At 47.0% G+C, this 60,948-nt stretch overlaps 1 long non-coding RNA gene across 1 annotated transcript; it reads left to right on the top strand.

Annotated features, from left to right (window-relative positions):
- The first annotated feature begins 844 nt into the window (after positions 1-844).
- LOC144772345 (uncharacterized) lies at positions 845-57,183 on the top strand. Its single transcript, XR_013599719.1, has 3 exons — positions 845-1,268; positions 26,651-26,876; positions 56,877-57,183. It is a non-coding gene; the product is annotated as an uncharacterized LOC144772345 (long non-coding RNA).
- The last annotated feature ends 3,765 nt before the right edge of the window (positions 57,184-60,948 follow it).

Raw genomic sequence — 60,948 nt, 5'->3', positions numbered from 1 at the left:
AATTACTTAATTATTTTGGCAGTTGCTACACTTTCTCGGCATTGGTTGCACCAGTATAACACTCATATCGCAATAAGCAACAGAAAGGTGGCCTGTCAACCTTTGCAAAGGGTCTTCCACTGCGTGGTAACACTCGTCGCTGTGTCTTTAGGAAATTTAAACTAGAAACAACTTTTTTTGTTAATATCTGCAGATTACCCAGCACCATTTCTAGTGAGTACTCCAGGCGTCGTTGGTGGGAGTACTCGCCCTTTTAGAATGAATTAAACAGAACTACAAATGCGAGTAGGCAAAGGGAAACCACTGGCGGCAAGATGAAGGACTTACCAATGGAAGTGGGTAACTTCATTAAATGTGGGTCTTTAACTTCGAAGGGTGTCCCGTGCACGGCGGTTTTAAAATGACAACGAGCTCGATTTTGCCGTAAATTGTTGTGCTGTGTTTTTCTTTTATGTCTCCTTTATTCTGTTTTTTTTGTTTTTAAAGAAGAGCGAAAGGGGCAATTACAGTACACATGACATGGGCCAATGCATGAGAGGTTGCTCATAGGGAAGGTGGGAATTAAAATTGGAAAAAAAAGAAAATCCCTCGAAATGCGGTTATTTACTTAAAGTAATTGTGAAGATTTTGAACTTTAATGTGCATCAACAAACTTATTAAAAAAAAAAGTTTTAAACTTAAAAAGGAGAATGTGGTGATTTAAAGAGATGCGGCGCGCGGACGGCCACGTGGCGGCTGTCTCAAACGATATGCTTGCTTACAACTGCGCGCGGGCGGAAACGCGAAGGGAGCCGAATAACGTCCGCTCCGCCCGCGCGGTCACCTACGTGGTGTAACGGTCACTGCGCGCGGGCTGGTGGCACCTGGACGTCGCCTTCAGCAGGGCCTGCCGCGCGCGGGCGGAAACGCGAAGGGAGCCTTCTGCGGTCGCCTTACGTGGTGTAACGGTCACTGCGCGCGGACTGCTGCCTCCTGCCGCGCGGCGGCGGTTGGCTTCCCAGCTGCTGTGACCGGGCAGTCACTTGTGAGTGAGACGGCCTGCACAGCAGCAGGCCTCGAAGTAAGAAAGACTTATTCCTCCAGGCAATGCCGCGGAGCTTCACTCACCGTGCGACGATGTTTTCTGGCATGGAGACAGATGGGCCAGGCCGAGCATGCGTTTCAATCTTCGGTCTGAGGAAAGAGTAGCAGCATGAGAGAAAGACTCCTCCTACCGGATTGGGGTCAGATATAGAGGCAACGAAAACAACCAATCAGAAAGCTAGTAGGTACGGTTCTTCAGGTTCCTAGGTCATTCATTCATTTCCTAGGTCCACAAGCGTAGATTTTTGCATTGTTTCAGGGATTGGTAGTGCTGGTTCCTTCATTATACAATCACTACAAATACCAGAATGCAAAGAAAAAGGCCTCGACTGCATGAAACACTCAAGAAAAGACCTGGAAAACACGAGAGCTATGAAACTGTTTGCTACAGGCAGCCAATCTCGTGGTTGAACCCAAAAACAACAAGGGTACTACTTATAACATTGTGCTGCTCGATAATGCAATCATTATAGCGCTATGCACAGATCACTATTTATAGAATCACGGGCCTCTGGGTGCCGAGGGACTTTTTCAGGATGAACAATTGCACTGCCAAAGTTAATGCTTGCAAGCAGAGCAGAGCTGGCTAGCCAATATTTGGACCATACGTCAGTGGGTATCCTAAAAATCAATGAAAAACAATACCAACTGTAACCCCTAAAAGTACAGTATTGACCACCTCCTACATTGTATCATCACCAGAAGCTATTTCAGTGAATTGTCAATTTATTGTCCTCATTCTAACTAATATGTACTAAACAAATGGTAACTGAGGCAAACAATGATTGTGGGCTTTCATGTAACAACCTAGTTTGGGACAAACCTGAATCTTATTACTTCATTGTTATTTACTAAAGTGAGCAAACAATGACTGTGACGCCAAAGTAAACAAAATAAAATTGCAATGCCAAAGTAAACAAACAATAATTGCAATTTTTCATATGCCACCCTTCCTTGAGTCAGCACTAATCTTGTAAATGGATCCGTATTTAACCCCTTGCACGCTGATGACGGAACCGCTCCGTCATCAGCTGCGGGTGCGCTGTGCTGATGACGGAGCGGTTCCGTCATGGCCCGCCCCGCTCGATAGAAAGCTCATGCGCGGCGCGAATTCCGCGCCTGCGCTGAGGGTTCTATTGAGCGGGGCGGGCCATGACGGAACCGCTCCGTCATGAGCACAGCTCAACCGACGCTGGTGACGGAGCGGTTCCGTCACCAGCATGCGGCCGCCGCGCGGCCGCCCCGCCCCCTTAGCACTGCGGCGGAATAGCCGCCGCAGTGAAGGGGTTCGCAGTGAAGGGGTTAACAAGTAATTGAGATCATGCAGCTTCCACTGCGTGTTGTTCATGTTGAATGAAAAACACCGGTTTGAAGGTTCCATAATTGTAAGGTTAATCGAGCATGATAATACGTACAAACAAAATTTCCTTGAAAGTACTCTGTGAATCTGGGTATCTAAATGCGTTGTGTTATGAAAAATTAAGGCAAACATTCTGTTGGCTGTAAGCCAATGCAAAGCAAACACAAGGTGGTGATGGACAGAGCACTGAAACTTTTCAGACACTCACCCCCAGTCACAGATCTGGGTTGAAAGCATCATCGTTCTTCAGCTCACTTCGCCACCCAAGTTCAGATCCAGCCATATGCAAATCAGTTTTGACCCTGTTCCTCATGGGAACAGTAAAAGCCGAACTGCCAAACCAGGTCTTCTCTTCTCTGAACCAGAAACAAGCACCCTGGGACCGGTTTCTGGGTAAGCCAATGCAAAACATGAGTGCACCTCTAAAGTTAAAAAATGTGTGGAGATTCACCAGGTAAAATAGGTTTAACACATGCCTCTCGGCATAGTCATGTAAAAATAAAAACGGCGTTGTTGGCCCCCTTTACATTTAACATAGCAATGAGCTTTCACCTGCACCCACTGCCGGTTCAGCAGCAGCCACCCACACACATCCCCCACTCAATTCTAAAAACGCCCTCAAGAACCCTCCCAACACACATGCCACACAAGCACCAACAACACCTACAAGCTCACCTTACACCACAGCAAACCAGCATGTCAACACTCTCTCACATGCATGCTTCTGCACACACTATCATTCAGCAAACACACATCTGAAATCTGGGACCAGTTGAGCAGCTACACACCCATTGTCCTCTTCATCTCTGGCTCAACCCCTCATCAGCTCCCAACATCGCCACGGCAATCCCAGCTCAGCAGGACTGTTTTCACAAGCTAGGAGACGGACTCACTATAATTTACAAGAATTCCATCAAATGCACAACATCCACAGAGAATCCCACCCATTCATGAAGCCCACAAGCTGCAAATCTATGACAACTTCACCCTGAACGGAACCCTCGCCTACCAACCTCATCACTGACTCTGCTCGCCATCGACTCTACAGACTACGTTATCCTCAGTGACCTCCACTTTCACCTGGGAGACCTTTACTACCCCAGCTTCAGAGCAGTCTTCGAAAGCTTGAGCAACATCATACTCATCAAGCTTGTCTCAGAACCCACACACAGTGCAGGACACATACTAGACCTCATCTTCACCACAAGCGACAACATCAAATACAACTCCCCCACGACTTATCTGGATTGGCCACTCCATCACTACCTATTACAACAGAGATAGCTTGTTCAGTGGTAATGAAAAACAACCCCTGGACACTGGTCTGTGTTGTTAATCATTCCAGCTTGAATAATAGGATCCAACAGATCCTGCATAAAAACTGGAAGATCCTCAACGTCAACAAATAGGACACGCCATGGTCAAAACCCATTGTATTCTTTAGAAGGAACCCCAACCTGCGAGACAAGTTGGTACACAGCAGATTCAAACCTAGAAAAGCATGGGAGCAAAAGACAATAGATGGACTCCCCCCTAATTTAGGGGACCACAGGTGTGGTAATTGACAAGCATGTGAGTCAGCCATCACCACCCAATCGTGGTCCTATGGAAAAAAGTCAGGAAAATTGAAAAGTCATACCAACTGCAGGAGCAGCAATATAGTCTATTTTATCCTTTGCCCTTGTGGCCTAGGATATATAGGCGAGACAGGAAGGGAATTTCGCATAAGATTGTCAGAACACAAGCCAGCGATTAGGACTCACAAAATGCAGGCACCTATGGTCAGACTGTTCCTGTTTTGCACACTCCTCAGCGCAAAGACGCCTCGGCGCAATAGCGCGCTTTACAAATATTCAATCAGTCAGTCAGACACTGCATGGACAGCCATTATAGTGAGAACGAGTTCAAATGGCTCAATCTGAAGAAAATAGTAACCAAACCTGGACAGGACACAGAGAAAACTAGGAAGGAAAGGAAAAGCTTTTGGATATTCCTCCTTGATACAGCCCGTAAAGTGATGAATGAGGAAATTGTGTGGAAAGTAACATGAGCCCTGCCTAGTTGGTTTAGACCTCTTAGGTTTCCACATAACTTTACCATTCCTCATAGCTGTCACTATTGGTATGATCCTCTAATGAGGACTCCGGCATAACCTCTGTCATTCTGAGAAGGTTATTACGAACTGGACACTGACATTGGAATTTGAGGTGCCCTCATACCATTTAATACAGTGATGGTGGGTCCCTTGGGAACAAGTTTTCCTCTTACAAATATTGGCAAATGATACTTGAGCTTAGCGATGCTTCGATATATGTCTTTGTTAGTACTAGAGCATACCTGAACTCAGGAGTATTGAGAACCACACCATCTTGTTCCATTTAAGATATTTAGAGGGTATGAGATTACATCTGTGGCGGAACATTACAGCATACATAAACACGTACATGTATTAGAATGCTTTCTATTTAGGACACACGTAAATCAGTACGGTTGTGGGGCATATATTTACATTAGCTTCATCAGTAGGTGACTTGGATCATAGGAAGCTATTCATGTAATGAATGTAATTTTGATGAAAACCTACTTACCTACTATGAGAAAGTTCTGTTGGTCTCATTAAGTGACCGTGACATTTCAAATGTTGTAGATAGGTCGTGATGCTTTTAATATTGTTTAGTTAAAAATTTACTTTTTTTGCACCGAACAATAGACTTTAATTGACATGGAGACCTGAGAATACACCCAGGATTAGACATTCACAAGCCGTAGCAATATGTTGGCTACAATCGTCAAGATATGCGTGTTAGCATGTAGAATCTTAACCATGTGATGTCGTCTGACATCCTCATACCGCGAGAGGATTGATGTTCCTCGGAACGGCGCCATACTTAAGGATCCGATTAACGAGGGCTTGGAAAACGCCATGCCCGGTCCGTGTTTAGAGCAGGAGTCTCGTGGTTTTCCTACTGAACTGCCAGATACTGAGGTAAGAATGCAAGAGGGTGATTGGGTGATCCCAGTTCCTGACCTTAACATTAAGAACCGCAGAGAGGACATACAGGGGCGGTTAGTTCTTTAGGTTTTTTATTTTGTAAGTACCTAGTACCGCACTACAGGGCAGACCACTCAACACAGATGCACTTTGGACAATTTCTATTGGAAGGAACACATCATATGAGAACCACTCACTGTTTGAGACGCAATGTGACATTTGCCAGTATATATTCAGTGAGGGGAATGAGATATTGTATAGACACATCCAATAGGCGCTGGACGAGCATTATGACTATATCTCGATACATACGCAGGTGAGAGGAGTCAGTTAAGCTAACCGCCTTAGAAGATTTTGGCACAAGTATAAATAAATATACTTATATATTTTTCATAACCGAGTGGGAGGTTAGGATTTCAGCCGTGCCCTGACTCTGTCAGACACACAGGAGAGCTGTAGGATACATTTTGTATGACCCACACATGCATTAGAATTCATGCCATTACCTGGGATTATACCTATGATATTTCTCCTGCTTTTTAGGTCGAGCAGACCTGCATTCAAAGCGAAGCTTTGATTGCTGTCTGCTTCTAGACCTATTGTCAGCCGTATTTGGGAATGTGGACAAGAGAGGGTGCACGAGCACAGATTGCACCTCGTGGGCGCGCACGGCGCCGTGCCCATCTCCTGCCTTGGAAGCTCCAACACGCATGCGCATACCCACAGACACACACACACGAGAACCCATGCACGCACCCATACATACAGAGAACCCACCCCCGCCGTCGCATACACACGCGGGCACACACACACCCACACACTGCATACACACACGCTCCCCCCTTACCTCACCAGAGACACACACACGAGCGCACATACACACACGCACCCATACAGAGACACCCCCGCCGTCGCACACATACACACACACACACGCGTGCACACACATACACACACGCCCCCCCCCGCTCCCGAATACAGTCCCACTTACCGCCAATCCGGTGTTCTGTAGCCTCCGCGGGGCTCTCCCTCGGGCATGGGAGCCCCGCGTCACCACTGCTACTCGGGCAGGAACTCCGTGGGCGCTGATTCGCGCACAAGACGGAAGTCCCGCCCCCCACGCTAGGTTTCGTTTTCATGAGTGCGCGCGCACATCTTGTTATCACTTGTTAAGGAAGTTGTCAGTTATGCGATCAACCGGCATTGCAGGGTCAAAACTAAGAGATCCCAGGTGAATACTGACAGACTTTGAGTCTCAACGCAAACAGCTGGAAGAGTCAGCTGTCACCTTAAATCGGCATTACACAAAAAAAATCATCCCCACGGTTTGATTGCAATACAGTACATGAGGGTTGGCGCATGCTGGCAGAGAGGGAAACGGAAGTCACGACTCGGAATCCCCTTTACACGGAACATGCTAAAAATAATGCGCTTTGTTGGGGAAGACCGTGAACAAATGTGTGTCCTGCTATCTTACACGGCTTCAAGTCTGGGGTGCCTGCGGCTGCCTCGTTGTGTGTGCCTGGCTTGACATTGACATCAATGCTCTGCCCGGAGCAGGTGGGGGCGGACAGAGGGCTCCTGCACATCACTGCAGCAGCTGCCCGGAGCAGGCCTGCCTGCCGCAGTGTGGGTGGGAGAGGGAAGCTGCGGCTCCCGTGGTGTGTGTAGGACGCCGGGGTTCTGCTACCTGACGCTTCGGCGCCCTGTCAGGTGCATGAAACGATAAATAAATGCAATTACTCTTCAATACAGAGGTAACGCTGGCACAGAATGGCAAAATTTACCTGCTGCGCGCCCCTCCTTCTCTCTGCTCCCCTCAGCAGCGTCCAGAAGCCTTGGGTCGCTGAAGGACCCCTGTCACCCAGCCATTCCAAGGGGGCTTTTTGGTGAGTAGACTTCTGCCCCCTTCCAGTACAAGGAGGCTTTGGTGAGTAGACTTCTGTCGACAATAGCCTCCCGGCCTGTACCTACGTCACTGACACGTCGCTTCCTGTGTCCTCCTTCTGAGCTCCTTCTCGTGCACCGCGGATGCTCCCGTGAGTAGGTCTTCGCCTAGGACAGCCGCTTGCCTAGATCAGTGTCATCGGTATATCGATTCTGGCGGCTCCGTTCGATGATCACGCATCGTCCCTATTACAAGAAGAACGGCCACGTTGGGCGTCCGCAGCAACCACGCTGCATCACGTGACCACCATATCATGCCACCTCGTCTTGTTTTCGTCTGCATTTCGATACCCCGCGGAAGACGAGGCATTGAAATACTACTGCATTTCGCATTTTAGGATAATACATATTTCGATGTCTTTCCAAAATAGATATGAGGGAGGAATAGACAAAGTATGTGCTGTACATTGAGGGCTCAAAATATCTCTTTCCTGCTTTAAGTAAGCGAACGAAGGTGTACAAAACAGTTAAATTTAATAAACGTTGGATTTTTGTGCCGCCAAATAACCAGAAGCATTGAAAAACAGGATAATCTACTAATCTGACTCAAGTCATGAACTATTGGGGTACAGTATATTTTGAATACAGGATAATGCGCTTTCCTTACATATTATTATAGGACCAAAAATGTAATTTCAAGTTATCTTGATGTTGTATGGTTGGTGGTAAATTGGTAATTAGGTTTGTATTTGCTTTCGAGAAGAAGCTCAGAAATACAGCATTTGACACGGTTCTCCACCTTACTCTCTTGAGCGACTGAAATACAGAGAGCGGTGTTAACCGCTTAGCAGATTTTGGTGCTCCTGTTGGAACTGTTTCCCTATAAAACATTCTAAATGAGGATTTCAATTTAGACGTTATGAACAAATGTGATACTGCAAAAAGGACATACCTTTTAGGTTTAAACGATAACGGTTTATTTTCCGCTCATAAATCATCCAGTAATCGGCTAATATAGTAAAAAATCAGTAAATCAATGTTTCAGAGTGCAACGCTCAGTTAAGCTACAGAATCAGTCAAGGAACTCAGTAAAGTTTAGATCAGCAAAATACAGCGTGTAAAATGGGAGAGCAATAAAACATGGATTTGCCTCCTAAGGTCAGTGGGAATGGGGTCTCTAACACACCCAAACAAACATTTGCAATGCAATATGTCTCGCAGTTGTGAGAGTTTGAGCTATTGGCATTGTAAATGGCAATGCCTTTTATTTACGTGTTGGTTTTTAAATCATAAATGAAAGGCATTGTAATTTACAATGCCAATAGCTTAAACTGTCGCAAATGCGAGACCTATTGCATTGCAAATGCTTTTTTTTTTAGTCATGCCATAAGTATGCGCTATATCCACATCCACATCCACATCCACCGCCACATCCAACGCCACATCCACATCCAAAGCCACATCCACCGCCACATCCACTGCCACATCCACCACCACATCCACCACACCCACCACCACCACATCCACCACACCCACCACCACTACATCCACCACCCCATCCACCAAGACCACCACCCCATCCACCACCACCACCGTATCCACCACCACCACCGCATCCACCATCACCACATCCACCACATCCACCACCACCACATCCACTGCATCCACCACCACATCCACCATCACCACCACATCCACCACCACATCCACCATCACCTCCACATCCACCATGACATCCACCGCCACATCCACCACCACATCCACCACCACCACATCCACCACCACCGCATCCACCACCACCGCATCCACCACCACCGCATCCACCACCACCGCATCCACCACATCCACCACATCCACCACCACATCCACCGCATCCACCACCACCACATCCACCACCACATCCACCACATCATCCAAAATATCCACCATTACTTCCACCACCACAGCATCCACCACCACCACATCCACCACCACCACATCCACCACCACCACTGCATCCACCACCACAACATCCACCACCTCATCCACCACCGCATCCACCACCGCATCCACCACCACCACATCCACCACACCCACCACCATCTCTGCCACCACCACATCCACCACCACTTTCACCACATCCACCACCACCACCACATTCACCACCTCCACCACATCCACCACCTCCACCACATCCACCACCACATCCGCCACCACCACCACATCCACCACCACATCCACCCCCACATCCACCACCATCACCACCACATCCACCATCACCACCCCAACACATCCACCACCACATCCACCACCACCATATCCCCCAGATCAACCACATCTATATGTGTGTGTGTGTGAGTGTGTGTGTGGCTCTGTGTGTGTGTAGGTGCAAATGCAATGTTCTTGGATTTTCGTCACAATAAAATACACTGAACATAATCTTCACAAAAGTTATTTACAAACGTTTAAGCTATTGCCATTATAAATTACAATAACTTTTATTTAAGTATTAATTATTTACAAAATTAAAAGCCATTGTTATTTGTAATATCAATACATCTAAGTCACGTAAATACAACACACATTGCATTACAAATGCTATAGGTGTCACATTTGCGAAAGTTAAAACTATTGACATTGTAACTGACAAAGCTATTAATTTTGCTATTTTCAAAACCAACACATAAATAAAAAAAAGTGTCATTTACAATACCAATCGCTCAAACTTTCCTAATGCGAGACCTATTGCATTTCCAATGCTTGTTTGTAAAGCATCCTAGAAGCCTTTATAAAATGAACTGAAAAGTAGTGGACCTGATTTTTCGTCCCATCCTGCACTAAGGGAGGCGCCCGACTGAAGGTCTACGAGATGGTAAGATGCTTAGTTTTAATATCAGAGAGGTAGCCTTTTTTATACACAGCCTTTCAGTCTCTCAAATGCCTTATATCTGTATGGTTTCCTTCCGTTCTCAGACTTAATTAGCATCTTTTACAAATGGGAGCCGATTCGTTTAACCATTGCAGTTTGTGTAATATCAGCCAATAACACTGCGGACATATGCGGAACGTGATTACCGGCTTTGTTTGGCTAAAGGTAGATAAAGCCCATGGTACCTTAATACATCTTGAGTTAAATTAGTAATCTAATCTTTCTTTTTCTTCTTTCTTTTTTCTTTTCCTGTCTCTGGTCCTTTTTGATTTTCTTTCTTTTTTCCTTTCTTCGTTTTCCTTAAACTATGTAAGCTCTACGCAGATTTGGCTACATGGTGAAGGTCTGTCAACATGATTTTTCAATCACTCTCATCTAGTGTGCTTTCCTTTTCACTTCATGCACATGACTTGAGAGCATGTACACACAATGGTATGAATGGAGGTGGATCCATTACTGACACACGGTGCACAATGGAGGACACAATATAAGTACCACTTTGTCTTTGCCAAAGTAGTGCATTTTATATCAAACCCATTGTATCTATATTATTATTTCACAGATAACCCCTGGTTTCTCTATTTGAGATTCATTTTTATATTTACCGTGGTCCTGAGGAAGGTGGTTCTTCCACTGAAACGCGTGTAGACCAGTAATACATATGAAGAGTGGTCCTTGAGAGACAGATTCATCAGAAGTGCTTGATGGAAGTGATTTATAATCACCAACAATTATAGTACTTGTCCCTATCAGATTCATATTGGATCCCTCATATGGTTGAATCTCTCTTTTGTATGTATGAGTGTAGGTTGAATGAGTAGGTTTGAATGGTAAGAATGATTGTTGAAGGTTTTTTTGTGGGGTTATGTGTTTATTTATCTAAAGGATTTATACTGCATTATATACACGTTTTGATCAAATGTATGTTCAGCACACCTCAAGTCAACACTTCTACCAGGTTTAGCATTTCAAGCTGCAGCTGGGGCAAAATCACAGAAGCAGGCTCTCTCAGCACCCTCAGCACGGATGAACCTAGCCCCTCTGCCACAGCCTAGGTTAGACCTGGGAAGAAACACTAACGTTTTACATGCACACGTTTCTTCAGTGCCTTCTTTTCTACATGTTGACTTTTAACACACATTTGCTTGAATGACAGTTCAGGATTAGTTTCTCTGAAACTACATTGCTTACAATTCCACTTTGTTAGTACACTGTCATGACACCTTGAACATTTAGTACAAGGCCTAGATATACATTGCGCAAATGTTGTTAGGTATTCGGCTATGAGGCGACATGGCTATCACAAGAGAATAAGCAATGTCAGTGTGAGGGACGACAAGGAAAACCCAATGAAAGCCCCCCTCACTTACCTCCCTCGTCTGCATCTCTTCCAACGCCATCCGACAGAACAGGATAGACCTGGAACAAACAAGGGACAAAAGTTGTAAAACTAAAGAAGGATCCTTGTCCCGTACGGGTGAAAGGTGATGTCGAGAAGATAGGGATTCAATAGGAACACCCAATAGGAGGAGAAAAGGAGACCAACAGAGAGAGGGAAGAGGAAGGAAGATGGTGAACGTAGGTGGGGCTAGAAGAAGCAGGAAGACAAAGAGAGCAAGGAGGCTGCAGGGGATTGGCTGGAGAACACCCAAAAATCCTTCCCGGCAAATCCAGGATCAAAGACGTCAAACCCGACGGGATTCCTGAAGAGTGGTGGTCGCGTACAAGCGTTGCGGCAGTCGCGGTACGTGAAAAAGAAGGGAGGGACATAACGGGAGAGGGTTGGGCTGGGTCTGTAAATACGGGGAGGCCGGGAGGAGAGTTGGGGCATTTTACTTTATTCCTTATTTCTTTCCCTGATTTCCTTTAACTTAGGTTTTTTTTTCTTCTATTTAACCGGCCTGAGGTAACGGTGGAGTTCGGGTTAGTCCAGACAGGGTACCCACTAATTTCTCTTGTGAATTTACAGTAATTGATCACGTCTAGGAAAATAGGTGTCGCTGGAAAACGGGCAAAGAGTGCGGTACTAAAAAGTACTGGAACCCGTTAGAAGTGTAAACACAAGAAGGGGTGGGGAGACTAAAATAGTGATACACGTGTAACTACATGTGACAGACAAAACACCCTATGCGGCGACCCGGAAGCAGCGACATTTGGAGGGGTATTCCGTCCGAACAGTTGTGTGCTCTGGAGACCTCCCTGCTGGGCGCCATTTTGAGTTTTAATCATTGATAAACTCGTATGTTGCATCCCGTGATGGTGGGAATTTCCTCCACACAACATGATCAATTCATGATCTAGAGAAATCTTTTCTTATCCACCCTCTAACCGAACTGCGGCTAGGCGCACATCAGGACTGGGAGAGATAGACGTCCTGAAGAAGACCGGAGTGACCTTTATGGCACAGTAAGTCGGTTGAAACATGTTGGCACAAGCAGTACCAGGAGGAGTGTTGTGAGAACCTAATTTTCTCGACTAACATGACCCATCCTCAATTCTTTTAACCCTGTTTGTGGAACCTATAAATAAAGGCTTTAGTGGTATCCACAAACTAGTTTTAAAACACTGTCCTACGCTGCACTTTGTTCTATCACCATTCCCAGTCACAGGGTGATACTCACCATCTTATCACTGTGTTTGTTACATTTGTGTTGTGTCTCGTCTTTTTGTCCTTTTTTTGTTTTCTTCCCCCTCCCTTATGCTCCGCCCTGATCGAGGCTACACCAGAGCGTTTTGTAAGCAGACCCGATGATGAAGCATGTCACACACTTTTGTGTGTGAGTGAGGGCAGTTTTCAAAACAGATTTGTTTTGTCTGTCTCGTGTAGTTACACGTGTATCACAATTTTAGTCTCCCCACCCCTTCTTGTGTTTACATATTGCCTTAGGGGGTTCGGGGTGGTGGAGTTGTTTGACCCTCTCCCTCATATGTCAGTAGTGACCCGTTAGATGTGGACAGAAGTAATCCACGCTAGAACAATAACAGTTAATTTCTCCCCCCAAACAAATGGAGATACCAGGAGGATATAATCACAAGGGCCTTTAATTAGGAAGAGTCCGGTCTTTTTCTATTTTTATTTACTCACTTTATGGCAAATATGTAGAATTCCCACTGTCACCTGGGTGTGGTGAAGGTATCTATCGTGAACAAAGCTAGAAAAAGTTTGAATAATCACCGCCACCTGCTTGTTCTTTGGCCTTTGAGCCTCCAGGTGACCCCCTTCTGGACAAAATAGACGATCTAGGAGAGCGAAGAAGTAAGAAGTTGAATGGGACCAATCTTACAGAATATACCAACCTATAATTATCCTGAAAATAGAAATACGCCAATATTAAGAAACACATTAAGCCTCCTCACTTCTTTTTTCACCCATCCCACCCACAGTCAGCCTGGCTGAAACCTCGACACGGACGCATGGATACTGTTATTATAAATATACACGCATTTCGGTGTTCAAATTAGAGGACCACTCTGAGGTCACTGGCATCAGCATCTCATCCCCGTTTATCCCTGTTTACCCTCTGCGAGGAGGGATGCCCAACCTTTGACCAAGAAGGGGACCTACATACATTCAACTTTGAGTAATCGAGAGTTAGATCATCCAGTAGAGCATTCTTGGCTGATCACCCACCCTAGGAAACTAGGTTAAGGAGCACATAGTAGGGATATACATTGGAAAAAAACTGCGCCGCCCACAGTAGAGGGATGGCTGAAAGCAGTCACCTACTGCAGGGACCAGTTCTCCAATTTCTGGGAATTAATGCCTAGTAGATCCCGGCCCTCTGACATCTGGGAACCATTCACGGGTTGGCTGCGGTCGGGATGAGGCGATTTCTAAGTGGGGCAATGAGCGCAGGACGACACATGGCATACTTGCAGATATGAGGAACAATGTTGGAACCGAGATTGGTGGCTCTAGGGGATTGTGAAGTATGTGACACTGCAATAAGATGGTCAATTGTAACATGAAGATGCGGACTGGGAAGGATTAAATGGTAGCTACTGCCTAGGTTCTGTGTGTACTGTTTGGATGGGGGGATGGGGAGATAGTTTGGTTTCCAATTGTAAATATGAGAAAGCAATATTTCTTCTTTTGAACGGAGCACACATTGACAGGAAGGGTGAATTCAAACACTACACGCTGTCTGCCCGTTGGGTTGTTGGCAAAAGAGCCGTGTATAAAGCGCTGCGATACATATGCCGCCGGCCCTCGGGTTGTGGCGAAAAAAAGGCTGTGTACGTTTCGGATTTTGCAATAAACTTGTTTAAAATAAAAAAATAAAAAGGAGCACATAGTAGGAGTACACTATAAACAGTACTTATATGCCAGCATATATACAATGTTTTATCATAATTGTATTGTAATTGCATTTATATAGTGCTTACGAGGCGTCCCTGATGAGGCGTTGAAGCGCTTTTTCGGCAAGTAGCACGCTAATCCAAAACCCATACAGAATTGGTGGAGAATTAATATAGTGAAATATGAAAGTAATTTGAAAAGAAATATGAAAATAATTTGAGTGGTGGATATGTTAGTGAGTTATTTGATTCAGAAGGATAGTGGAGGGATAAAGTTTGTATTTATATAGCGCTTGCTACCCTTGATGGGGTGTTGAAGCGTTTTTTCGGCGAGTAGCACACTAATCAGGAACCCATAAAGGATTAGTGGAGAATTAGTATAGTGAAATGTTAAAGTAATTGAGTGGTGGATATATTAGTCAGTTATTTGGACTGAGAAGGATAGCGGAGGGATAGAAGAGGGAAAAAGGTTGGCATTTATATAGCGGTTGTTACCCCTGATGGGGTGTTGAAGCATTTTTTTCGGCGAGCAGCACACTACTCCGGAACCCATAAAGGATTAATGGTGAATTAGTATAGTAAAATATTAAAGTAATTTGAGTGGTGGATATGTTAGTCAGTTATTTGGATTGAGAAGGATAGTGGAGGAATAGAAGAGGGAAAAAAGTTTGCATTTATATAGAGCTTGCTACCCCTGATGAGGTGTTGAAGTGCTTTTTTGGCAAGTAGCACGTTACTACGGAACCTATAAAGGATTAGTGGTAAATTAGTATAGTGAAATATGAAATTAATTTGACAGGTGGACATGCTAGTCTCTTATTTGGATTGAAAGGATATTGGAGGGGTAGAAGAGGGAAGGATTTAAACCTTTGTTGTTGTTGTTTGGGAGGTCATAGCAGTAGGAGGAGGCTTGGGATGAGTAAAAGGGATGTGGAGGGGGAAGAGTCAGAGGGAAGGGTTTAGAAATGCTTGTTGTGGGGGATCGGAAAAGTAAAAGAAGTAAGAGATGATTCAAGGAGGGGTAGAGAAGGGAAGAGTCTAGAAAGGGTTATTTTGGGAGTCTTAGTAGTGGAGGATCATCTCCTTGATCAGGGAGGGACAGTAGCGGTCATCCTACTTGACCTGAGCTCCGTATTTGATACAGTCAATTAGAACATCTTATTTGACAGGCCCAGAAGGGTGGGAGTCTCAGGCAAGGCCTTGACATGTATTAAATCCTTCCTGAAAGATAGAGTATTTCAGGTGTTCGAGGGGAATTACACTTCCAAATGTCTGCCACTCTCGTATGGAGTTCGCCAGGGATCATCATTGAGTCCCACCCTTTTTAATATTTATCTCAAACCCCTGGCCGAACTAGTCCTACCTTACAAGATTCAAATTATTCCATATGCGGATGATATGCAATTGGTAGTAGCATTAAAGCATCCAAAGAATACACCAATTGATCTTGAATCCTGTATAGAAGCTGTGGCCACATAGATGGACCAGTCTTGTCTCAAGCGCAATGGAGACAAGACTGAGTTAATGATCCTAGATAACCACCCCTGTGCTTCAATGGAATCAGTGGGACTAAGTTGGCCTAAATGTCTTGGTCTACCTTCAACCCCCAAAGGTCAGATCAAAAGTTTGAGATGCAGGGTAGATAAATCTCTCAATTTTAATAACCAAGCAATGAAGTTAGCCGCATCATGTTTTGGCATTATCAGAATGCTGCTGAAAATCCTCCCATTGCTCCCAGTTCCGGCACGAAGAGTTATAGTGCAGGCATTGGTGCTCTCGCTGTTAGATTACGCGAACTCCCTCTACCTAGGCACCACAAAGGCCACCATAAGGAAACTACAGGTAGTACAGAATTAAGCAGCCAGGCTGCTTTATCACACTCCCTACCGGCAATCAGTTAAGCTGGTTCAAAAAAAACTTCACTTGGCTGCCGATAAGCTACAGGATCAAGTTCAAAGCTTTGTGCACAGCTCATAAAACACTTTGGGGGACATGGCCTTTTACCATCCAACAAGATGTCTCCGGTCAGCCAGCCAGTTTCTGGCAGTGATACCAGAAATTAAGAGAGCACGATCAGGCCGTCGCACGTTTTCCCACAACTCGGCCAAACTATGGAACACTCTCCTTATCCAGCTGCGTTCAACCATTCACCATCTCTCCTTCTGGAGGCATCTGAAGACTTGGCTCTTTCAGAGTCTGCCTTAATCAGTGCAAGTTCTTTTGCTCTGCTTGTCACTGATAGCGCAAGGATGCCTAAGGGTAGCCAGGCGCTCTATAAATATTTATTAATAATAATAGTAGTGATATGGGGTTTGGGATGAATGAGAGAGTAGATGATATATTGATAGAGCTATAGGGTGAGAAATAGGGTAGTGCATTAGAAAGAGTAGTAGAAAGAGGTTTGAGATGAGTGAGATAGTTGAGGTAGAGGATATATTGGGAGAGGTGTATGGTTAGAAATAGAGTAGTGTATTGGATATGCTAAATTAGAAGAAAAGTAATAAATATATAGATCCATAAGAACATGGAAGGTATATAGGTGCATAAAGGAAGGAAGTATATGTAGATTAAAGATTCATGAAATAAACTCCGGCTTTCAAGTGTTGTACTTAAAATCTATTTTATTTATTTGTTTTTAGATATATTATTTTTTTGGTAATTCAATAGTGAAGCAATTGTAGATAAATAGTTATGATAGAAGATTTACTTATTTATGCAGTCACTTATATACATGTTAAAAACAGAATAATATCAGTAATATGTACATTTGTTTTGCAGAACTAATGAATATCTATATATATTATTTGAAAACAATTATTCTACACGTTTATACAGAGCAATACATATATGTAGGTACATATCTATAGTACAAAGAAATGCTTATCTACAGAGGGATATGCTGTATATTTCTGTTTGCGTATGGTACTTATGTGGGGAAGAGAAAATTCTTGAGTAGTTTTCTGAAGAAAAGGCGGTTATCCGTGGATCTTATGTTGGGGGTAAATAGTTCCACAGTATGGCTGCTTGAAGAGATAAGGATGTGCCACCCATGTTTTTTTCTTATATCCTGGGATTTTGGGGCGAAGTCCCACTCTAGAGCAGAGGTTCCTTTGTTGAATGTGTTTGGTGATTTTATTCCTGAGGAAGAGCGGGCCTGCTCCATGTATCACTTTGTGGGTGATACAAAGCAGCTTGAACGTGGATCTTCTGGCAACTGGTAACCAATACAGGGCTTTCAAGGCAGGGGAGATGCAGTCTTGCGGTTTTATATGCAAGAGTTGTCTGCAGCCGAGTTCTGAATCCGTTGTAGTCTTTTCATGGTCGTTAAAGGTGATCCGTGGTAGAGGCTATTGGACAGAACAAGGAAGATGGCAGCTTGGACCTTGTGTGGAAATTCCAAATGGGGGACAATTCTTTGCAAGGTTTTTATAGTAACAAAGCTTGATCTTGCTAGTTTGTCCACTTCGGCATTCATCAATAGCGTGCAGTCCATGGTTATTCCGAGGTTTCTATACCTCCTTTGAAACTTTAGGTGGTGTTCTGAAGATGAGCAGGTCTTCGGGTCTGCCGTAGGTGGTTAGGGAGAGTGTTCCAGGTTTTGGCGGCGAGGAAGGAGAAGGATCTACCGCCAGAGGGTGTTCGTTGGATGCGGGGGACAGCGGCCAGGGCGAGGCTGGCGGGTGGGGGTGTAGAAGCTGAGTCTGCTGTTGAGGTAGGCTGGTCCGGTGTTGTGGAGTGCTTTGTGTGCATGGGTGCGTAGCTTGAAGGTGATCCTCTTGTCGATGGGGAGCCAATTGTAGGTCTCTCAGGTGGGGGTTGATGTGGCTGTGACGGGGGACATCGAGGATCAGTCAGGTGGAGGCGTTTTGGATACGTTGTAGTCGTCGCAGGTGTTTGGCCAAGATACCTGCGTAGAGTGCGTTGCCGTAGTCCAGCCTGCTGCTGACGAGGGCCTGTATCACCGTTCTTCTTGTTTCGGTTGGGATCCACTTGTAGATCCTGCGGAGCATGCGGAGGGTGTTGTAGTAGGAGGAGACGGCGTTGACCTGCTTCGACATGGAGAGGGAGGAGTCGAGGATGATTCCAAGGTTGCGTGCGTGGTCGGTGGTTGTGGGTGCTGTCCCAGCGTGGTCGGCCACCAGGAGTCGTCCCAGGCCGAGGGGGTGGATCCGAGGATGAGGACATCCGTCTTGTCTGAGTTGAGCTTCAGTCGGCTGCTCCTCATCCATTCGGCGACGGCCTTCATTCCCTCGTGGAGGTTAGTTTTGGCGTTGTGCGGGTCCTTGGTGAGGGAGAGGATGAGCTGGGTGTCGTCGGCGTAGGAGATGATGTTGAGGTCATGCTGGCGGGCGACGTGGGCCATGTAGACGTTGAACAGCGTCGGGCTGAGGGATGAGCCCTTGGGTACGCTGCAGATGATGTCGGTGGCTTCGGAGCGGAAGGGGGGGAGGCGGACGCTCTGAGTTCTGCCTGAGAGGAAGGATGTGGTCCAGTCCAGGGCCTTCTCTTGAATTCCGGCTTCTTCGAGGCGTGTCTTTAGTGTGCGGTGGCAGACCGTGTCGAAGGCGGCTGACAAGTCCAGGAGGATGAGGGCTGATGTTTCGCCGTTGTCTAGTTGGATCCTGATGTCGTCTGTGGCGGCGATGAGGGCTGTCTCGGTGCTGTGGTTTTTTTCGGAATCCGGACTGGGACGGGTCTAGAATGTTGTTGACCTCGAGGTAGCGGGTCAGTTGTGTGTTGACTATTTACTCGATGACCTTTGCCGGGAACGGGAGCAGGGTCATGGGCCGGAAATTCTTGAGGTCCTTGGGGTCCGCCTGGGGCTTCTTGAGAAGGGCGTTGATCCCAGCGTGCTTCCATCTTTCTGGGAATGTGGCTGTCTCGAAGGAGATGTTGATTACCTTCAGTAGTTGGGGTGCGATGGTTGTATCTGCTTAGTTGAATATGTGGTGTGGGCAGGGTCTGACAGAGATCCTGAGTGGATGGAGTTCATGATCTTACGTATTTCCTCGTCGTTGACGTTGGTCCAGGAGGTCAGGTTGTTGAGGCGGGTGTGTTCATAGGGGGTGTGGAGTCTGGCGTTGTCGTGGCAGTTGTGGTGTTGAAACTGTCGTGGATGTCCGCGATTTTGCGGTGGAAGAAGGTGGCCAGCGAGTCGCACAGTTCTTGCGAGGGCAGGATGTCGTTGGCGCTGGGGTTGGAGAGTTCCTTCATGATGCTAAAGGACTCTTTGCTGTTGTGTGCGTTGTTGTCCAGGCAGGTTTTGAAGGAAAATTTATTGGTTAATCTGATGAGGTGGTGATGTCTGCGGATGGCGTCCTTGTGGGCTGCGTGGCTGTCTGGTGTTCGTTCGTGGAGCCATTTCTTCTCCAGTTTCTGGCATGCTCGTTTAGAGGTCTGGAGCTCTTCGGTGAACCAGGTGGCTTTCTTGCTGGTGTGGCTGTTGGAGAGTTTCTTGAGCGGGGCGAGGGTGTTGGCGCAATCGTTGATCCACTGTCTGAGGTTGTGGGCGGCGGCGTCTGGGTCGGTGGTTGGATTCTGGGAGAGTGTGGTGGCCAGCTTGTCTTCGGTGACGGTGTTCCAGCAGCGGTGGGGCAGCTGTTGGGTGCAGTGGTGAGTGGTGGGTTTCTTGTAGGTGAAGTGGATGCAGCGGTGATCGGTCCAGTGGAGTTCGGTGATGTGGGCGAAGAAGACGTGGGTGCTTGTGGAGAAGATGGGGTCAAGCGTGTGGCCGGCGGCGTGGGTGGGGGCAGTGACGAGTTGTCTGAGGACGAGGTTGGCGATCAGGGTGGCAGAGTTGGTGTTGTTGTTCTTCTTGAGTTGGGAGTTCAGGTCCCCGAGGAGGATGTAGTCCGTGAAGTGGGTGCGTGGGTGCGAGCCAGGTCGGCGAGGGAGTCGCTGAACTGTGGCCAGGGTCCGGGGGGTCTGTAGACAAGTGTTCCTCTGAGGGTGGTGTTGGGGTCGGTGTGGATCCGGAAGTGCAGGTGTTCAGCGGTGCTGAGGGTGTCGTCTGAGCGGGTGGAGACCTTGAGGGTGGATTTGTGGACGATGGCTTTTCCTCCTCCAATTCCGTTGGTGCGGTCTCTGCGGGAGATCTTGTAGCCATCCGGGATGGCTATGGTGATGTCGGGAGCCGAGGAGTCGTTCCACCAGATCTCGGTCAAGACGGCAACATCTGGGGTGGAGGCCCCAGAACTCGACGGCTTGTTTGCGTACGGAGCGTGTGTTAAAGAGTATGCAGCGGAGGTAATTGGGTCCAGTCCTTGGTGGTTTTGTTGTTCTGTCGCAGGTGAAGCTGTAGGTGCGGCAGGAGAAAGGTCCGTGGGTGCGTTTCGGGGCCGCCTGGAAGCAGCTGTGGCCGGTGTTGAGTGCATGGAGGTTGTTGGCGTTGTATCGGAGTCTGGTGTCATGGCGTATGCAGAGACCAGGGGTTCTGGCCCTGGGCACGGTTCAGGCGCGGACTGGCGCAGACGGGCTTGCCTCTGGCGTGCCCGCTGCACGCACCCGCCATTTAAGGCTAGGTGGGAGGGAGGAGTAGCTGGGAGGCGGGAGTGGGGCAGCGAGTGGGCAAGCGAGGGGGTGGGGCCGCAGGGGAGCAGCGGCGGGAACCGTGCGGTATGGGTACAGAAGAAAAAAGGGGGCGGTGACGAACCGTAGAGACTCAATATAAAGTAACAAACCAGGCAGCAGGGATCGGGGGCACGGAGACCGGCAGGCACAGCAGTTGCGAACTCGCGGCAGTGGCGGCAACACGGGGGGAAGGCACAGACGCACAGGTTGTGCTGTGCGGCGTGAGAAGCGACCTGGCCTGCAAGCAGGGTCAGGGGTCGCTCTCACTGCCGCACAGCGGCCGCCATTTAAGGCGAGGTGGGAGGGAGGAGTAGCTGGGAGGCGGGAGTGGGGCGGTGAGTGGGCGAGCGAGGGGGCGGTGCCGCAGGGGAGCAGCGGCGGGAACGGGGCGGTATGGATACAGAAGAAAAAGGGGGGGAGTGATGAACCACAGAAGGGCTATACAATTAGGCAAGACAAATAGGCAAAACACACAGGGGTACAGAAAATAAATAAAAGTACAGACTCAATATTATGTAACAAAGCAGGCAGCACGGAGACGGGCAGGCACAGCAGCTGCGAACTCGCGGCAGTGGCGGCAACACGGGGGAAAGCACAGACGCACAGGTGGTGCTGTGCGGCGTGGGGAGCGACCTGGCCTGCACGCAGGGTCAGGCGTCGCATGATGCATGTTGCAGACACATCTTTGTATTTGCTAGTTCTGCGTTGAGATCCAGCAGCACGTTCTGTGTTCTTGGTCTGTTTTCCCATGCTTTGTGGGACACCTTGCAGACTATGTTGCCCTCGATTCTGAATAACCTCCGTTCTGATGTTGAAAACCTGATTAGAAATGGACAACAGGCATCTAGCTGATAATCAGATGTGGCATGGAAACTGCTGATACAGTAGGGTGGGCCATGGCATCTTCGATGGCGCTCCAGCGTTGTGCATGGTTAAGAGCTTCAGGTTTTTCAGAGGCCAATTCAGCATTGAGACACTTATGAGATAGGAGAAGTGATACAGAGTCTTAATAACTCTTTCTCTGTCATATGTTCTTTAATTATAACACTATACTTAAGTTGTACAGTTGATACTGTTTTTTATGATCTCAAAGGTCCTATCTTTGTTAGGGCATTGACATGTCCCTCTTCTGATTACACCTGATTAGTGTTTCTGCGGGTTAAAGATCTTATTGTTTCAATATTATTTTTAACAATTTAAGTGGTATAAGGATACCTGATGTATATTCTTTGTTTTGCAGTATTTTTTATAGAGACATATTACTTTTGCCAATGGTGAGACCTTGTATACAGAGTGTATACTTGTTTTTTGTGAATACTCAGAATTTTCACTTCAGGGTAATTTTGGTCTCTGGTTTGTCCAAAACAGTCCCTTTCGCTACTTTAGCGAAGGGCACTTTTCATCCAATTCAGGTGGTGCACAGATAGATTTTGTGTTGGGTGGAATTTAAGCTAAGATTCCCGGTGTGGGGTCATGCCAGCTTTAATGTGTTGAGTTCACTTACCTGTACATAGGAATTTTATCTATGGAAGTGTGCCCCTCTTTGCTGGAGGTGTTACATCTGGCAAGCTCAGAGTGTTCGATGCGTATTCTTTTAAATACTTTCAGTCTTTGCTTCCTCCATATCTGGAGGTGATGTTTATTACTATGTTCAATTTTGGAACATGTTTGTCCAGTGAGTACTGCTTCTGAGATTACCTGAGATGCAGTGTTGAAATATTTGCCTTAGGGTTGTTTACGGCCATGCCTTACATGGTTGGAAATATTTAATCAGAAGAGAAGGTTTGCTTTTTCACTTTAAGAACTTTCTGGTTATTTCCATATTCTTCGGAACTGGTAATATTCATAGTCATACGTTTCCTATCAGGAGGTTGGATGTTCTCTGTCTCCCTGGGGACAGTTCCCTTTCTCTATTAAGCATTTGTTATTTTCTGTACCTTACGGTCTTTTAGGGGATCATAGTGCGAGGTTATGATCTAGTGCTTCATTGTTCTTGGAGAGCTAAAATATGCCTATATGGGCCCTTGTCTGTCTCACGGTCAGATTAGATGTTGGCTTGTATATCTTATGGACAATTATTTGAACTGGGTTTGCTTTTTGGGTTATTCCCAGGGACTTGGCTTATTTTATTCATCATGGCCATCTAGGCCAAGTGTTGTAGGTGTTTGTTGGTAGCAAGGTGTCATTTTAATGTAGTTTTTCATTACGTATTACCAGCCTGTTAAGATACTTTTGGCAGGAAGCATTATCTTGATATTAAGTCACCCAAGGTGTTTCGTGGAGGGTGCAATATCTCTTTTTATACTATATTGTATGGTACTTTGGGGCTGGTTTTTCAGTTCATTCATGTGTGTGTACAAAGGCTGCCTAAGTGTGTTGCATATGTGTTTACACATGCTCTGTTATAATTCTGCTACCTGTAAAACAAGCAACAAATAATAATTGTATTGTGAAGCTGTGATTTGCATCTCTCTTCTTTGTAACTTTGGATTCAGATCCATATGTATGTGTGGAATGTGGTGATATAGATCTGGATATAATATTTACATTTTTTATGACAGATTCATGTTTGCTAATTGTTATCTTTTCGTTTCAACAGGCAATATACATTATGTGAACCTTCAGGTGGTCAATTTGGCTAAATTATCTATCTGTTTCAAGGATGGATTATGATGTTTATCTACCTTGATACTCGGTTTGGTAATCCAGACTTTGAGATGAATGGGTTATTCATCTTAGTTTTAATGAGAATGATTTGGGGAAACCCTTTTTTTTTATTGCGTTATTAGGTAAGGTTTCCTTCAGATATGTATTTACTGATGTAGAGAATACAGTGTATATGGCATTCACTTTGCCTTTAGCCCATCTAGTCCAAGGGTTCACTTACCCTTTGGGAGTTAAATGCTACTGTCTGACTATTTTCAGATGTCTTCTGACAGAGTTTAATATTGTTCTCCTTGAGGTTTGGGTTTTTCCTTTCCCTGCGGGGTTGTTTCTTATTTACAGTGTCTGTGGTCATTCCCACGGTTTTTATAAGGAGCCATGTTTTTTTCATCTACTTCCTACTTCTGTCTGGTCTGTGGTTAATTTCGACCTGCTAGTACTCTTTGGGAACTTTTGTAGGATGGGTTCACAGATCCTCCTCCGGGTGGGTTTAGCTATGGTATTTAATTCAAAAGTTAAGGAATCTGCAGCTAGATGTCTCTATCAGATGAACTAGTTACTTACCTTCAGTAACGTATTATCTGGTAGAGACAGAGTCTAGCCGCAGATTCCTTAACACCCTGCCCATAAGCCTCACTGTAGTGTAAGGGTTATACCCCTTTTCAGTACTGGTTTTATATACCGGCGTGTAATTGTGGGAATCAGTGGTCCATTGTATCTTATTCCTTTATCTTGACTTGGTATTGTCATACCTATGGTTATGAATACTTCATCATGGCGCTGGCGAAAATGATAGTCCTACCACGACTAATGTATTATTACGCCAATATCCCGAGCTACGTCCCTACCAGAGTGTTTCGCGACCTGGAAGCCTTACTCCGCGGCCTTATTTGGAATACAGGTAGACCCCGTGTGGCGCTGGCAAAGCTGTATATGACCACTGAAGCTGGGGGCCTTGCGGTCCCCAACCTGGAGTTGTACTATTTGGCAGCACAGCTGCAGTGGGTAGCGGGATGGCTGTGCGGCAGGAATTTGGAAGACACTGCCACAGACACCACTCACTGGAACCACACACAAATTTGCACGTTGTTCCATCCCCTGGCTAAGACCCCCGCTCTTCACAACTGCACCTAGCGGTGGCACGCAGGTGTTTCCTACGCTGCTTAAAGCTAACCCGAGTGGTGAGGCCGTACGCCCCGGCGCTCCCCTTGCTGGGCACTCCCAGAAAGGATGGAGTGGTGATGGAAGCCATGCTGGAGAGATGGGCACAGGCGGGAGTGTAGACACTAGGAGACCTCTATGCGGACGGAACCTTGCTTACTTTTGCTGAACACGCTGCGGGCACAAACCTGCCGGCCGGGCAGTTTCTGCTGCATGCGTCTCTAGCACGTGCGCTAGCGGGTACCTGGGGTGACATGTCTGAGGAGCCGCCAAAGCACCACTTCATGCAATACCTACATGTAATGGGTAATGGCACCCATGTGGTGCACTGGTTAGCGCAAGCACTCCACCCTACAACTAAGAGACAAATGGGCGGCGGATAGAGGGAGGGCCTGGACGGACAAAGAATGGGCAATGGTGTTGAATAGTCCAGTCAATGTTCCACGTTACGGCCAAACGTCTGCTCACCAAATGCTGGAAGAACAGCGAGCCCCCTCAAATTCGACATTGGTATGCCTCTTTTACCAACTGGGCGAGGGCGGAGGCACGATATTGCGCCAAGAGGAGACGGCGGGACTGAGGAAATTCCCTATTGCACAACTCTGGGATGATATCCTGAAGTCCTTCCAGCAAGCAAGCCTGGAACAAGGAATCACTTGAGATATGGCCCTCTTTCGAACTGACCATAGACATGGGATACGGCAGTAACCCCACGCGCCCACCACCTCCCTCCCCACCTGTAACTGGACGCATGACACGACATGCAAATCTACAACGCAGCAATGACACGAGGGCATAACGCAAAATGTATCAAACACCCCCGCGCCCCTTGATACTAGCGCTTTCCTGAAAACTAGGCACAGCTGCACTCTCTCCCCTCCCCCTTCCCCCTAGACGGGAACCCCCCACCCCACACGTTGGACATGACCTACATCTTCGCCGTGACCTAATGGAACTCCCCCTGCGATAACACATCAGCACTCCTCACGCCTCATTAGCACTCTCACCTCACTCTAATTATTTCGGACCCTATTTCTTTTCGCAATCTCCCCCCTCTTATTTGTACACCTGAAGAAGTCTTTCTTCGCTCTTCTCCTTCTTTTCTTCCCTGATTTATCCCACCCCCCTGTTCATACAATGGTTATGTTACAAAACCAGGGTACTTTCACCACTGGTAAGACTCTTCTAAATTTTCATATATGATATTGGTAATTGTACTTCATTTGGCGCTCAGTACCTCCTCTTACGCTAACATGATACACGATACGCCGCGCATTGACTGCAGGGTATGGCCAGGGAACACGTTGTTCCTAGGGAGAACATGCAGCCCCACATTACAGCTCATCATTATGCCCTCCCCAGAACCATCGCCTGTACCGAACGACACCACACATACAGGGACAGACGACACACCAAATGCGACCACCACTGTACACGAACTGTCTCTCATTTTTTTTTTGTGCATATCACTGTTGAATAATGTAGTCACTATAATGGTGTAAAAAAAAGAGAAAAGAACTACAAATGCTGTATAATTATTTTTTACTCTTTCACTGTTTATTGTAAGTCGTATGTACTGAACATAACTGCCAATGATTAAGAAATGCTAATAAAATATATTCAAATAAAAAAAGGAATACCTCATCATTCCTTTTGGTCTTTTCTTATGGGCCTTACCTGGGTATGGTCATACCATTAATTTCCATTTTCTTTTTATGTTTTTAAGATATATTGAACTTTTTTGGCACACTGTGTCCAGAGCCAAATTTCTGTAGTGGTTCCGCATTCTGGCACGGAAGATTGGTGTAATCACGGAGCCATACAGCGCAGTTTCCCGGCGTGCAGAGATACTGTTGAAAATTTTCCAGATCCTTTCTTGCACCTGGGGAGAATTCAAAAGTTAAGGAATCTGCAACTAGACTGTGTCTCCACCAGATAATACATTACCGAAGGTAGGTAACTTGTTCTTCAACAAAAATGTCTAATTGTGCTCTTGACCGAGCTGGGAATAGAAAGTATTTGCTCGGCTATCCCATAAATTGAGGGTCAGGGTGTGGCAGCAGATAGGGGATGGAGTAATGAGGGGCGGAGTCATGAACAATGTAATGTGAGTCAACTTACACATTTGTTAAAAAGGATGTCGCAAAGCAACTGGTAACAATGTCAAATGTGATAGAACGTCTGTTCTGCTTACTTAATTGGTGACAAACATTCTTTATTTTAAAGTATTTTGTTACTGCAAATGAAGTTCTGTGGCCTGCAATTTTCAGGGGATAATAACAAAGATAAATCTGGTGGTAAATGCACTTGCTGGAGGGATCTGTGTTTTGTCTAGTCACAGTTGAATCATCATAAATTAGCATAGGGAATCGGTGTGTCTGCTGCAAAGCGTAACATGCAGATCACTGATTGTATTTTTATTGTACGTAGCACTCATTGGGTTCCTGCTTATATAATGGGAATCCTTTTGATACGTGGAGTTCATAAGCCACAGTCATTCTAAAATAGTGAGCTATGTACTGTATATAAACTGCAGGGAACAGGTTTAGAACCTTATGACTTTTCCCCCTCAATCTTGTATTATTCTAAGGTTGCACAAAAAGGTTTCCTTTGGGTGGTAATAATAATGTCTGATTCATACATACACCCTCAATCACTATGTTGCATTGTAAATCCCCACTTAGTTTTTCCAGACCCAGCAATCTTAACATAGAAAGCCTACCAGTATGAATAATATGGGACTACACCCTGTGACTGATTGTATTATGTAACATTTCCTGTACAATGTGTGTGATGTAAAGCACTCTGACATTGTGACAAGTAGCGCTATAAAAGAAAGTAAATAAAAAATCAATAAGTGCTATTTAAATTGATATTTACACATTATAAGGCCAGGCACATCTGACATTCTGACTTAACACATTTATCTCTTACATAGAGGGGAGGAAGAACATTTTAAAAAAAACTGCCACCAAATCTTAGTTTCTCTTAAGCACTTGTGAAGTGATAACAAGCTGATACTTTTGTTTCTTTCCACTGCATTGGCATCTAGGTGTTAGGCTTCAGATCACACTCACTCAGGATGTGACTCAAACAAAAGGAGGGCTGATGTCCTTTAAATGAGGCTTTTGTGTAGGTCCCAGCTGGAAGTTAAAAAAAAAACTCAGTGCAGGTTGCCGCTTCGAAAGGAACGCAAACAAGGTGCTGGCTCTGCTGAATGTGTCCCGGTGTCAGCAAATTACACACACACAAATTTTGCATATTTCACCGGGGTCGGCCAGGGCTTGTTTTCTGCTCAAAAATATGCCCTGGATTTGAGATCCATTTCATTTCTTGCACTGGTTCTTGAAAATCAAGAGGCAGATTTACAAACCCCTTGCGCCACTTTTGCGTTATTTTTAACATGGGGAAAAATAACGCAAAAGTGGTGCAAGGGGCTTGTAAATCTGCCCCCAAATCTGCAGACATGACAGGTCACAATGGAACTTGAGGCTGAAAACTCCCACTCAAAACGAATCACCAGTCCTAGGATTCCTTTTAAGTGAAGTGCTGTAAGGAGCACATACTTTTTTTTTTTTTTTTGTTTATCATTTTCGTAACATAAACACAGTACAGCCGCAATGTGTGCATACAGTCTCTTCCCACATAATACAATAGTCAATCAACTGGTTGCAGTTACAGTAATCAGACATGGATAGTATCAGCAGTGGAAACATCATTTGGGGATGAAGCAGCGTATCCGTAACATCATATACAGTTAGTGCAGACACAGTCGTCCTGTCCTCTGCTTGTGCCAGCAGTACCATTGAGCAGGAATAACAGTAGTAGCAGTCTAAATATCTGTAGGAGGCTAAGGCAGTGCATACATGACGCTTTATATATTCATTGTGTACTTAGTCATCATCTGATTGCGCCAGCATGTATGCAGTGTAAGGTCCCCAGATGTCATTGGCCGAGATGCTCTCGGCAACCCCTCAAAATAACAAGTGAGCTAGTCACGGCAATAAGCCAGATCCTGCAGCCATTGTGTTAGTTTGGGTGCTTGTCTTCCACCCCAGCACATGGCGACCCTGCGTTTAGCTAATTGAAAAGACAGCACCACTAACTTGCGAACTCCCGCTGGGACTTTAGAGACGACACCCAACAAACATACCTTCGCATCTCGCGCGATTCGGGCACCCGTCATGTCAGTCAGCGCCTGTGTCACTTCCTCCCATAGCACAAGTATTCTTGGGCAGACCCACGCCAGATGTACAAAGTCAGCGTCATCTGCTCCGCACCTTTTGCAACAATGAGAGTCTCTCAGGCCATATTTATGCAGCTGGGCAGATGTATAGCAGGTACTTATAATGTATGAGCTTAAAGTTACCATTGACTGCAAAACTCCCCGTCATCCTACAGCTTTGTTATTGTTATTGTTATTGTGGTTTTATATCGCGCCTAATCACCTGCAGGTCTCTAAGCGCTTGGAAGGATGGTAACAGACAATAACTTGGCAAGGTGGAAGCTGAGGCCGTAGCTAGATTATACTGTGCTCATGCTTTTACTGAACCGTAGTGTTTTTAGGCTCTTTCTAAATCGTAATAGATTCCCTTCCCCACGCAGCACCCCAGGCAGCCTGTTCCATAACTGGGGAACTAACATCGAAAAGGCTCTCCCTCCCTTAGTCACTAACCTGTAACGAGGGCAGACCAGTAACTGGGAGTCTGAGGATCGGAGTGTTCTCATAGGGCAATACAGCTGCAAACGATCTTTAATGTAGGCTGGGGCCTTGCCATAGGTTGCCCTATGGGCCGTACATAAGTTCTTGAATTCCACTCTTTCTTTAATGGGGAGCCAATGCAAACTTTGTAGTAGGGGAGTGGCTTTAGATCTCCTCGGGAGTCTGAAGATCAACCGAGCAGCGTCATTCATTATGACCTGAAGCCTACTGGTCAGAGTTTTAGGTAAGCCAAGGTAAAGGGCATTACCATAATCAATTCTGGAGAGGATGGTGGCTGCTACTATTGATCGCATCATTGATTGTGAGAGGACAGGAGTTAGCTTCCGCAGTTGCCGAATGATGTTTGTACAGCTTCCCACAACCGTAGAGACCTGAGGGGCCATTGACAGGTCACCATCCAGCTTGATCCCCAAGCTCTTTACAAACGGGCTTGGTTTTGGAGCAGGGCCTAACTCCATGGGCCAATAGAGATCACACCAAGGTGGGGTAGTGGATGAAATCACTAATACCTCAGTCTTGTCTGGATTAATTTTTAGCAGGTTATCCGTCATCCATTGCACTGTGAACCGCAAGATGTTCTGAGCTTGGAGTTGTGCGGCCGTAGTAGTTTCATCGACACTTAACAGCAATTGCGTGTCGTCCGCGTAGTTAAAGACTTTACAGCCCATGGTGGCCAAAGAAGCAATCAACGGTTGCAGGTAGAGATTAAATAGAAGCGGGGACAGGGCAGACCCCTGTGGTACCCCGCACTCTAAGATCCCCATCTCAGATGTTTTGTCCCCCAGTTGTATCTTTTGGGTCCTTCCTGTAAGGAATGATTGCAACCATTGAAAGGCCAAGCCCTTAATCCCAAAATCCTTCAGTCTTTCCAAAAGTAAGGCATGGCTGACAGTATCGAACGCCGCTGATAGGTCCAACAAAATCAGGGCGCTCGGTTTCTTGCAGTCAGCAATGCCTCTTAGTTCATCCAGCACCGAGAGCATCACCAACTCGGTGCTGTGATGAGCTCGGAAACCTGCCTGTCGCTCATGGAGTAGATGATGGGATTCCAGATAGAGGGACAGGGATTTTAACACATGCTGCTCAAGAATTTTTGAGAGAAAAGGCAGCTGGGAAATAGGTCTGTAATTCTTTAACACCGCAGGGTCCGACCCAGGTTTTTTCAATAGGGGTCTTACACGCGCCTCCTTAAGTTCAACCGGTAGGTACCCCGTATCTAATGATCTATTGAGGAGGGAGATGATACATTCCTCCAATAAGGGGCGCGCAACACGGAAGATCTCAGGTGGGCATGGATCAGCTGGGGAACCAGATTTGATTTTACCCATCAGCTGTTCCAGAGTCAATGCATCCATCTCTGGAAACACTTCAAGGGAGCAGTCAATCACGTTCTCAGATGCTGATATTATAGCAGTCCCCATTGCCACCCCGTTCTTTATCTCCTGGATGATGATCTTCACCGTCTCCAAAAAGTAAGCCTGAAAGGTGTTACAGTCAATGGGAACCTTGGAGTTATCTGGTTTGTTACTCAACTCTGCCAGTATTTTAAAGGTCTCTTTCTGAATATTCGCTGCCTTACTTAGGCGGGACTCAAGGTGTTCCGCTTTAGCTTGGGTCATAAGATTTTTATATTGGTGAAGGGAGGCTTTATAAAGTTTCCTGTCAGTGTCCTGCTTGGTTTTCCTCCACACTCTTTCCAAAGCTCTAAGCTTTCTTTTTGCTTCCCTTAAGGGTGGCGTAAACCAGGGGGCCCCTTTTCCGGATCCCTTTATTCGCTGTGTTCTCACCGGCGCTATTTGGTCAATGGCCCGGATCATGCTCCTCGTTAAGTCAGAGTATTCACGGTCCAGGCTACGTCCTAGATCTACAACCTGGGGTGTTACCGGGAGCACCTTAGTCAGGGACGCCAGGTCAACCTCAGCCCATTTCCGGGTTTTCCTGATGCCAAGCGGACAGCTAGTAATGCAGCCTTTAAGGCGGGCCTCACAGGATACCAAATGGTGATCAGACCAAATGCAAGGCGCTACATCTTTAAAGGTTAGACTAGCGTCTGTGGTCCACACAAGGTCAAGAGTGTGGCCTTTTTCATGTGTGGGGACATCCACAATTTGTTTAAAGCCCACCGCAGACATTAAGGTGTCAAGCTGGCGCGTGGGCAGGTCCCAGTTGGGCTTATCCCAGTGTAAGTTGAAATCTCCTGTTACCAGGATTTTCGTGTATCTGGAACATAGGTCAGATATAATAGGGCAGAATAAATCATGGAAGAGTGGAGTTGAATTAGGTGGGCGATAGACTGACAAAATCACCCAGCACACATTGTGCACAGTGACCTTTACCCCAAGCAAATCAGTCAGGTCAATTGTCTCTGATAGCAACTTTTCAACTATCACAGTCTTCCTATAGAAAATAGCTACCCCTCCCCCCCGTGAGCCCCCTGGGCGGTAGTGCCACATTACATCATATCCGCTTGGGAGGGCGGCGATGATATCAGGCATCGAGTTCTCGCCCGTCCAGGTCTCCGAAAGAGTCAGGACATCGATGTCATTGTCCTGAAGCATGCTATAAACCTCCAAATGATGGCAGTGGAGCGATCGAGTGTTAAGGCTGGCTATTTTTAATACAGGGTACTGACCCGGGGGGGGAGTAACCTTATCGGGGTGCAATATAGCAAACTTTTTAAGCGTCAGTAGGACTGCCTGATCTACAAGCGGCTCACCTCTGTTCAGGGTATATAGCTCCTCCATGGAGTACATGCGCCGCTGGCCAGTAGTCCCAGCCCCTGCACCCGTCTGTGCGCAGACGGGCTGGACTCTGGCGTGACTCCGGCGAGCCCGCCGCGCGTGCCCGCCGCGCGTCAGCATAACCTGCTTAAGTACCCGTCTAGCGTCCTTGTGACCACTAGACCGCCCCGATCGTCAAACCCTCACCCAAGATGTCCGCCGTTCTGGCGGTGTGATGTAATGCAGCTGGGAGGAGGGACCCGCTCCAAACGCGGTGCTTTTTAAGATTTTAATGTGCAAGTATGTGTGGCAGGGATTGCAGGAATAAAATCAGGGTAAAAGTGTAGACAAAATAATTTCTAACAAAGGAGACAAAACGGGGATTTTAAAATTAGCTACAATGCTCCTAGTGAGCGCGCTACACACTACAAATGCTCTGCGATGCTAAGGCTTCTCCGTGTTCGCCAGTAATATTTTCCAAAGTGATCGGCCGCCTGATTTACTCCCATTCCTCATCCGTTAGCGGTTGTGGAAGACATTGATCCCATTTGACCCTGGAGTTATTTGGCGCGGCACCTTCATCTAGTTGCGAGGCCTAGCAGAGTCGGGAGACTAATTTAGTATTTGCTGTGTAGAGGAGCTGTAACACCCCCAGGGTGGCCGGCTCGCCAGGAAAGCTTGAATACAAGCTACGCATGGCGGCCTGTAGTCTGGTGTATATATAAATGTGGACATAGCCTCATTCACCCCATCTTTTAAGAAGTCCTGTAACGTAATAAATGTCCCACCTGCAAAGGCATCGCCCATGACACGCACCCCGGATGCCTGCAGTACCTTAAGCGCCCCAGCTTCACCTGTCACCGATAGGTCAGCATGGTGCAACAAGGGCATTGCAGGAGCATACAGTGGCAACCGCCGCGCCCGTTTTCCAAGTTCTGCCCAAGCCCGAGCCATACACTTTACTGTAACGACTTCGCTTGTTCATACATTGAATGTGTATTTACCATCATAGCCTTCAAGGGTGAGGGGTGTACCGCGCCAGCCTCGACCGCCACATGCGGCGTGAATGGTGGTGCATTCTGCCAGTAATAGGCAAATTGTGCCTGAGCACAAAGATAATATAAGTGCATGTCCGGCACCGAAAAGCCACCCAGCTCATAGGGTTTCGTCAACGTTTCCCATCCAATGCGGGGTTTCTTACCCCCCCCAGGCAAACGTAATTAGTAAAGAGCGGAGTGTGGTGAAAAAATGCTGCGTCAGAGTAATAGGGACATTAACAAATAAATATAAAAATTTTGTTACCACCACCATCTTGATCAGAGCGCCCCTGTCTGCGAAGGTCATGGGTAGACGTATCCACCGGGCCACCTGATCCTCAACCTTTGACATCGCCTCACCATAGTTAGCCCTGATAACTTCTTTCGGGTCCTGATGCACCCAGATGCCAAGGTACCGTACAGGGTCAGATGCCCATTCCAGGGGGTAGTTCAACACAAATGTTGCGGTACATCGCGTGAGAGGTAGTATTATGGATTTACTCCAATTAATGGCTAAGCCCGAGAACCAGTAAAAACGGACATACTCCCGAATAACTTGTTTCAAATTTGTCTCTGGTTCCCTTACATACAGGACCATATTGTCAGCAAACATTGATACTGCAAATGGCCGTTGATAAAATTGTAACGCTGAACTGGCATTTCTCTGCCGTAACACACATGCCAGTGGCTCCAGCACGAGAGAAAATAGCAAGGGCGAGAGCGGGCACCCCTGTCTAGTGCCCCTTTTATTCGGAAAGACCTCTGAGACATGTCCATTAACCCGCACCTGAGCCACCGGTTCCGCATATAGCAACTTTATCCAGCTGGTAAAAAAGAAAGGCACCCCCATGCTGCGATGTAATACAGCAAACATATATGTCCACGCGATCGAATCAAACGCTTTGGCAGCGTCCAATAGAACCGCCACCGCCGGTAGTTCTGGTTTTAACAGATGCAGGACAGCAAACAGCGCTCTCGGATTATGCGCCATGGACCACGTAGGAATAAATCCCGATTGATCTGGGAGTACCATAACATTAAGCAGTAGGCGCAGCCGTGTCGCCAGAACTTTAGCAAGTATTTTTACATCTGTATTCATAAGTGACAATGGTCTGTAAGACTCACACTTATCCGGTGGCTTGCCTTGCTTCAGTAATGTGACGAGCAATGCCTCTCTTAGTGTGGCAGGTACTCGCTGCTGGTCAAATGCCTCCGCGTACATGGCGGTTAAGTGGGGCAGTAACACATCAGCATACTCCTTATAAAATTCAGATGGAAGACCATCTGTACCTGCTGCCTTCTAATTCGGCAGAGCAGCGATTGCATCCTTAATTTCTTCAGCAGTCAAGGAATGCATCAAAAAATCTTGTTGTCCTTTAGACAACCAAACCAGGGCTATCTCCTTCTCACTAGCTGTTGCCCTACTCCCATACATTGCCTTGTAATATTGAACAAATTGTCCCAATATATCAGCAGTGTCTGATATGGACCTTTCCCCCTCCGTAAGTTCCTGCACCCCACAATACCTAGCCCAAGGTTCCGTGATTCCCTCGGCCAACGCACGCCCTGGTCTACCACCCTCTCCGTAATATCGGGCTTTGCATCGTCGCGCTACATGGCGTACTTCCTGCTCAGCCAATTCATTATACTCATCCACTTGCGATCGTATTGCAGCTAAAGTAGTTGCAGCTGGCGCTTCCTCATACTGACGTTCTAGCCTTGCCAATTCACGCTCCAACCGCCCCATGGAATCCTGCAAGGACTTAAGCACCCCTGCCTGTAGGCCTATGCAAGCCCCTCTAATAGTTACTTTAAACGCCTCCCAGATGGTGCCCATACTGGGCACTGACCCAGTGTTTTCAGCAAAATAATTTTCTATAGCCTCCCGTATACCTTCCCGAAACACTAGATCTAACAAGGCCGAGGGCTGCAGCTTCCATGTAAACGGGGCAGGGGCATAAGTAGGAAGGAGCATGTCGAGCAAGACAGATGCATGATCTGGTTGCGTGCTGGGCAGATGCAGGGTCTGTGTCACCCACGCATTGACATCACGCGTCGTCAACCAGTAATCCAACCGGGACCATGTGTTATGTGTATATGAGTAACATGTCCCCTTCCTTACTCCAGGGTGTCGCAGCCACCATACATCAACGAGCCCCAAATCACACATGCCATCCCGCACAGCCTGCGCCGCCTTTTTGACATGAGCACTATTCTGTGATTTCAGATCCATATCTTGATCTAGCACAACATTAAAATCCCCCCACAAATGATAGCCGAAACCGGTAGGGTGTATACCTTATTCCACAGCATTGTATAACACTCTGGATCATCTATATTGGGTCCACATACATTAACCACTGTGACCAGTGTGCCACATAACCTTCCCTGCACTATAATGTACAGGCCATCTTTATCAATCTCCTCGTGCATGCTCACAAATGGGACATTTTTCTTAATATCATGACCCCCCCCTTGCATACGAGGAATAAGAAGAAGCGAGCCACACCCCAGCCCATTTCTTGGTTACAGAAGCCGCAGTACGTTCCGTGAGGTGCATCTCCTATAGAAGTGCGACCTGAACATTGAAGCGGTCCAGGTATGCCAGCACCTGCTAGTCTTTTTTGGGTTATTTAACCCCCTGATGTTTAAAGTGATCCAAGTGATTTTACCTGCCCTATCCATCATAGATCAAAGTGAAGCAACTTGCAACTTAAGAGATCAATGAGCACACCTTCAGATACAGTAATCCATTCACTGTCAGCACACTTCACACAGCTGTACATAAGTAACATCACCAAAGCAGTCACCCCATCCCCCACCCAACACCAGAACACAACAAAAAACAGTCCCAACTTCCCCGTTACCCTCCACCCCCCTGGCAACCAATCCCCTGTCCCCATCCCAAACACCCCGAACCCCCCTCCCACTTCAGCACCACAAACATGCCAAAGCCACCCCAATGCCCTCCCAAATCCCCCCCCCTGCCCACCAGCAAAGCAAGCCAGATTTGGGGTACACCCATATGTGGGGGGCGTAGTCAGAACACTCCCACTTAGTAGGAGTGGACCAAGCACTAATAACATAACAATGCAGTATGCATCCCGTATATATCAGGCACACAGCTTCCGCCGTGACTCCAGGACAACCAACTATGCACCGTAGATTGAAAAATAGGTGCTGCACAATTGAGGATTAGAAGGACCCCAGCCCATGGACCCACAACCAATCCCCGCAGATTGGACTATCAATTTACCGAGCCGCCGATGAGGCGTTATAGAATCGAAAATTCTTGATGCGTTATCTACAAAATATTTAGTTGTTAGTTGCATGTAGTTGTGTACATGTGGATGGTGACAATATACAGCTCAGACGGCTAACAGCACTCAAAAGCTTCACAAAAGCTTCTTCCCCAATCGTCCATGTGTAGGGTGCAACAGTGCTTCAGTGCACTGGCTCAGTATGTCTCCTGGCAGCATGTGTGGGGGGCCTTGGCGGTGTCGCTAGCTCGGTGATCTTCAAACATCGCATCCACACCCCCAGGTAATAAATAAAAATTAATTCCCCCCCTCCCCCGAATGAGAAACGATTATTCTATAGAATTGGCAGCTGCCTACATACTGTTCAAAACATTACAGCCATGCTTAATTATTTGCCTAAAATGCATGATTGCCAACATGCTGTGGGCAGTCTGGTCTCCCTAAAGGATAAAAGTATCCTCGGAACGATTCTTTGTCAGACACGGTGTGTAGGAACATCAACGGTTGTTTTTAGCCCTCATCCCTTTGACATCTACCTCCGACCAGGACATGAGTGGCATAAGATGTTATTATGGCCCACTGCAGAGTGGTTGACTGCAACATTATCTCATTGGAAATACAGCAACATTTTCAGCATGCTGTTCCTCTTGGCCAGGGCCAGAGCCTGCTCCCCTCCCACTCTCAGCTTGAAGACCTTTACTAGCCCCACTAACTGTGCAGACTTTACAGAAGCTCAATGGAGTGAATGTGGTGAAGCTTCACCTCATTCATGACATGGATTCCTGTAAAAAGTCTAAGCGCCATTGCTATTACCCCTAACAATACCTGACTGCAAGACGGTTTTGGCGGGGGGAGGCCATCTACAGAGCTTGAGAATTCCCGATAAACACCGGAAGATCTAGTGAAAGTATAGGATTCCTATAATCTAATAAGTGAATAATACAATGGGTTTTATTGAAACTTTATCGGGTGGAATTTTGTTTTGGGGATTGTGCTGCAATTATTGTTCTGTTTACCAACAAAATCAATACATTCGATTTTTTAGGTCTCGCCTGTCGATGCGCATGCGCATCGAGCTTGCGAGCCTATTGCGGCTTAAACAACCTTTAACTAGCAAGCAAGGAATCGTGGCGATTCCTTGCAGTGCCCGTGACTTTTAAGCTCAATGCGCATGTGCATTGAGCTTAAAAGCGCGTGCACAGCCGCCCGCATTCCTCCGACACCTTTGAAGTGAAGCTTAGCTTCACTTCAAAGGCCCGGCTTCTTCACACCCACATGCCGCTCTCGCTCTCCCCGCTCCGCCCCCTCCCCTGCCCGCCGTGTGACCTCGGCCACAATAGCCGTCTTAGCTTGAGATTGCTCTTCCACAGAATTCACTCGCACTTTCACCTGTGCAGATTTCTAAAAAGTCGGCGTAGATTGCAATGAGTGTGCCTGCCATGGTGTTCTTCCTATTACAGAACTAGCGTTGACTGCCTAGGTACACGGAGGCTGCATTCTCAAAAAAAGCCAAGGAAATATCACTGCGACTCTTTGGTACAGCGGGAGAGAAGCTACAATAAAATTCACTGCTTGCTGCAAACTCTCCCCATAATGCTTTGCAGGGCCTCGCCTTTAAAATATATTTTCAACCATATCTCTGCCGAGGCTGTTCTTACAGCGTACCTGTTCTTCTCAGTTAAACATTGCCACAATAGCCGTCTTAGCTTGAGATTGCTCTTCCACAGAATTCACTCGCACTTTCACCTGTGCAGAGAATTCCTGTGCTTGTGAAGGGTGGCATGATGGGACAGAACCTGCCTCCTCCTTCAAAGACAGTTTGAAAGGATGCAGCAGTCTGCCAAGTCTTTTCACTCTGTAACTTAGTAGTGCAAATGGTGCTGTGTTTCGGCCCTTCCGTTAGTTTTTGCCCTGCCCCTGCCCCCGCCTCAACCCCCCCCCCCACTGGGAGCCCATCACTTCATCTGCATCAGGGTGCGCTTCCTGATGTAAGTACTGTTTACCGAGCATGGAGCTTGTAAACCTTTAATTCACGTGCTTTTCCTGGATTGCTCTTTAAGCCTGAAAACAATATGTTTCCCGTGAAGGGCGGAACTAGCTGTCTTTCTGAGCGGAGCTGCATTCAGAAAAGGGAGTGTTATTTTATTTTATTTCATTTTTTTTACGGAGTGCGTAATTGGGCTTATTCCACGCATTTGTGTGATTTACCGCTTTAAAGACTGAAAGACTCTTTTCCTTTGATAATTGATTTTTGCCAACTTCATTCTTGTGTGCTGGAATCTTCTGGCTCTTGCAGCTTGATGCGTCATCAGCCGGCGTTAGTTTTTGCCCTGCCCCTGCCCCCGCCTCAACCCCCCCTCCCCCCACCCCCCCCACTGGGAGCCCCTCACTTCATCTGCATCAGGGTGCGCTTCCTGATGTAAGTACTGTTTACCGAGCATGGAGCTTGTAAACCTTTAATTCACGTGCTTTTCCTGGATTGATCTTTAAGCCTGAAAACAATATGTTTCCCGTGAAGGGCGGAACTAGCTGTCTTTATGAGCGGAGCTGCATTCAGAAAAGGGAGTGTTATTTTATTTTATTTCATTTTTTTTACGGAGTGCGTAATTGGGCTTATTCCACGCATTTGTGTGATTTACCGCTTTAAAGACTGAAAGACTCTTTTCCTTTGATAATTGATTTTTGCCAACTTCATTCTTGTGTGCTGGAATCTTCTGGCTCTTGCAGCTTGATGTGTCATCAGCCGGGTTGGGTCCTTCCCCACCCAAAACAGAGCCAGCAAATCTGTGCCTCGCCAAGTATGCAACGTCAGCACGAGTGCTGGGATATGGCCCTTTGCTGCCAAACAGCTCTCCGATGAGGCCTGGCCGCAACTTATCCTGCTCTGAAGGCATGGATCTTTTCAGAGCGCAGCACATCAAAGGGCTTCTCCTCCCCTAATTATTCATGGCCGGCCACAGGCCGGCCGTACTTTCAGTTTCCCGAAACGGCTTCTCCTCACCTAATTAGGGGAGGAGAAGCCCTTTGATGTGCTTCACACCAATGCGCCTCACAGTCATTCCTAAGTCAGTACTCTGCCTCTGCCCAAGACCTGCCTTCTAACACTTTGAGCCTCGCAGGCAGGCCTGGCCAATTGCTGCTTGTTTGTATTTGCTTCGGCTGCCATTCTCAGACTCCACGATCTGCTCATGTGACATGGTTGCTCCACAAGACGCTTTACACATTACACTCATCTGCCTGAAGTGGGAGAGCATATGTCATAAGTACATATGTCCTCTTCTTTTGCCTCTGAGTTTTAAACAAGCAAAGCTGGTCCTTCTGTACTTGCAGTTTCACTTCTAATGTGTGTTGTTATTTATCATGATGTTTAGCTGAGGTGTATCACGCTCGTTCATGAGTTTGATCTTTTCATACTGTGAAATGTTTTCTAAGTTGTTTTTGATTGTCTTACCGCTGGAGGTCTCCCTGTGCTACATTTAGCCACTCACACATGCAACGCCACTCACACATGCAACGCCACTCACACATGCAACGCCACTCACACATGCAACGCCACTCACACATGCAACGCCACTCACACATGCAACGCCACTCACACATGCAACGCCACTCACACATGCAACGCCACTCAACCACGCAACACCACTCAACCACGCAACGCCACTCAACCATGCAACGCCACTCAACCATGCAACGCCACTCAACCATGCAACGCCACTCAACCATGCAACGCCACTCAACCATGCAACGCCACTCAACCATGCAACGCCACTCACACATGCAACGCCACTCACACATGCAACGCCACTCACGCACGCAACGCCACTCACGCACGCAACGCCACTCACGCACGCAACGCCACTCACGCACGCAACACCACTCACGCAACGCCACTCACACACGCAACGCCACTCACACACGCAACGCCACTCACACCCACGCAGTGCCACTTTCAGACACACAACGCCACTCACACCCACACAAGCCCACTCTCACACACGCAACGCCACTCACACACGCAACACCACTCACACACGCAACGCCACTCACACCCACGCAGTGCCACTTTTACCCACACAGCACCACTTTCAGACACACAATGCCACTCACACCCACGCAAGCCCACTCTCACACACGCCACGCCACACTCACCCATGCAATGCCAATCACACACGCAACGCAAATCACACACGCAACGCCACTCACACACGCAACGCCACTCACACATGCAACGCCACTCACCCACGCAACGACACTCACTCAAAGCCACTCACACCCACACAGTGCCACTTTCACACACACTGTGCAGTGCACAATAGGTCTCGCAGTAGGAAAGTTGGAGCTATTGGTTTTGTAAATGACAAAGCCCTTTATGTTTTTAAAATGAAAACAAAAATAAAAGGCATTGTTATTGGCAATTGTAATAGCTCCAACTTTCCTACTGCGAGACCTATTGGCAACGCCAGTGCTTGTCTCTCATAGGCTGCATTTCCTCCTAGCCCTGATATCGTGCTATACCTGAAAGTCATTGATGTGTGATTTTTTTTTTAAACACAGCATACAGTAACATATTTTTCTTTATGAGCTCACTTCTTTGGAAAATTGTAAACAGCCACGGTAATTCGTCTCTCTTCAGTGTGTCCCCACAGTTCCTCTCATACAACTAACAAGTTTATGAATGCTTTTCCTGTCAGTAGTGCATGTGACCACTTATGTGGCTCCGAAACATCTTTAAAAGAGGGAAACAGACAGTGGCGTAGCATGGGGGGCAGTCTGCCCTGGGCGGCACGGGTTTTGGGCGCGGCAGCCTCCCCCCACTCTTCCCTGCGGCCATAGGAATCACCAGCACCCCCACTCTTATATATGGCAGCCGCAGGGACAGGGGCGTGGCTAAGAGGCCGATGAGGACGGCCGCATGAGCTAGGAGCTTTGCGCCGACCCCTCGCTTTATCCTGGACTGGGGACCAGTACCGATCGCCTGAGAACCGGGGATTATGCTTGTGGGCACTGGGGGCCGGCAACGACAACATCAGGCAACGTTAGATACAAGGCGGAGAACGGAAACCGAGAGGAGTGCTGAGCTTGGCCCGAGCTTGCACAGTGGCACCAGCGGCGGCCGTTCATCCTCTTTCATGAACCCAGAGGAGTGACTCAGACTGGAGCATTTGAGACTAGGAGGTCTCTTTCTGCAGGTAACGAGCGCCACCCGCCCCTTGGCTTGGCAGGACACTTGCGGTGGTCACAGAGCGGGGTCTGCGGAGGCACAAGCATTGTGGGTGTCGGCTCGGCTCTGGGAGTACCCGGCTGTGGGTAATCACGAGGTGAGCGACGAACAGTCGGAGTGCGACCTGCAGTGGCCCGACCGGAGGAGGCGTAAGGAAATTGGAGCAGTGCCTCTCCTGTCTGGGCGTCACTCCGAGGGCTATACGAGGGGGATTGTCCCTGGATTCGACCTCCCTTCCCCCTATCGCGAGCCTGGGCGCTCTCAAAATGGCGCTGGTGGCGGCTGGTCAGCTGTTATTGTGTGCCGAGAGAAAGGATTCGGACCGAGATGGCTGCAATTTAAAGGCTTCTAGGAGCGTGGAGCGGCATCCGACCCCCTGAACTGGCAAGATATTGACTGGGCGGGAAACAGCCTTAATCACGACTCTTTAACAACGACGGTATTAAACAACGAATTTTAACAACGACCTTTCCTGAACAACGAATCGTTTAAACCACGGCTCACTTGAACAAGGACTACATGAACAATGAAAAAACTTACCTGGTTCAATCTGCTGCATGTGGTTCGCACTTCTGTTTCCAAATACATTCTCAACAAAAGCGGATGTCTGGGTTAAGAAAGTTATTCATCTTGGATTGTTCTGCCCCCACTATATTTAAAAGTTAGGCAGCCACATTATTGGTTTACTAATTTATTTGAAAAGTGTATGTAGCACTGCCCGTCATGATTAAAAAAGAACAGGGAAATTAAAAAATGAATTATTATTTAAACAGAATTGGAACTCTTAAAGAATGCTTATGGAAATGATGAGCATGTTTTAGCGCAAGGCTAGCTGCCATAGCATAAATGATTAGGCCTGTGTTGACAGAAAGGGCACAGGTCAGCTCTCCTGGAATCAGGATTAGGAAACTTGAGTTACACAGTGACCTTTCGAGCTCCTTGATAATTTCTAGAAACTGTGGACCGGGACCAAAAAGAAATCTGATAACATCTCACAGGCAAACTTTTACTAACACGGTTTCGAGGGGAGCGGATTTAATGTACTTTTATTTACTACGACACCCACCTCAGATGAAATACTTTACCGATTTGATTTTACAGATGAATGGACTTCGCATGCACATGCCAGGTTGCACTGGAGACATTTCTTTACAGTTGACGAAGTCGACTCACTGAAGCACATCTACGTGTTGTTGTGCTGAGTGAAGGGACAGGTGTCCTTTGTAAATAGTACAGGAAAGCACTGGGGGTATAATGTGGTAATAAGCAAATTGTATATTTGTCGTGGTTCGGGAAGTCGTAGTTAAAAATGTAGTGGTTCGAGGTTCAGCATTCGTGGTTTAGGAATTCGTTGTTTAGGAGGTAGTGGTTTAATCATACAACCTGACTGGGCATATGGCAAGGAGGTCACGGAGACGAGAGTGCTGAGAGTATTGCCTGGCTTGGAAAGTGCCTGACAGGGACGTGATGAGTGGCAGCCGGAGGAGAGGGCAGACACGTTGCCTGTGGCAGCTCGACCAATGGTGGCTGGCGGGGGTCTAGGCGGCGCCCCTCTTGGCTGGGTTAAGCATTGCGGGCTCGCTGGAGGGCGCAGCTTGAAGACCCGCCCATCCTCTTCCAGGCACTGAGGAGTGGAAGGCTTCGTACCTGGGAGGCGCAAGGGAGTATCTCCTGAGGGCGATTGAGGCGGCAGTGCACTAATAGGGGTAATTGGTGGACGCCTATACAGGCACACAGAGGTCCCTGGAGGATCGGGTGAGCGGGGACTGTGGAGTTGGCCTGGTCGCGAGGGCCAGTATGATAGCGGAGGAGCCTGCAAAACAACGAACCGGTAGGGGTGACGGGCAGACGGCGGAGCGGGTCAAGTTGGCCCTGCAGAGCAGAGACTGCGTGGGGAGAGGCAGAGAAGCAGGGGGCCACTCTCTGGGAGTTCGGACTGCGGTCATTGCTGGGAGCACAGTGGATGGACTTGACCTGTAAATGGTAGTGCTACATCTGGGGACAAGTGGAGGTCCACCCCCAGCGATGGTTGAGGAGATCAGGGGATGCCTCTTGAAAAGAGACACTGGCCACGGGCGTGCTGTGACCTGGCAGGGCGCCCCAATCCAGGTGGGACCCGCATGGCTGTATCGGCCCCAGGATTGAGAGGCTTGGCTGGATGGGACCCTTGCTGAAAAGCACCAGCCCCTGGTTACTGGTCTCTTCCTCTGTATACACAGGGGAGTGATATGGACTGCAGGAGGGGGGACTCCCTACACCTCAGAGACCGATAATAACGGAGGTTGCTAAGTGAATGGTTAAGAGGACTGTTGGGAGGAAGTAGGGGGTTCCCCTGGATGCTAAGCGGCGAGAGGTCTGTTGTGGGATCCAGCAAGTGGAACCTCCTTAGCAGTAGGTGTTCTCTGGCGACTATCGCCTGCTCGAGCGAAGCGGAGGGACTGCCAGAGGGTTGGGCCGGTGTTGGTTGTCTGAAGCGCTACATCTATGAGGAAGCCTCGAGGGAAGCAGGGGGAAGCACCCCCGAAGCCGGAGGACAAGGTCGTGGGTCGAGGGACACAGGAGATAGTGGAGCCACAGACTGGGAGAATGATGCAGCAGCAGGTCGACCAGATACTCAAAAGCCATTAGCGACACTAGAGGTACCCTCCAGCAGGACATTGCACATGTGGCGCATGGGTTGGGTCTTCTTTGTCCGGACCATGCTAAATTGGCTGACCGTGTTAAACAGACTGAAGCAAAGGAGGAGGTCCTAGAGCCTGCTCAGAAGGCGTTGGAAGCTCAGATGAGCGACGTCACGCACGGTTTACAAACCCTGGAGCGAAGGGCTGAAGACGCTGAAGGGCGAAACAGAAGGAACAGCATACGGGTGGTGGGGCTGCCGGAAGGGATGGAGGGGGCCAATACGATTGACTACTTAGAACATTGGCTGCGGACTGAGGTAGCCCCTGAGGGCTTGACCCCCTTCTATACCTTGGAGAGGGCACATAGTGTACCGGCTCGACCATTGGCTCCCGGACGCCCGCCCAGGCCGTTGGTAGCAAAATTGCAACACTATAAAGATAGGGACCTGCTGCTGCATAGGGCTCGCTCCTCTGGCTCCTACAGGGTGGACGACAATAACGACACATTGTTCCCGGATTACACGTTTGAAGAGCAGTGCCGTCGGGCTTTGTTCCTGGAGGTCAAGAAGGCACTCCGTGATGAAAGTCTTCAATATTCCCTGATGTTCCCTGCGCGCTTGCGGGTGACCATGGATGGAAAGACGTATTTCCATGATAGTCCTGAGGAGGCAAGGACCTGGTTAGAGTCCTATAGAACAGGGTCGGGTGAAGCAGGACGTCTGGCCGCCTGCGGACGCTCCGCGCCCACACCGGTCGCAGCGCATCAGACTGCGCCGGCATGGCAATCCGAGACCCACAGGTACTCAAACGGAGAAGGAGAGAACGGTGGCGTTACATGCGGTATCGGCAATATTGCAAGAAAGTAGGGCGGCATCGACGGTGGTGACTGAATCAGAGAAGGGCTCGGAGGGAACGCATTCCGATGGAACTGATATGGACAGTGTTCAACTGCCGCTTGTCACGCCAGGGACAGCGAATGAGATTGTAGACGATTAAACTTGTAAGACTGCTTCTTGAAAGCCCGCAGGAATGGCTGACCCTTGCATATCACTTTCCTCCCCATGGGTTTCTAGAAATTCACGAGTAGTAGAGGCATTTAGGGTGGTGGGAACACAGCGGCTCCCTCAGATTGGACTGCCTCACAGCGGTGGCGTCAAAGGTCAGATTTTCTCCACTCTTGGCCAGCCCTCCTGTCTTTTACAGTTTGTAGCCCCTCGGTAGCTACTGGAGGGGAAGTTAGTTTTTTGTTTGGATGGGAACTAGATATTTGGTCCCTGTTCTGAGGTGGTGTAGGAAGGTAGATCCCTGACTATGGTTGCCCCCAACTTTTTGCCTGGTGTTTTGCTGGTTTTCTGACTTAGTTGACCTGGGGCCCTGCTATTCAGGACCCCAGGCCCACTGCTCTCTCTGTTAAAATGGATTCCATGTGCCTTAGGTACATATCTAATTGGATACTGAGTCACCTTATCAGTCCCTGTACAGTGTACCTTAGGTACCCAGGGCATAGGTGTACCCAGGGCCTACCAGGGGCAGCAGCATGTATTATGCCACCCCTGGCTGGCCATCCAAATCTGACACAACTGGCTGCACGACAGCTGGGGCAAGGTGGTGTAATCACCCTTTGCTTTAGATATAGTATACCTATATCTAACCCTAAATGGACACACAGATCTCCTATCAGTCACTCCTATGGCAGGCCTTGACAATCCTGAAGGCAGAGTGCTTGGAATCGTGTGAGATGGTGAGCTGAGCCTGTCTGCGGCTTTCGGGATCTATCCCTTAGCCGTTTCCATGATATCGCATACCATATACTCTTAAGTGCATTATAATCCTCGCGGTTATATGACAACTCTGGTATCGCTTTATCAAAACATGTCGAGTAAGGTGTCATACGAATTGGAATACTAACCCCTCGCCAATTCTGGCGACGGGGTTAGCATTCCACCCTTCTAGAGGGACACGACATGTATGTAACCTGTAACCCCGGTTAAAGTCAGACAGAGCCTTAGCTCCACAAAATGGATGCTGCCACCGAGACACAAGTCTGCCCTCCTGCTGCTGGGAGTCCTCCCAGAGCAGGAGGCAAGGACAAAGGGTTTCCTGCCAGGGGCGGTGCCAGAACCGTCCCAGACAGGGTTTTGTGTATTCTAGGTAGGCAGGGCTTTAGAGGACGGTGACTGCAAGTGGCACCCCGGTGCTCACTGTGCATAGGCCGGCTTGAACCAGTTCCAGGGGCACACCAGACCCTGAGCTGGGGAAAGCCCGCCAAAGGAGAGGGGTGTAACCACCCCCCTCCTAGTCCCACCCATAGGGCAGGACTTAGTCGCGTGCCAGCCCCCTTTTGCAGGATAAAGGTAGGAGCAGGCCCCCTTCCAAATTAGATCAATCTTTGAATCCTGAACCGACCTTCTACAAGAAGAACTCAAGACTCTACACAAGATTTTCTCCCTTGTGACTAAGGAGTAGTCACCCTGCAGCAGCAGGCACCAACCAAGCTTCGCGGTTTGTTGCCAGTCTCTCCTTCGGATCAAGACTGCTTCATCATGACGAGAACCGGCTTCCCTGGCACCTCTGACCTCAACCTACATCATCAGCCCAGCTGTGATCCGTGGGTGCGACGAGACCTCGAGGGACCGGCCATCTTCTGAACTGCACGACGCTTGTCCAGCACGACATCCGAGTGACCCTCGACCGAGTGCTTTGGGGTAAGAGAAGCCCCGACCCTGAGCAGCTCCAGCACCGAAGTTCAGCCCCCTTGCATCCACGAGATCTGCGTGGGGCCCTTCTGCTCTTTGCTGCTTACCGCGTTGTCCAGGTCGCTTGCCCGTTGGCTAGTGGCCCCTTCACGATGCTCCACAACGACAAACACTGCTGGTCTGGTTGCTCCAGACTGGCCCTTGCTTCCCTCCATCAGAGAAGTATCCTGGACCCTCCTGGTCCTCTCAAGACGCCATTTTAGGTCCACCGCGTGGGCCTTGCATTTGCCAAGACTTGTTGCCCCAATCCTGGGTCCAGCGACGTCGACAGCAAGAACCTTCGTGGGACAGCTCGCACCTCCATCCTGGTCGCCGACAACGCCTCCTGGTCCGAGAGACTGCAGAGCCCAGCAGCGCCCACTCACCTGACTGCGGTGACTTCGCCCGGTGCCATCCTGGTGCCCACTTAATCACTGGCTAGTGATTCAGAACTTGGTCCCCTCTGCTTTCAGGTTTTCTTCTTCCCTGATCCAGGCTTGGATCTCTTCGAACTTTTCTTCACTGGCCGCCTGCCAGCAACTTCTTCTTCAGGCTCCTGGTCCGTCAACGTGGTTTTCCGACGCAACTTGAACCCTATGCAGCCGCAGCCCCTGGGCTAGGTAAATCCAGCACTCCGGTGCCCCAGCATAGTCCAACACTCCAAGTGTTCGGATCCACTCCCGTTTTCGTCCCAGCTAGTCGGGTTCGCCCGAGAACAGTAACTTTGTGAATTCTAGCTTCCATAGGCTTTTTCCCGCCTTACGCGTGAGAGTTCCCACTCTGCACGTGGCTTCCCTAGGCCTCCTGCTTCTAACCTGAGTGTTCAGTATTGTAGGCCTAGCGTTTCTAAAGCCTCTGAGAATCGTTACTTACCTGCTAGTAATTCGCATTCCACTTTTGTAGTATATGGTTTTTCGTGCCCCTCGGGCATTTGTGTAAACTGTGCAACTTGAAGTATTTTTATAAGAGTTTTGTTGTGTGCTTAGCTCCCTGTCTCATAAAGAGCCAGGGTAGTCTTGTTATAAATAAATACACTGTTTATTTTCATAACAACTTGTGTGGTGTCCTTTCACTTGGTGTTCAAGGGGTAATGTGATGGTAAAACAGCTGGCTTAACACGCCCTCTAGAGTCTTAGCCTTAGACTGCTCGTATCCATGCTACTAGGATAGCTGGTCTATAAGGTTGACTTACAACCAATCATCAATAAGGGTTGTTTGGACTGATATATAGTGATCACTAGAATAGTGAGCACTGCACATCAGGCCAACTTCTCACAGGTGGGGATGTTGGTTTTTTTTTTTTCCTCTGGGGAAGTTAGGGCCACCTGTGTGTCCATATGGAGTGGGCAGCCACTTTTGAGACCTTGACTACAATATGGGGACATTGCCTGAATTAAAGTGCATCGCATGGAACGTGCGGGGATACATACAATGCTGCGGAGTTATAAGGTGCATGCTTACCTGGTGCAACGGGGGGTCCACATCACTTTCCTCCAGGAAACCCATATTGGCCGTACTGAGGGGGTGGCGTTGCAGCGTAGGTGGAGAGGGCAGCTATTTTGCACAACATACTCGGCCTTCACTAGAGGAGCATTGATATGGGTCAGAGCAGGGGTCCGTTCCAGCCGACGCAGCATTTAGTGGACCCAGAAGGGAGATTTGTGGCTGTGGCGGGACGCCTTAATGGTACAGATGTGACATTGTGTAGTGTCTATGCTCCCAATGTGGATCAGGTGGCCTTTTTTACCCAACTGTCGGGGGGGTTGGCGATGTTCCTGACCGGCTCGGTAATAATGGGTGGTGACCTTAATTCTATAACTGATGTTGACCTGGATCGATTGCACCCCCCGTTGCCCAAAGCGCCCATCCACAGAATCTCCAAGTTCAGGCGGACTGGCAAGATAGATGGGGGTTAATAGACACGTGGCTGGCGTTACACCCGAGAGAGAGGGATTACTCCTTTTTATCAGCGTTGCACGAATTACATGCGTGGCTAGATGCCCTATTATGCACCCCAGACATTCATTCTAAAGTGGGCCATAGTGAATACCTCATGCGAACACTCGGATCATAACCCGTTATTATTGCGGATAAACTGGACCCAAGAGAGACCAGCGATTCCGACTTGGTGGTTGCGGTCCGAGGCCCTGGAGGATCCAGTTTTCTGTGAAGAGGTTGAGACGTGCATTACTCAATAGTGCCTCGAGAATGAAGGCACAGCCTCAACGTCGTCCAGGGAATGGGATGTTTTTAAAGTGATAGTGAGGGGATTATGTATAACTAAAATGATGGGGGTGCAGAGATGGACACTGCTCAAAACCCACGCTGTAACTTGGAAGGGGCGGAGTTCCAGCATATGATGTGCGGCTGCCCACACATAGGAACGTACTGGGAGGAGGTAGTGGGCATTCTTTGCGACGTTACAGTGAGATGGTTGGAGCCTGACATGAGTACTTGCTTATTGCATTGGTTTCCACACACCCCCAAAACAAAGGTAACAAGTACATTTGTAGATCTAGGCTTGTTGCTAGCTGAGAGGGACATCACGACGCACTGGGAATCAAGGCGAGGGCCCAATTTCGGGAGGTGGAAAGCAGAGCTAATTAAATGGGCAACAAGTGAAAGAACAGTCCGGCTTCAGCAGGCTAAACGGTCTAATAATGATAAGGCATTGGAGCCATCTACGGCATGGGAGGCCATAGTGGTATCATTGCTGAAACCACAGGTAGATTCAGATGAAACCTCGATCCCAGACGTGCAGACAGTGAGGTACTGAGATTCTGAGCCCGTTTCATAAAAGTCGTCGTATCATGACGATTTTTGTAATAGCAGACCGAAAATGACGAATATATTATGACCAGGACCAGGGTTCATTTCCCAATGCGGCAGGGTCTTGGGTCAATGTCCACGGACTCGATAATTTTCGCTTAGGTGCCTACCCTAACCATGGGTCCCACTCTGCAACTCTGGGCAATAGCTTGCTTAATCTCCACAACGGCCCCTGCAACGCCGGGGATGCCTGGCTTCACCTTGGGGTGCCCTCTCACAGGGAAAGCCAGGACGGGTTCCCCAGCGGTAAACAGCGCCAGGACGCCACGTAACGAGGTAACAGTGCGCTTTACAAGTATACATACATTACATTACATTATGTACGAGTGTTTTCATCATGTTCGAGTGATGGATTCACTATGAAATATGGGATTCCATTCTGAACCCTCGGGTTCCATTTTGTGTACGGCAGCCATTTTGTGGTTGCCCTCACATAGGCCGATGACTGCGGCCGAACGAGTCCTTGGGACACATACACCTTTAGCTGACTCTTGTGTGACCTGGGCAAGCTGACTCCGTTGCACGAGGCCAAACTGGTTAGGCCAGTTCCTTTCCCAGTAGCTGATCAAGATTACGAAGTAAGGCACAGGACACCATAAACCTTTTACTGCACACAACTATGACTTATCTTACTCACACCTGTCTATGCTCCTTTCTTTATGGCCTGTTTACGATGAGGAGGTGCCCATTTTTATTAGGGGTCCGTTCGATTTACCTGATGAAGAATGTTGGGGTAATTGATGGTGGGCTGGACAATAAAATGTGGGTTTGTCATGCAATGCTTTTGATGTGCACATGGGATTGGTCAACTGTAAATAAGGAATGTTGCCTGAAGCACAATATTTGGTATAAAAGGGATGACTTGCTTTGTCAAATTGAGCAGTCTCCTGAGAACATACACCGTGTTGTACTTCTAGGATATCTGTTACTGGTTGCAGCCAATAAAATTTTATCTTTGACGTCACCAAGAAGTTTCTGCGTTTCTGTAGTCTGAGACAGGAGAATCTGAAGTCTTTGGGTGTGTCCCCTGGCACCGCTGGTTTCTAAATAACCCGGTACTTCAACAGGGGCCCCCTGAAGCCTTGAGAGTAAGATGGAAACCCCTGTCTCGAACATTTTGGGATGCAGCTGCAATGGCGGGCAGGCTGTTCTGTATTGCTGATATTGTAATCTGTGCTGCTGTAGGTTTTGTTGATATGTCAATGTTAAGCTGTTAGTAGATGAGACATACCAGTGGAGAGAGGTGGGTGGGGAGGGGCATGGGAGTGGGGTGGCCTATTCTTTTTGTTATATCGCTCAGGCGTAACAGCACTGGCATGTCTTTGTTGCTATTAAGAATTGGACCTTTCTCCGATTGCTGTCTATCACTATGGCTCATGGCTAGCCAGGGATAGACCAAGATTGTATGAATATACACATCATGCCTGAAACACTAGGATACAATGAACCAATTGTCCAGGGGAGATGTTGATAGGATGCACACTGAGTATCACTACGGCTATATTACATGCCTGTTGTGAAAACAAAATCAATAAAAAATATTTTTTGTTTTAAATGGCTGCTGCAGGGACCACCACGGGCAGCAAAGGGTTTTAGCTACACCACTGGAAACTGATGAGGGCTTAAGCTGGAGCTCCCTAGACTGTAGCACACACAGCTGAAAGTCCCCAGAGCTCACTAGACTGAAGTCATGTACTGTCATACCGGAGCTCACTAGATTGAAGTCATGTAGTGTCATACCGCTGAATGTCCCAGGAGCCCCCTAGACTGTAGCGTCTGTTGTCACACACCGCTGAAAGTCCTGGAGCTCACTATACTGTAGCCTTGTTCTGTCACCCTTGCTGCAAATTCCCTGCGTTCTGTAGACTGCAGACGTCTGCTGTCACATACTGCAGGAAGTCCCCAGAGCTCAACTGATTGTAGCCATGTATTGTCATACCGGAGCAAATTATTCTGCTTACAACATACCCCACATGGACGCCCTCCAGAACCTTTGCCTAATGATCAACATGTGTCCTGCTCACACTCCACACAACTGACTTTACCACACCAACATCTGCAGAACACCCAAGCTGCCTCATTCTGGATCTGCCTATAGCAGGGCACATGCCAAGGTGACACACAAACACACACCCATCCACAGAGCAGGATAGCAGAATACTACCTAGACACCCGTTCTAACAATTGAGCAACACATGTATCCCATCCCCAGAGCAGGATAGCAGAATACTACCTAGACACCCGTTCTAACAATTGAGCAACACATTTATCCTAACAACCTAACAATATAAAACACACACCCATCCCCAGAGCAGGGTATCAGAATACTACATAGACATCCGTTCTAACAATTGAGCAACGCATTCATCCAAACAACCTAACAATATTAAACACACACTCCTCCCCAGAGCAGGATAGCAGAATACTACATTGACACCCATTCTAACAATTGAGCAACACATTTATCCGAACAATATAAAACACACACCCATCCCCAGAGCCGGACAGCAGAATACTACATAGATACCCGTTCTAACAATTGAGCAACCCATTTATCCTAACAATATAAAACACACTCCCATCCCCAGAGCAGGATAGCAGAATACTACATAGACACCCGTTCTAACAACCTAACAATCTAAAACACACACCCATCCCCAGAGCAGGATAGCAGAACACTACTTAGAAAGCCGTTCTAACAATTGAACAACACATTTATCCTAACAACCTAACAATATAAAACACACACCCATCCCCAGAGCAGGATAGCAGAGTACTACATAGATATCCGTTCTAACAATTGAAGCTTTGTTTCCCCTTTCTCCTGTATTTGTATTTCAGTCTGGAATACTGACATAATCATTGTGTTTTCCTGCTTATCTACTGTCTATTATGTTTCATATACTCATTTACTTGAATGTATAGTCATCTTTTTTAACTCGAAGTAGCATTCACTGAATTTCAAACATGTATTACATGCCATATTTGATTTATGATAGTTCATCTAATATTCATATTCAAGTATATGTATTCATGTACTTTTACTTACTCCTAGAAGTAAGTGAAGGTGCAAAAAAATGCATATGTTAAGATGAGGTAAGATGACTATTTTGATAATGGGCACATGGCCTACAGGCGAAAGCAGCAGACATTGCCAGAATGGGAGAGTCTGCCGTATTGTGGTAACACCTTTATCTAAGTTGTCCCTATATAAGGTCAACTTCAGAGTGGTAAATATAATAGTTCTAAAAGTGCCATATGGTGTGTATGTCGGATGTTAGGGGTGGTAATTTACACTCAGACCTACAGGGTCCAGAGAGGTATTAATCTAAATGCAAATATGGGCTAAGTAGCAAGAAATTGTACTTCAGGACAGATTTCACCTATAATATGTAATATGGTGTAAACACCACAGATGTAAGCAGTACAGACCTACACTCTGAATGGTCACCTAGATTAATAGGTCTAATCCAGGTCAATATCAATCCTTTAAGAGTTCCTTCTGAGACAGGCTACCTCTGCACAGATACCGGGCTACACAAGCCAGCCGCCTTGCAGGCACAGCACACACAAATGTGCTCACATGTACCCAGCACAGAGCCTCTTAGCATACCTGCACAAGAGCAGCCTTATCTTAAAAGGCAGACATTGGCAGCGAGCAAACGGCCACTCTACCATGAGTGAGACTCAGGTAGTGAGGCTCATTCACAACAAAAGTCCAAAAACCAGGTAGTTCAAATGTGAAAAATCAAGAACAAAAGGTTTGTCTCATTTGCAACAGGGACAAACCTCCCCGCACACAAGAAGTTCCCCAGCACTCACATTCTTTTCACACTTTTCTTCTAAATCTAGCCAATCATGCTTACATTCACTTTCAGTTTTACCAAGCCGCTCACTTTCTAGTGCAAAATGTTTCCTTGGCCAAATTCACATGACATAGATGCCACACCTGCCCATCGCCTTGGTCTTGCAACATTCTTCATAATTTACACAACCTTCCTTTGGTCAGAAAAAAAATACTCATTCCTTTCTTCAACTTCCTTCCCATTGGCCTATCTCTCTGTCCATCTTACAGACTCCGTATTTACAATGGAGCGTGCACTATACTCCATGCTAGTAAGCTGCAGAACTCAAAAGACTTTTGGGCAAAAATAAACTTCATGCTCAACGGCAAACATCGGCAGTTCAACTCAGACATGACTGACCAGCTTTGGTGTAGCCACATCGATCTATTATACAATTTTACCTTTGATACACCATTAGAAAATAAAGTTGCGCCTCTTCCGGAGTGCGCCCTGTCAAGCCTGAGAACAACGACAGACTCAAAGCCCGCTCACCCCAAAGCTACCTGCGAACAACCAATAACAAAGCATATAGGTGACAACGACCTGATGACACTAACGCAGGTCTTGAACACCATAAAATCATTGAGAGCAGATGGAGCCCCCGGACCAAATGGTCTTCCCAACGCCCTATTCAAGAAAGACCCCACGTTTTGGGCCAGCCAATTACTCCCTCTATTTTGTCATAGTGTAAAGACCGGGAATATTCCCGAATCGTGGAGGGGCAGCATTTTACACCCAATACATAAAGCTGGGTCTCGCTCTGACCCTAATAACTACAGGCTAATCGCCTTAATAGATGTGGAGGCAAAGATCTATGTGTCAAATATACTGGTAGAACTGGAGGCTTGGGTAAGCAGCATAGGGTTAATCCCCCCGACTCAAACAGGTTTTCGCCCAGGAATGGGAACTCTTACCAACTTATCTGCAATAACCCTACTAGCAAAAAGGGCAATTGACAACTCTAACGCGCTGTATACTTGTTTTTTAGACTTAAAAGCGGCCTTTGATAAAGTACCAAGATCCAAACTCTGGGCCAAAATGAAAGCCTGGGGTGCGCCGCCAAAGCTAATGGGAGCAATTATAGAGCTGTACTCACAAACCTGGGTCCATGTGAAAAAAGGAGACGGCCGATGTCTGACAAATAAATTCCGCACATTTAATGGTTTAAAACAAGGCTGCGTATTGGCCCCCTGCCTTTTCAACATTTATACAGCGGACCTAGAAAGCGATTTACGCTCTATTCAGGGAGATCCACCAAAATTGGGTAATTTACCCATAATGAGCTTACAATACGCAGACGACATAGTGCTTTTGTCACAAACTCCTCTCGGCCTACAACGCATGATCTCTAAGCTAGCGTCGTACCTCTCGAATGCGCAACTGACAATAAACCTCAAAAAAACAAACGTCCTATGTTTCTCCGGCTCTCGCAAGAAAAGACAAAAATGTATCTGGAAGATAAACTCCATTACATTAACAGAGGTAGACCAATATAAATACCTGGGCATCTTACTGGACTATCAACTAAAATATAAACAGCACTTGGAACAGGGGAAATCAAAAGCTAAACAGCTCCAATTTGCTTTCAAAACAGTCCAAAAACATCTACGTGGAAACTCTACTGCCCACATCTTAAAGATCGTAGCTGCCAAATTCTTGCCATCACTCACATATGGTTCTGAGATGATGGCAACCCGGGACTTTACAGCGCTAAACCTCGCCTAATCAAGCCTCTTTAAAAACCTTTTCTCAATCCCGCGCTATATTTCGCAAGCCCAAATACGCTTGGAATACAGTCTCACAAATCAGCTCCCGGCAAGACAAGGAGCGCTAGTCAAACATTATTGGCGAATGAGGGACGCAGAAGATCACTCCCTGGCACATCTGTGCTGGCTGGAAGTGGAAAAACAGGCTGGACTTCCCAATTCAATATATAAGTCCCTCAGGCAAGCGCTGCAATCATTAGCACTGGATGAATCTTGGCATGCACCCATGACTTACACTGCTTTCAAACTGCGAACCAACAATGCAACCAAACAAGCGTCCCTATTAATGGACAAAGCTGCCGTGGCTGGTAAAAACCACACCTGGTTTGTACTGCCATCATACATCAATTTGAAGCCTGATCCATACTTGCAAGACTGCTTCAGGGACCATTACAAAAGGAAATTAAGCCTGCTAAGGTTGGGCTGCTTTGTGAGCAAAGATCGCACCCCCAAATGGCAACAGTCGTGGCCAACCTCCGACTGCCGCCTTTGTAACAACGGCGCAGAATCATTACTGCATTTAATTTGTATATGCCCTGCACTTCAGAAACCAAGGAAAGTGCTTTTGTTACCACTCTTGAGAGTTGCTCAGGTGAGAACCTGCAGGGCGGCCGTCATCATATGCCTCAGCGTGTCCTGGATAAAACTGTCTTGCAATACCATAAAAGTTTTGGAGCATGCTGCTCAGGAGCTGGGAAATAAGGCTGCAACCAAGGAGGACTCAGAAAAATAGATCTGGACACAGTCGCCCATGGACCCACCTTTATTTTCCTAACGGACTCTTTTGTTCCCGCTCCCTAGCACTTCAATTCATGTCACAAAAGTGCACCCTGATCCAATCTTACATCTTACTTTCCCTCTTACACCACCTCTTGAAAAGCCCACAAAAATGTAAGGCATAAAAGCGTACTCTGATCCAATTCATAACACCTCTCCAAAATGTATAATCCCCCTAAGACCACTTTCCCGAAAAGCCCGTGTAATTTTATATTCTTTCTCTTTCCTTATTCTTCTTCGTTTTATTTTGACTTGAAGCTGTTTTTGTGTTGTTTTAAAAAATGTAAATATCGACTAAATGGTGGTAAGATCCACCCTTTTATGATTTTATTATAAATCAAATAAAAGTATTGATTACTCATGATACATTTTGCAATGCTGCAGCAACTTACGGATGTTAACTTTTATCTTTTAGGTTTCCAACATTAATCATTGACCTACCCAACTAACCCAGACTATGGACACTCTGAGGGTTCTGTGCGATATGCCCACAACATCATATCTAATTCCAATTCACCCTTCATACCATTTGCCACAGCCAACTGACCAGTTCCTTTAACTACATGGTTGTACCGCTCCACCGCACCATTACCACATGGGTGGTACAAAGACATGGTTTTATATTTTATCATAAACAGTTTCTTGTCTGATGTAAGTCCATTGCCATTATCCATCAGAATAATCGGAGAATCCTTCTCTAATAAACATAAGGTAAATAAATCATATAACAGTGTCTGTTTCTATCCTTTCTACTGCCTCATACTCCAGCCAATTTGAAAATCTGTCAACCAAATCTAAAATTAATGTAACTGTTTCACCACTTACCAACACCATTGTTTCCACACCAAACTTGGAATATAATGCCAACCCACTTCCGATTGATAGATGTGGAAGATGCATAAAAAAAATCCTTGAAGACTTTTCCAAACGCCTGACGCATTCTGACACGCCACCATCTAATTGTCCCCTTCAGACCCATGACAAAGTTTGCAGTGCTGCTCAGTATAGAGCCAGGATGCTCAACTACGGGTGACTGTGCGCTTAAGAATTGCCCTATTGATTCATTCATTCACTCCAGTGCAGATATCTCATAATATCAAAACTTAAGCTCTCTCAGGGCATGTTTGGACACTTTCATGGTACTAAACGCGGGTTTCTTTTTTTAAAAGATTTGTCAGCATATTCACAACCTCTTAAGACATTGTTCAAACTTTGTCTATCCCTGGCTACAGCTGTCCCACAAGGAGTGGCAGGATATCTATTATTGAGCACGACACACAGCCACCAACATATCAAGCATAGAGACATCAACAAAAATTGTCACTTATAGGTACCTGACCCCAGTTTGATTGCATAGAGGGAATAAGGCGTGCAGTTATAGGTGCTGGAGGCATTGCGACTCTCCTGGAACTTTGTTACATATACTGTGGGAGTGCCCTAAAATAACACAATTCTGGAATGAAATTTTGACTGATATAGAAATGTATTTGAAACACAGATACCCAGATTATCCACATATACAATACAGGAACATCCCAACCCACTCATGTATCCACTTAAATCTCGAAGAGGTCGACATACAGCCATCACACTAGGGACAGCGCACCAGTCTATACTAGCACTCTGGGGAACGGATAAGGTTCCGACCCAACAGAACTGGCTACATCAGATTTGGCATGTGCTGGGGATGGAGAGGCTCTCTTTGACACTTACAACTCAAGGGGACTCTTACAGAGATATTTGTCAGCCATATATCTCGCTCCTTTCCCAAGAGTTTACAGAACTGACCTGCCCCAGATATCGGAGTTTGCTCCAACTGACCGGGCCCTCAGAATGGTTACGTCTGGAAACCCGCCTATACGATTTACTGCAAGAATGTGGATATTCTAATGGTTTGCTAATCAGTGAGCACCCTGGGAAGGGGGTGATGGGAGAGGTGAAATGGGTTGGAAACCACTGGGAGTTCTTTAAAGGTTGCAACATGTTATTATAAAGCTGAACCATTGAGCTGCCAGAGCTCTTTCAATTGTCATTGTCTATTCTCATGCGACAATAACAAAAAATTAAGCATAAACTCCACACACATACAGGTTTGTTTTTCAATTCTAGAGTACCTTTCCTTCATTGGTAAAAGTGATCTTAAAGCATAAGCAACTACATCTTCTATAATCAGAATCTCTTAGGGGTAATGACTGTAGAGTGAAACCTTTGCAAAGGGGCAGCACTACAAATGTAATCTTTAGCAGACATGAAAGAACAGGGACACTTGTATAATCAAACACATTTAAGTTGGTTCTTGAGTAGTTGACATAGAGGAAAAGTAAAGTCAAACTGGGAAATGTTGGCACAAATTTTAAATAAATCTCAACTAATCCTAAAAAGGATAGTAGATTGTCTTGGTCGCGAGGTACTAAAGCTTTAATGATGGCTTCAATAAGTTTCTCCATTGGTTTAATACAACCCATCACTTAAGAAATGCTACAAGTACAACACCTCCCTTTCAACAAATTTATATTTTTCCAGCTTTGCTGTTAAGCCCTTCTTTTCCAAGAACAACCTGCACTCACGCACATTTTTAGATTCTACCATTAATAGGATACCATAGTAAAAATATATTACACATCACGTAGGTAATTAATCTTTGAAATACTGCTGCAGCTGATGCCAACCCAAATGGCATTCTCCAAAAACTAGAGTATCCAATTGGGGTTACAAAAGTAGTAAAACTTGCTTTCTGGGTAAGCATGATCTGATGGTAGGCTGCAGGTTACTCAAGGGTTGAAAAATAACTGGAACCCTTACATCCTGGACAACATTTCACATGTTTTAATTAGGGCAAATGGATCTACTAAAATATTCTGGTTAAGCTCTCCTATAGATCTACACACAGCTTATAGAGCCATTCGCACGCACTCACAAGAAGGACAACCCATTCTTTGTATTCCACTATTTCATTGATTTTAGCTTGGGATATATTCTCTAGTTTAGTTTTCAGTTCCTCCTTTGCTTTTAAGAGAATATCTATTACCTTATGCACCTTGGGCAGAGCATTTTTATTTAATACCAATTTATGAGGAAAAAACACAATCAGGACCAGATCGTAATTTATACACACAACTTTGGTATTCAAGACAGACTTTAGGTCAATGGCGACTCACCATTAAATGACACAGTTGCCATTATAAGAGAAGCTGGATTATCTACAACCTGTGCCAAGGTGGTGCTGCAAGTGAGCTGTGAGACAATTAAGAAATCATTTTGTTTTTTTAAACAGTGTTAAACAGGAGAAACAGAATTGGAACACAGCTGGCTATTGAGTATTAAGCAAACACAAGGAGATGATGGACGGAGTGCTGAAACTTTTCAGACACTCACCCCTGGTCATAGATCTGGGTTGAATCCATCATCATTCTTTAGCTCACTTCGCCGCCTCAGTTCAGACCCAGCCATATGCAAATCAGTCTTGGTCCTGTGCCTCATGGGAACAGTGCAGCCCCAACCGCCAAGCCAGGTCTTCCCTGAACTGGAAAAAAGCATCCTGGGACCGGTTACTGGGTAACACCCTTTATCAGCCAGGCTAGCATTGAATCCAGGGGCAAAGTGAGCAAGGGACCTAAGTCTGGGCATACCGTGCCAACTTCGGGCGAACAAAGCAAACACAATGAGATGATGGACAGAGTGCTGAAACTTTTCAGACACTCACCCCAGTCGAAGATCTGGGTTGAATCCATTATCATTCTTTAGCTCACGGCTCCACCCCAGTTCAGACCCAGCCATATGCAAATCAGTCTTGACCCTGTGCCTCATGGGAACAGTCCAGCCCGAACTGCCAAGCCAGGTCTTCCTTAAACTGGAAACAGATTCACTTGGAGAGAGGTCAGTCTAATACGGTTACAGTGCTATCACTATGAAAGTCATGTAATTTAAGGCTCAGAAACTTCACTGGAGCTGTTCTGCTCTTCCTCGGCCTGCCTGCCATCAACAGTCCTAACAGCCTTAGGACAGTATTGTAGTGCTAGAGGCACTCTTGTGGTCTGACACCACGTGATAACCTTTGACTACCATTATTTTAATTGACTTTGGTGTGTTATTTTATCCTAGCTTGAATGTACGATGTTCTGCATATGCCTTGTTTCTCTTAATCTGTCACGGAGTAGAACAACCTTGCCAAGAAGAGAACGTGTGGGATGTGCATTTGAAAGCATGAGACAGAGAGAGAGAGAGAGAGAGGTGTGGAATGTACTTTTTGGTCTCAAAGTGCAGTTTTATGAGCAGTGGTGCACAAATGTGCACTGTGTTGTACATTGAGAGATGACGTATGTGATGCTATAGGCATTGGTGCATAAATGTGCATTGTGTTGTACATTGGGAAGAATTATGAAGTTCTTACTATTGGCTTTGACATGCCTCATGTCATCCTGAATTCTGACTCTGCATTGCTTGAGCTTTTCTGCGCGCACAGACAGGATGGCAAGTTGTTTGGGTTA

This window comes from Lissotriton helveticus, chromosome 8 (genome assembly GCF_964261635.1).
Source record: "Lissotriton helveticus chromosome 8, aLisHel1.1, whole genome shotgun sequence".
Lineage (NCBI taxonomy): Eukaryota > Metazoa > Chordata > Amphibia > Caudata > Salamandridae > Lissotriton > Lissotriton helveticus.
Note: the sequence above shows the minus strand (reverse complement) of the source record. Positions and strands in the feature narration are given on the sequence as shown.